Source organism: Equus quagga, chromosome 9, assembly GCF_021613505.1.
Source record: "Equus quagga isolate Etosha38 chromosome 9, UCLA_HA_Equagga_1.0, whole genome shotgun sequence".
NCBI lineage: Eukaryota > Metazoa > Chordata > Mammalia > Perissodactyla > Equidae > Equus > Equus quagga.
In genome coordinates, this window is record NC_060275.1 from 3866070 (window position 1) to 3938158 (window position 72089).

Consider the following 72089-nt stretch of genomic DNA (forward strand, 5'->3'; position numbering starts at 1 on the left):
CTGAGATTCTGCATTTCCACCAAACTTGCAGGTGTGCCATTGTTGCTGGAGCTGGACACAGACTACTCTTTGAGTACCAAGATGCCAGAGCAGTGGTCAGCCCTAGCTGGTCATGAGGATCTATACTGAGGTGGGCACCTCCAGACCAACTGAACCAAATGCCAGAAACTCCCGCAGACCACAGACCATAGCTTCATTCTCAGCATTACCATCTCCTCCTCACCAAGGACAAAACGACCTTATTGGTGGCCATTGAATTCAGCAACACTTCCCAGCTTCCCTGGGCAGGTGCCTCTCTTGCACCTCTTTTGCTGATAGGCAGTTGCACATCGCATTGACTTTCCTTGAGGTCCTTTCTGACCAAAGCCCTCACTCTACATCCACACTATGTATCTTTTCAACAAGCACAACAAGTGAGTGGAAATCCAGAAACAAGATTTTGAATTTTGTTTTGAAGAGCTTTCCGAAGGCAGCAACCAGATGGCTGCTTCTTCTTCTGATCAACGCAGAGTTTACGTACACTTGATTCTGCAAGCTGTGATCCATTGCCACCCATTTTTTGTGAACTTTGTTTTTTTTCCTTTTCTTTTTGGTGTGCTCCTCTCTAATTAGATGAGCTAGAAGCTGGATCATAGTGAACAATGAATGGTTTGACACATATGCTATTCTGATTCAGTTCTTGGGGAAGGCAAAGTAGTGTTGTATAGACATGGGAAATCACCACACAGCACACCCCCATGCTCTCCTGGGGCCATGGAGTTAAAGCCTGTGAGTTCCCAGAAAGAAAAAACTGTCTTGCACCGAACCGTAAAATTACAGAATTTCAGAGGTGGAAAGGATCTGAGGTCATGTAGAATCTGAAGCCCGATCAACTCCATTAAACTAAGCCTCAGATGTGAATTGTCATGTAACAGGACACTGCTGGCTCTCTGCTCAGTGCTGCTTCCACTGTGCCTTTCCTCCAGCCTCACTTGGCTCCTCAAGATCTGTATTTGGTCTTTGCCTCTGCCCTGACCCTCTGGCCCTGCCTATGGTCACTAAATGTGGATGCTAGAAAAAATTCTCAAATATGGATCCTGTCTCTCCTCTGGTTTGGTCTGACACCCTGACTTCAACCTTTGGTGCTGTGGCCAACTCATCTTTCACTTGCCCTTCTCTGTGACTCCTGAGTGTCTTACTCTGAACTTGCTGGAGATGCTCAGCCTCTGCACTGTCTTCTCATCGCTCTGGCCTCTCCTGGCTCCTCCTGGCCTGTTCTGCATGCCACCCCCAGCACCCTGGCTCCAGTGCTGATAGCACATGAATTACCTCGTGAAATGTTTGTATTTCTCACTTTGACTTCCAACCTGGGTTACCGAGAAATCTCTTCCCCCCATGAAACTCCACCAGGAGCAATAGGAAGCCCTTCCTTACTTCTTCCACTGGCCGGAGCAGCAGGAATGAGTAGGAAGGGCCTGTGCCCATAGATGACCCCAGGGAAAACTGGAGAAGCGGAGAGGATGGCAGGGTCTCTGTGGACTCTCTGCTAGCTTGTTTCGTTCACTGTTTTCTATTTTTTTCTTTCACATGCTAGGTTATAACACACAAGTAGGTATTCAAAATTACTTGATGGATTGCAAAATAAACTATCATAACTGACAAAGCTGAAAGAATATCATTTTCAGATACATAGAAGCCCAATTTATACATCAAAGAATGCTATCATTAAGTCAAAGAATAGGGGGGGAAGCTACTTCAAATACATTAGATCAATCAAAAATAGTAGTATAAGACTCTCTACCCATGAAAAGCTTAGGAAGCTGTTGGGGAGGTAAGACATATTTACAATTAGTGAATAAGATAATAACACTGAGTGTGTGGATGTGCGAGGATGTGTAAGTGTTAGAGACTACTATGACACATTTATGCGTAGCAACCACTCTTCCTCTAGGAGCACAGGGAGCGAAATGATAGAGATTGTTCATTGAGTGTATACATGGGGCCAGGTGCTTGTGGAACCCACTGTCTCCTCTATTTCCCTTAGAGAGTCCTTGAAGCAGGTTCTGTGACCAAGGTCACACAGAGGGAAAGTGATAGAGCCAGCCATTTGGCCTCCACAGTTGTGATAAGCCAAGAAAGGACGTGGAAAGGGCATCCAAGTTAATAACCGAAAGACTGGGGTTCAGGTGTGGGATTACCCCAGAAAGTGCAGGTGGTGAACGAGTGGTGAATGAGACCAGCAAGCATGCTCCCTGTGTAAATTATTCCTCTGACTTCATTCTACACCTTTAAATATCTGATTCATTTATCTCCCTTTGGGAGTTTTTCAACTCATGTTAATTCCTAGTGTTGATTTTCCTCTTAAACTTTTTGATTCCAAATTTATCATCCGGGCTTGCTACAATGAATCAAGCATTCGATTCTAAAGTACGTTCTCACCTTTTCAGGTCGGCAGCACCCTAAAACTATCTTCCATCTAATCCGTTGGTCAAGGTGATGCACTGATTGTGTGTCAAGTCTGTTTCTCATGGAGAGAGATGCTTCAACTTCTGGTTGTTGATAGCTTTCGGCTTTAAAGAACAAGCAAGCAAAAATTCCAAATACCCTATGGAAATGGAGAACTTCCCTGTTTATCAATGGTATCTCTGACTTGGGGTTTAGGATGCCCAACCGAGCTGGTTTCTCCTTTGGGGTGAAGCAGGCTGCAGTAAAGCTTTTTACTTGTGTGCAGCACTACGGACTGCTGCAGGTGCGCACACGCCTTTATGGGACATAAAAAGACAAGGCCCCAGCCCTGAAGAGTTTACAACCTGAGCCAGACATAAAGGAGATGGCGGCCAGCAGTAAAAATTTCATTTGTGCAGATATGACTGGGACAGAGAAGAGTGGAAGACAGTGCTGCTGGAGGAAATTTTTAGGAAAGATATACTGGACAAGAGCGTATGTCTCGCACATAAAACCCTGGGATGCTGCTCAGAGAAGGTGCGCGAGGAGAGCAGGAGAAGGTATAAGTAGGGGAGACAGTGAGCTGAAACGATGGACCAAAGAATTAAAAAGGAAGTATGGGGTATAAGGCAACACGACAACCAAATAAATTGTCTATCAGCACATAGATCATAAGATATCCATCTTTTAAACAGTTATTTCTCCAAAATGCCTTTTCTGAAATAACTGACCATTTGGGACTGCAGCCCTAGTTTCATCCGTCTTGCTAAACATCCCACGATATTAGAAGAGAAGGCAGTGCTCCCTAACTTCGCTTCTCTCTCATTACAGGACCATCAGCACTTGTACTTGGCGCTCTAGAGCTTGACCAAGTGAAATGCACATCCTTGCTCCCTGGGAGAGTTTACCGCCAAAGATCACGAGCATGTCAGATGAGTAACACATCTCCTCGTAAATATCGTACACCATTCTTTGGTGCAGTGATGATTTTTGAGCCGTTAGAGTTACTGGCTAAGGGGAATGTTGAATGGTCAGCAACGAGGAACTGAAGACAGAGATGTGACTTAGGCAAAATCCCTTCTCTACCTGTGACTTTGGACAAGGGGCCCATGACCGGAGGAGTCCTGGGTATGTCGTGGGGTTGTCACAATCCCCTCAGGTCACGCCCTAGCCCAAACCCAGGGGAAAGCAGTCCCTGTTCTTGGAGGTCCTCATGGGTTGGTGCCTCTTGACTTCTTCCAAATGCACCAGCCACAGTGAATCAGGAGGATGAGTTAAGCACTGATAACATCTAGTACATTTTTTCTAGTAATGAAAACAGCTTAAATCCATTTAGAAAATACCCAAATTATGGAAAAAATCAACTAAATTCTACCACTCAGGCAAAACGACATTTGACATTTTAGAGTAATGTACTTTTATGCGCTCTTCTGTATTTCTTGAAATAACCTATCATGAGCATTGAAACTTCTTTAGCCATTTGATTTTTAGTGACGGCACCGTGTTCTTTTGATTTATTAAAAGAAAGGAAAATCAGCAAATGTATTGTTTGCAATTAAGAAAAAACTAACCCTGCCCCTTAGTCTTCAAATACCCTTTTCTCCCTGGGTGTTCACGACGCGCGGTTCTATGCAGGCGTCTGCAGCAGCCTCCTCCCCTCCAGAGGGTGACCTGTGCCCCTCAGGAGCTGTGCTCAGGTCTTGCTGATGTGGGGATTCTCAGGTGCAGGTGAGCAAGGCCAACCGCTCACTTTCTTCTTGGTCTGAATGACCGCGAGAAGGAGTTGGAATGCTGTTAATGAGAAGATCGTGGACACAAAAGAAGCACAAGCGTCTTTCCTTTCTCCTCCTTGGCTTCTCCCTCACCCTGCAGACCTGGGGCCACGCTCTCTGGACAAGTCTGGGACTAAGTTGGTACCTGAGGGCAGTAGGGGCTGCAGAAACCTGGACCTTGAGATCCAGGGGTTGAGAGAAGGCAGGGTTCTTGCGGGGACCGGCCGCCTGGCTGCAGGCTCCTAGCAGTGTAGGACAGACCCTTGTAGCTGCTGTGGAAACACCTTTCCATGTGAAAAAAAAATCCACAAGATTCCTCCACCTTTTCTTAATGGTTTATTATTGCCTGTTCTTCTTGAGGTGATATGTTTTTACTCCCTTCACTTCTTTTGTATTCTGTGGCTGTGGAATTTTTTCCGTATGAAGTAAAAGGATTTCTTTGTCTCACTCTTCTGTGTGTGCTCTGTCTTTGAGCATCTTTAGTCCTGGCTGAGCTTTGTGTATGTTAAAATACCTACAGGCATACCCAAGCTCCGTTTCCCTCAAAATTCCAGTATTTGAGACACTATCTCCTCGTTTACTCCCAATGCTTCCCTTTGGTTTGTTTTTCTGTCTGTGGAAGAGGGTGAGAACTAACCGACGTTCTGCCGTCTCATCTCTCCGAGATTTTATTCCAATTAAATGCTTCTTAGCCATTCTTTAAACTTGTTGAAATTTATCTCTCTGAAAGGCATTTCCTTTTCTTTACTAATTTTTCTAAGTCATGAGGTCGATTTTCTCGTGATCACCCTCAACGCGATTTGCACACTGGCAACCAACCTTTCCTTGAAAAACAAATAGACAAAAGATCAAATCCAGAGTTCTCTGTCTTTTAAAATAAGAAACTGTTCACCAAATGACTTCAAGAAATTGTGTGACAAGCTGTGATTTATTGTTTTGTTTTTTGTTTTTTTTTTTGATTTTATGTTGATTCTAGCCCAGGGGTTCAGAAAAGTCTATAAAGGTCAAAATAGTAAATATTTTAGGTTTTATGGGCCGTATTGTCTCTGTCTCAACTACTCCATTCTGCTCTTGTAATATGAAGCTGTCATAGACAATATGTAAGTGAATGAAGGTGTTTGTGTTCTAATAAAACTTTATTTACAGAAACAAGCAGTGGGCCAGATTTGATACACAAGCCTAGCTTGCTGACGCCTGTTCAAACCAATAGATTAAACTTCTCTCCCATCAGGACCTGGCTTATATGAATAAGAAGAGAGAGTATTTGATTTTCACAATGTATAGAAAAAATCTTTGAAGATTTTTAAAAGATATATAGAATCATAAAACATTGGAAACAATCAAATGTCATCATTTTGTGAGTGACCTACCTGAGCACTGGAAAAGTTCAGTGAATTCTCCGCGTTAAAGTGAATTGTAAACGACATAGCTCAGACTCAGGGGTACATCTCGTGTCTCAGCACGCTTGGCTTAGCAAGCTTAGTAAATGTGGTTTACCATGTGTCCCTTTTTGTAATAATTCTTAGGAGCGTCTAGGAACCATCTAATTTATTACAACTTCTATTATTACTCCTACTCTTTCTCTTACTCTTTCCCATTTTTATTCCAGTCCAGTAACTTCTTTCCATTTTCCAGGTTTTGAAGGAAGTGGTTTTCTTTGCCTTATAATAGTAATAGTAATTATTTAATAGTAACAATATTTACCGTGTTTGCTTTGAACTTCCATTTTGTATCAGATATTGGGGCATTTAATCTCTACAAGTTGTTTCCAATTTTTATGATGATTCCACAAAGTAGGTACAATTAGGTATTTTTCTTTTTCAGATAGGAATATTGATGGTCAGAGAACTTCAGGGCTGGCTTCAAATCACACAGATTTTTACATAGCAACTTCCACATGCTTTTTTCCCCATGTCTATCGTTTAAAAATTCTTGATCTGATAGCCTAATTTTTCAGTCTTCTCAGTGCTTCTGATCTCACTTTTCAGATTAAGTTGGGGCAGTGATGCTGGGCTAGGATCCTTGGCTCCTGTTCCTTATTTTTCACGTCTGTAACCAAGCCGTGGAATACAGCACATCTACAAATACTGAAGTGATGTCGCTGCCATGGATATTTATGGAAAATAGATATTAGATGACAAAAGGACACCTAAGCAGCTGCTGTGTGACGAGCTTTAATGGGGTAGCTGCAGACAGGGTGGAGAGAAGGAATTGCTCCCGGGACTGGTGCGGAACAACTCGCCGTGGAATGCCGTATGATTGGGCACTACTGGGACCGGCCCGGCACAGAGCAATCAGAACTGGGTGGTTCTTTCAGGGCAGGAGAAGCCAGCAAACATGAATCTCAGAGATAGAAATGTCAGAAGTTACAAGCAGTGCAAATAGTGGCTACAGTTGTGGGCCAAAGGAAAAGTCTTTTCTTGAGTAAATGTGGAAAGAATTTCTGGCAACAAATATGCATGCATGGCTTAAACCAAGCAAATTAGGACAAACTAGAACAATACCAGAAACAGGAAAACACCTTCAGAGGAGCCGTCTTTGAACATGAAGAAAATGATATTATCAACACGCCTGAATTAGTGTTATTAGACTCAATCCTGGACCCCCTCAAATTTACCATCTAGTTCAGCAGGCAGGGCATACACCATGCTCCTTGGAATTCTGTATAAATATTTGCAAAAAAATGGCCCTTTGCCTATTCACCCATTTCTAGTTTCAAAGGAGGTGGAGTTTTTTGTTTTTTACCGTTGAATTGGGAAGTTTGAAATTTTTTCTGGATTATTGCATTCTTTGGTTAGTTTGACCTTTCTCTCAGTGCAAAATGAACACTGTCCTTGGCTTCACCTAATCTGTCTTTGAAGAGAAATTTGCATCTTTTCTTGGTAGATCTCATGGTACAAAGGAAACTGTATGAACAAACGAGAGCTGAATTCTGTCAATGCGGCCTAGAACCTAGTGGGGGAGCTAATGATTGCAATGTGAAAGAACAAAAGTCACTACATTAGACAAGCAACATGGATGCCTGGCCCAAAGCTGCTGTGACAGCCTCCTGTGAGGGTGGCGTTGACATGGCGCCTCCACCCAGCTGCCTTTCCCTGGCATTAGTTTGAGTGTCTCAGAAAGAGATTTTCAACTACCCAAATCAGTTATCGCTTCAGGACATGTGTTTTTAAAATCCCTTTTATGTTCGGTGAAAATCTCTGCTTGAGTAAACAGTTACATCACTAATTGCTAAATATGACATTATCAGATTGTTGTGACTTCCTGGGGGTGAGGGTAAGGAAAAAGGTTAATTACAATTACTTTTGTCTCTAACTAATGGAAAGCAGCGTTAACATCTGTGTGCTGCCTGCTGCAAGGTTGGCAATAATCTCTGTGTATTAGGCAGAGTGGAATAGAATGACCCAAGTGTGGATGTCGTTGTGTTACCTGAATTTACCCAGCAGCTAACAAAATAGGTCTCTTTCACTAAAGACTAATTTTCACATTAAAAAAAAATCCTTATTACGGGCCTAGTGCAGTTAAATTGCCTGACACAGTAGGGAATCTATACTTAGACTGGTGATATTAAGCACTAAGAAAAGGCCTCAGGTGATGATCCAGCTGAGCGGTAATTCAGGCCCCTGATAATCCTCTTTCAAGAAATTCCACCAGGTGGCACAAAATGTCCCAAAGTGCCACTGAGCATGCTCTTTCTTTGGACCACAGTGAATTGGGGAGAAAAGATTAAGAATTGCTGAAGATTGTAATAAGCCTTCCCTCCCCCTTCCAAATGCACGCCTTCTCACCCCCCAAGCTGCTTCCTTAAAGACAAAAATGTATATGTAGCAATATGTGCCATCAATACGCTCAATGAACTTCATCCTTTGAGCAATCTATAGGACTAGTCAGAAAAGATAAAGAAAACAGCGTGGGAAGAGAAATGGAGATTTGCAAAGTTGCCAATTCACCAAACCTAAAGTCCTCAGGTTTGTAGAGAAATCTTAAGACAAAATCTTTTCATGAGGTTAAATGCAGACTCCTTCATACAAGTTGTAAATGTGCTGGCATGTTGATAAACTGTAGTGATCATAAAGATCTGTAGAGATTAACTGCTGCCAAGATTGTTGATAGTCAAAGACTGGGGCAAGACTTTATAGTGGGAGGAAATACAGTGAGATAGTTTCATTTGTTCTAGATAATGCCACTTCTTAAAAACTAGTCTAATATTTGCCCAGCACTGGGAGTCAATATATATCAGAATGGCGCATCGATTAAATAATGAGGTGGAAATTGCTCTAATATGCAATCCCATGTGGTTCCAGCCTGGTGAATGATGGGAGAGTGATTTGGCTTTAGGTGGCCTTGAACAACCTACAGAGGGAGCTTTCTCAGCTTGCTCATGCCCCTGTCCCAACTCCAGAAATTCTGACTTGAAATGTCTGTGCGAAGTCCAGGCATAAGCATTTTGAAAAAACTTGCCAGGTGATTTTAATATGACTTCTAATTAAGAGCCTTGGATTTAAGAGTTTAATTTCCTTTCATGATAATCATGGGTGAGTCCCCAGGAGCTCCATTCTAATAGCCCCTTCCCAAGAAGCAGAGAAGATCAGTACACGTGAGTTGATCTAGAAAGAAACCTACTGTCTCTTCCTTAAAGAACAATTCTTCACTCCCATCTGGATGTGGAAGATGGCTGAATCATGTGAAATTTCAAGCACCCTTCAGGCTCACCTGTCCTTGAAGAAGGGACTCGTCCCCTTAAGGAGAAATAAGATGTGTATACATAAGAATATAATATAAGAATTGTCCTTAAATTGAACTTTGAAAAATGCAAATTGGACTATTTTGAGCAACAAGGAAATAAGAACAAAGATGCAGAAAATTAAGGTGCAAGGAGGAATTAATACTTTGTTCATTTTAAGTGGAATGTGGGATATACGAAGGGTATTCATAGGAATTGGGTTTAAATTTTAGACTTAAGGTTTTTGAACTTTATTCAATGTCAAGCCAGCAATATTTCTGATCCAAGATGTAGTGTGATTAGTTTTATGCGTTCAGAAATTAAAATATGGCAGCTACATGCGAAATGGGTCAGAATGAGAGGAGACCAAATTAATATTCACCTTCTCTTGAGTTTCTGTAGTACCAGGCTTTGCAACAGGTACTCATTTATGGTCAGCATTTCACTTAAACTTGTAATGACTTGTAAAGTAGGCGTCCTTATTACCATTTTTAACAACAACAACAACAACAACAGCTAGAGGCTTAGAGAGTTTAAGTGATCTGCCCCAATTTATAATTTAAAGCGGCAGAACAGGAATTAAAACTCACTTCTGTCTGACTTCAAGATCTGTAGGGATAATGACCATACTGAATCATCTAAAAATGTGTTTAAGGAGAGAATTAACAGTCGCTCAGGACAGAGGTGAACCTGCAAACCCTGGGCCGCCAAAGTGGAGTACGCAGACCCAACCACTACACCACCAGGCCAGCTCCCTGTTTTCTTATTTCAATATGTTTATTTAAGTATTTATGTATTTTAAAATCCACAAATAAGTTCCAGGGGCATCTTTTTTGAGTCGCTTGTAAAATTTCTGCCACTCTGTTTCTGTCATTACTAAGATAATATTAAAGCAACATTCATGAACAGAGCTTTACGTCATGCCCTATTTTTATTCACTACTTGGTAGTGAGATTTCCTAAAGTAGAGTTGGTGTCTTAATCATTTTCGTAGGCTCTAAAGCATTTCTGAGCACATATATAAAATTGCACATGTATGAAATTCTTAAGTTTTTAAAAATGGAATTCTCTAAAATTATGTAGCTTTCGTGACTAGAAAAAATGCTCTGAATATATTGTCAGTTCAGGTCTGGCAAGAAAGAATTAGGCAGGCTTCTGTCTGCATTTTTGTAGGGTTGGTCTATGCAGTCAAAGCTGAACAGACGACTGTATAAATTATCTGGTAAGTTTGGATTCAGCTAAGGAACATTCAAGTGAGCGGAAGCTCTGTGTAACTTGTCTTGGCACAGATGGATTCTTAGTGGGTCTAGATCAGAAACGTGATGTCATTTTTCTCACATACATGCTCACACAACTCGCACACACACACACACGTTCAGCCACACTCACACTCAGATGCACACACAGACACACAGGACTGGAAAGTATACAATGAATTAGCTCTGCCTTCCTTGTATCTCTCATCTCTATGGACCTGCTAATTCCCAGGATAGAGCTTTAACATATTCTTTGAAGAATCCTAAATATTGTTAAAAGCCTAACATGTACCAGGCCTAGAAGAACATAGAAACGCACTATCTATGGGCTCACGGAGGATGACAATTTTAAGACTGTCAGCCGAGAAAGGAGGTTGTAGAAGGTTGTTCTGTGTCTGACCGATCAGGAGTTGTAGCTCTGTTATGGGTCTTGCAGACTGGAAAGTCTATCAGTGTTTCTAGAACTCTTCAAGTGGTTAATTAGGAAGATCATCTCATCTGGAGAGACAACATGAGTGAATTGAAGCCTTTAAAAAACTGACCTAAACCTTAGCATATTCATTCCTAATCACTCTCTAATTAGTGTATTCAGTTTGTATACATAAAAAGCAACATAAGACATACTGCAAATAGTGGTTATTTGTGATTCCTTTTGCCTGTCTAGCATCTGAACGCTGTTTTGTAAGTTTTGCTAAGGTACAAAGAGTAACTCCTCTTTAGGAGCAGAAAATTCTAGATATTGACTTTCCCAGCTTCCGTTGCACCTGAGGCTCAGTTGTGGAACTAGTCTCCGCCAATTAGACTCACTCTCGCTAGACTGACTCAAAGTGAGAGGCACAAGAAAGTGGATGCTGGGAGAGAGGATGTAAGGGGATGCAATTGTCCACCTGCAAGAAGACCCGCCACAGCTGATGGCAGCCACACCCTGGTGCAGGACAGCGGCATTGAGGGCTCAGTGTCAGCAGATGTGGTTTCTCCGCACTCCAGCGGGCAGCTTATTTGGGTAGTGTTTCTTAAATGTAGCCTCCAGCTTGATACCTAGCCTCCCCGGTGTTTCCCTGAGCCACCCAACATCCTCTCAATACAGTTTCTCCTCTTACGTCAATCTTTTGCTTGCAACTAAGTGTCCTAACTAATTCCCTGTGCTGGATACTGGGGGCCCCACAGATGAGTAAGGCCCTCCCTGGCACCTGAAGGACTTCTCACTGAGGTAGGTGAGATAAGGCAAGTTCACCCTTCGTGCGGTTATTACACGTAATGTGATCATTCTCCCTCTGAAACCACTCACATCTGTAGAGAAGATTGCTTGTGTGGGTTCTCCATGAGCTAGGGATTCTCCGGTTCATCCTTTTGGGATTTGCAAGGTTGGCTCATCACCCAGAAAAGAGACATCCCTCATAAGCTGCCCCTTATGATTGTGAGTGACTGAGAAGACAGGCAGAAGAGGGTCTTGCCTTTTGTCTGAATGTATTCGCAGTAGAATAAAATCTGCGGCTGAGTTAGCAGCGAAGAACTTCCCCAGACACGGGCCTGTGTGGAGTCTATACAGATGGCACTCCCAGTAGGATTACACATCCCAGGGAACTTGTGAACCATATGGAGGAGAAAGTTCCCCGGCTGAGAGTTCCGCTCCATTATTTCCCGTTGGAAGTAGCGCATTGTGATCAAGCTTGAATTATCAGATGGAGGCAATGGGTATCAAAATGTTATATTTGCCAGAGTTTGGAACCACTTATTCTCAGCCTAATGATTATAAAGAACATGTGGTTGCAGCATATTCTGAGTTATGCCACCAGGGACCATTTACAGCGTTTCCAAGGGCATGGCTGTGTTACTGTGTAGGGAGAGCCCATGCCCTACAGCAGCATTCTGGAAATAAGGATTGTCCCACATCACTGCAGGACATGACTTGGCTTCAGAGCACTGTTTCCTTCTGAATCTTTGGGATGGAGCATTAAACTTAGGGGACAGGGAACACAACCTCCTTGCTTTGCCAGCACTGCAGCACTGGGTCCTGGCAGGCGCTGCCACTCTGCAAGACCTCTAAGATCATATGCATGAGGCCCTTGCATGCCTTTGGATGTCTTTATAAATCAGGAATGGATGGGACCAAAGACAACATGGAGGGTGGAGGCAGAGACAGGGTCCTGCTGCACCCACTCGGGCTGACTGACCCTGGGCACCTTTGTGTCATTGTTCCAGCCCAGGAAGTACAGCCCCGGGACCCATCGCTGTGGACAGCCGAATCCTCCAAACATCCCTCAAACATCTCAGTGTCTGAGAAAAGGGAGTCACTGGATCCGAGAGGGCACCTCCTCGGGGTGATGTGTTTTGTTTGCATAAACACGTAAGCTGGGCATGAGGAGCCGAGGAGGCCAGGACAAGCCGTGGTAGCAGCTCACCAGCTGGCACAGGCTGAACAACAAACAAAAGCTGACACGCTTGCTTGCCATGTGCATGAGTGATTTCCAGGGCCTTCCATGATGAAGAGGGGGACAGCTGCTGGCAACGTGCCTGTGCTTACTAGGCTCCTCTGTGCCAGTCCTGGAGGAGAGAGCTCTGAGCCCAAAGGTCATGAGAAAGAGCACTGCCTGACTGCATTCAAGGCCAGCCCCTGGGATGGAAAGCACGTGACTGCCCTCCTGAGCAGGGCCCACTAAATCCTGGTGATCCACTCTCCTGTTTGCGCAGGCGTGGACTTCTTTTGGATGTGTCTCACTGTCATTGTGAAGCTTAGGTATGTGAGGAAACAGAACTACCGAGGGCGAGGCCATCACTGTCAGAGGGAGCAGGGGGGAATCTCCCCTGGATGGAGAGGGCGTGCCTGATTTCTGAGGGCTGGGTTCCAAGTATGTTTCTCAGATTGCGAACGCAAACTGAGAAAAATGAAAAGGTATTTGGATTCAAGAGAGAAAAGGGGAAGAGAAAAGACTGAGGTGGAACCTCTTTGTGCTTTAGGAAGCCATGTGAAATGAAACAGAACTCAGTGGCCCAGGAAGTAAGATGGGTGTGGAAGGGTTAAAGTCATCCCCCACCGGCACTCGCTGCAATCCACTCTTCTCCGCCCTCCTTTCCTATTTAACGTGGCTTCTGTGAAAGCCCCAGCCTGTCTCATCTGTACCAGGAACAACGGAGGGTTTTTGAACTTTGGGTTCTGACTGCCAGGGCAGACTATTCCAGAATAATTGGAACACACCTGAGGCCAGCAGAGCAGAGTGCTAACGGCAGGAAGAAGGGCCCAGGTGAAATGCAGGAAAGTAGAATGAAGAGGGCTGGGGTAAGTCTGAGGTTGGAGCGGTCGTTTATCCTGCAGAGCAGCTCTTACTTTACACACCAGTTGACATTAGGAATTTCTAGGATGTTGGCAGCAACAGATGCATTGGCTGTTTCCTAGATTCTCCCTCAAAACCACATGACCACGTTACGGAACTAGAGAGTAGAAGTAGTTGTTCAAGGCATAAACATATTTTAAACACTTTGTGAAGGTATGAGACAAAGTAAGCTATCTTAGTAGGAAGACTTCAGGCAGCCTGAGTCCTATCCAGAAATGCAGCTTTAGATATTGGTTACCAACACTCTTGCTGAGTCTAGAGCAGACATCAGTGATATATCTTACCCAGTGATAAAGCAATTACCCCCACGGCTTTGGCCCAAAGACTGGATATTTGCAACTCTGAAATGGTCACCCAGTAAATGACCGTAATGTGGGAGATTAAAAATGGATTGTTGAATTAAGATTTGAATTACTTTCGAAGACCTTGCTTTTCCTTGGTACATGTGGTTTTCATATTTTGTTTTTCTCCCCTTATTTTTTCTCTCTCTCAGTGATCATAATTGAATGCATCTTTAGTCTACAAATTATAATTTTACTGTCAGCAATGGTACTTAATCTCAGATGTTTATTAGAAAATTTCTCTGCAGTCACTGTGACTTCAGCCAATAATCGGCACTTGAATCAAGCGAATGGGCTCCTAACAAAATTCAGAACATGGTGATGGCTCTGTGTCAGGGGCTACTACAGTGAGCTTTGATAGATACAAATTTTCGATTTTTATATATAGGAATTTAATAATAATTAAGATAAACACAAATGTATTAATGCTTGTATTAACTATTCTCCAGAAAAGAGAGATGGACTAAAATATAGTAGTTTAGATACATACGTAATTGGGCTAAAGGAAACGGAGAGTTGAATCATTTCTTAATGAATTTGATTAATGTAAATAACTTATCTGCATCCTTTCACTCCTATACCCTACTTATTCCTTAAAATATAGGGCATGTTTTCCATAAATAGATTTTCCTCCCCTCTCTCTAATTCATAGACAACTCCACAAAAAGCATGCAGCACAGAGACCGCAAACAGAAGTGGAGCCCAGAGGTCCAGCCTCCATGGCGCTCTGTCCTTCCTCATTGTACGTATGTGGACGGGCTCCATCTCTCTGGGCCTCAGTTTCCTTGTTCTGAAAAATGCAGAGATTGGACCAAACAAAATTTACAATTCTTCTGATTCTGCTTTTCCATGCATTATTTCTAGTCACTGTTTCTGTGAAGACGAATTTCCTAATAGAAAGAATTTTTATCCTTTGCTCTTAAAGGAAACACCATATATCCTTAGTCTGTGTTGACTGGAAAATAAACTGCATAGTTTTTCAAAAAGTTAAGCATATATTTACCATGTGATCCAGCAAACCTCTCCTTGATTTCTTTTGGGTAGGTATTTACCCAAAAGAAATGAAAAATTATCTTTTCACACACAAAAAAACTGTACTCAAATATTTATAGCTGCTTTATTCATAATCACCCAAACTTGAAACACTCCAAGTGTCTTTCAGTTGGTGAAGGGATTAAACAAACTGTGATATAGCCACGCGAAGGAATACCACTTGGTGATAAAAAGGAAGACATTGTGACACACACACAACATGGACGAACGGGAGAAAATACTTACAAATCATGGATCTGCTGAGGGGTTAATACCCAAAATATCTAAGGAACTTGTACAACTCAGTAGCAAAAAGCCAAATAATCCTATTAAAAAATGGTCAAAGGACTTGAATAAATATTTCTCTAAAAAAGACCTATGAATGGCCAAGAGATACATGAAAAGATATTCAAAACCAGTAAATCAAAACCACAATGACAGATCATTTCACACCTGTTAGAATGGCTATTATATAAAAAAACATAACAGGTGTTGCTGAGGATGTGGAGAAATTGGAACCTTTGTACACTGTTAGTAGGAATGTAAAACGGTGCAGGCACTATGGAAAACAGTATGGAGGTTCCCCCCAAATGAAAAATAGTACTAGCACAAGATCCTGCAATCCCATTTTTGGGTGTTTATCCAAAGGAATTAAAATCAGGATCTTGAAGAGATATCTGCATGCCCACGCTCATCAAAGCATGATTCACAATAGTCAAGATGTGAAAGCAATCTAAGTGTCCATCAAAAGACACTTGAAGGCAATGAATGGATAAAGAAAATATGTATATATATATATACGTATATGAATATTCCATTGCATATATACATATACATGTTCCATTGTATATACGTATATATACACATATATATATATTCCATTATGTGTACATATATATATATACACACAATGGAATATTCTTCTGCTTTAAAAAAGAAGGAAATCTTGTCATATGCAACAACATGGATGAAGCTGGAGGACGTTATTCTAAGTGACATAAGCAGTCACAGAAAGACAAATCCCGTATGATTCCACTTACATGAGATGCTTAAAGCAGTCAAAATCACAGAGACAGAAAGTAGGATGGTGGTTGCGAGAGACTGGGGGGAGCGAGAAGTGGAAGTTGTTGTTCAGGGGCTATGAAGTTTCAGTTATGCAAGATGAGTACGTTCCAGAGATCTGTCATGGAACGTCACGCCTATAGTTAACAATACTGTACTGTGCACTTCAAAATCTGTTGAGAGGATAGAGCTCATCTTATTTGTTCTTATTGCAATAAAAAAGTGCGCAAATAAATATATCATTTCTCTCAAAAAAAACAAAGGAAGGAACACGCACAACAACATGGATGAATCTCGAGTGAGTTACGCGCTAAGTGAAAGAAGCCAGACTCAAAAGACTATGTGCTGTATAATTTTATATAACATTCTGGAAAAGGCAAAGCTACAGGAACAGAGAATGCGTCCTTGGCTGCCAGGGGCTGATAGTTAGAAGAGGGATGACTACCAAGGAGGGAGTACAGAAATCTTCTCTTGTATCTTGATTGTGACAGTGGTTATATGACCCTGCATTTGTTAAGACCCATAGATTTAAAAAAAGAGTGAATTTTACTCTGTAAATTATACTTCAATTTTAAAAAAATCAACAACACAGATCTAAGATTTGTTACTGAACCACCTTTTTCCTCAAATTTAAATTCTAGAATTTTTAAAGTTTTTTTAACTAACAGAAATGTGCAGGCAGTAGTTTTTCTGTCTCCTTCTCATTGTGGCGTGCAGGTTAAAGACGGAAGCTGAAGTTCCCAGTCAGTGGATTGAAATGTCGTGGAGTGATATTGGTCTGGCCGGGCATAAGTGCTGTCCTCTGATGCATGTCTGCCTTCGAGGTTCCTGAAGCTTCCTGTCTGCTCCCGAGGAAGCAGCTCTCATTTGCATTGACTTCCCACAACTTCCTCCAGGCAAGTCCCCGGGCACGCACCGCAGTCCTCTGCCTGCAGGCGCAGGGATGGTTCAGGGCAGCTCCCTCAAGAGTTCTTTTGTGCGTCATGACTTAAGGACCAGCAGAATCTGTCTTTCGGTGCGTCTGGCTTACAAGCCAGACATTGTGCAGCTGGAGGGCTTCAGGTGTGCTAGGCACCTGGGCTAAAAGAATATTTTTTACAGATAAGGAGTCCCTGTTGGATGCTCTAAATTCTGTCCCAGGCTAGGAGCTCTGTTGAATACATTGCTAAATACCCATACCCCTACAAGTAAGGTCTTCGATTAGAGTTTTAGACCATAGTGTGGTCGCATTTTAAAATCTATGAAATTTATGAAAAATATTTTACAGTTGATAACCGTATGGTATTAAGCAAGGTCCATATCAAATGCATGTACTCATTATACATGTGCCTATGTAATATTTAGGTGATTGACAAGAGTTAAATGCAGTAGAGAGATGTAATATTAATCCTCAGACTGTATGATAAACGTATGGCATGGCTTTTTCTGGTGGCAGTGGTAAGTTTGTACATGATCTCTCATTTCCTATATGAAGACATACTTTTAACTAGCTGGCTTAGAAGGGTGGTATGATCTGTGATACTCCAACTCATGCTTTTGACCTCAGATCCCAGGGCTGAAATGTTTGAAGATCAGAAAGTCCAAACATTCACTCCCAGCAAAATGCACACCAACTGCTTGTCCACTTGGCCTAGACTGCAGGCCTGGATCTCTTGAGAGAGAACAATTTGTAACTTCTGAACACAAATCAGTCCAGCTTGCTGCAGGCCGGCCTGACGTAAATTTTGTTCTGATTGAGCGTTCAAAGCACCAGGTTCAAAGCAATTAAGTTGCCGTGGTGCAGCGGCTTGAACAGATTGCGATGCGAAGAGTCTATGTATATTTACCATTAAATAATTTAAATTAGTTTCAATTAGACTGAAATATCAAGCCATAATATTCAGATTTTCAATGATCCATTCAAATGAAAAGTGACTTTTAAAAATTGTTTGTTTTAAAACAATTTTCCCAAGGCTTTCTACCAATAACGTGTTAACAGACTAAAACGGGCTCAGAATAAATCTTGCGAGTCTGTTGAAAAATAAGATGAGAGAACAATGGGCACTTAAACGAAGGGAGTGCTGGGCCAGTCGCTGTAGCCCAGGCCTCCCCGGACAGCTAGGTGAGGGCAGACCAGTCGGCTACACTCAACAAGGTGAGGAGTAAAACTATCATATAAGAAAAATCCTCTCCCTTCCACGGGGCCAGAGAACTTGAGAACTTTCATAAAAGGATGCTCTACCCAACCAGAGCAACCAATCTACAAAGCCATATGTAGAGTGGGATCTGATAAGCAGTGGTGCTAAGGTTGTCATTCCCTGGGCAGCCAGTGGGAACCAGAGGTACACCTTCCTCCCGAGACCCAACTCTGTGGCCCAATCCTGCTTGGCACCACACTTGCAGTGTCCACCACCCATTGACCCAATTTGGATGAGGAAGCCTATTTGCCACCTGAGTATAGACGGAGCCATCATCTAAGCCAGGCACTGGCAAACTGCAACCTGGGGGTCCCATCCAGCCCAGCCCTTGACTACCTTTGGATGGCCTGCAAGTTAAGAATGGTTTTACAGATAAACATTTGCCTTGATTTGATCATAAGGAACACTAACGTAGAACCCCAATTACATGACATGCTATGCTGCAAAGAATTCCATGTTTTTCGTTAGCTTTTGACCTAAAATATTGTGCTCAATTGTTATTACTATATCTTGAATTTCATCAAAATATTTGTGGAAATATATTTTCTTTTTTATTACATAAATACCAAGATAATGTCTTCAATTTTACCTCTTGGCCTGCAAATCCTAAAATATTTACTCTTTGCCCTTTACAGAACAAAGTTTGCAGACCCTGGCCTAAGCAGCATCTGATCACTCAGCAATACAAGAACCAGTTGACTAGACAGAAGTGATGAGTTAAAGAGAACTAAACAGAACTAAACAGTAGATGCCTTAATTGCTTATAACAAAAGCACAAGCGACTGCCATTACTATGATTGGGATTTCTCCAAGATGTTAGGATCAACTAAACGCCATGAACTCTTTCATGTACCTGAGTGCTCACTTCTTTACTTTTATATCCTCTCCAAAAGACAGAGTCCCTCCATGCCAGGTTGTTGGCTCAATATGGCAGCAGTAAATCTCTGGTGACACTTCCAGCAGCACATAAGAAGAGAGTTCTCAGAAATGACCAATAATTGACCCTCCGTGACCTACCCAAGCATGTGAGGTCTAACAGGCTCTAACATTAAGTACAGAATTATTTCCCAAAAGATACTTCGCATGTAATGCTATTCGACTACTCAGAAAATGAACAAAATAGAGTCGAGTAAGGGAATAGACACCTTTTTATCTCCTAGTGATAAATGAAATTGAATTTTGACCAATTGATGGAAAAATTACCTTTTATTATTTCCAAAATCAATGATGGAATAATTAGATTTAGCAAATGGGATTAAAAAAACATCTCTTTGAGGTCACGAGGGCTACTTCCTATAGTTAATCTAGGAGAATTTCCTAAACTGAATTTTCTAGGGTTTTCTTAGGTTTAATAAAAGAATTCAACTTTATTAAAGTATCAATATTGCTGAAAAAAGAAGCAATGACTTAGTCCTTCTCAGGCTCCCCTAGGTTGGTCCTACGGTCCTTGAGACGTTAGTCAGTGGGTGGCTCGGCAGGGCCAGGAGGTTGAGTATGGCCACACTCTTATGTCTGGGGCCTCAGCTGGATGGAAAGGCTGAAGAGTGGAGCCTCTCTGCCTTTGCGTGGTCTGTGGTCACAGCTGCTACACAGCATGATGGAGGCTTCCCGAGAGCAGGAGCTGCAGGATTTCTTGGAGGCTGAGGCTCGCAGGTACCCGATGTCTTTTCTGCTCCATTCTACTGGAGAAAGCCCGTCTTAGGGCCAGTGCAGATTCAAGGTGGCTAAAGAGACTCCCCCTTTTCATAGGAGGAGCTTCAAACAATTTGTGGCCTTTTAAAATCTACCACATTTTTATCCCCATTTATTTATCATTATGTACCCTGAAATAGTAATTAAGACCCTGTAAGAGAAGTTTGACAGCTCCTTGAAGGTGTCATGCAAGGCTAATGCAAGCAATTAAGTGGCGTTAGCAGAGAGAGGATCAGGAAACAAACAGAAAACGCCACCTTCTCTTTTGCAAAGACATCTAGAATGCTATGTGCCATCTGCTCCATGTGCTGTGCTTGCAGGACAAAGTTATGTCCTGGAGACCCAGCTCCCCTTCCCAGATCTGCCATTTGCCGCTAGTGTGACGTTGGGCTAGTTCGTCAGTCCCTCTTGCCTCAGCTCCCTCCTCCCTATAAGGAGAATAAGAATAGTGCCTACTTGATGGGATTGCTGTGAGGATATAGGAAGCAGTATGCATATATGCATATAGTGTGCAGCATGGTGCTTGGCACATATTAGGTCCACAATTAATATTAGCAGTACTTATTATTAATGTCTCTGCAATTGTCATTGACTAGTTGATACAACTTGATGTCAGAAAATCAAGGCTCTTAGATGAAATGGTCTGAGAACTCACACATTTAAGTCCATCTGATACTTAAACCCACGCTTCCAATGGTTTTGTTGAGTAGCTGGATAGTCTAGGTTATAGTGCAGTAACAAATAGCCACAAAACACAGAAAAAATTAATTTCTCATTCATTAATTATCCAACGGAATGTAGGCAACTTCCCAGGACAGTTGTCCTTCATGTTGTGACTCAGGGATCCAGGCTGCTATCCTAGCCCCTAGCCCTGCCCATTGATCCCAAGGCCTCCTTGGTCACCGAGCCAGGGCAAAGACAATGGAGAACCACGAGGAAGTAATGGCCATCGTTTCTGCTCATATTGCTTAGGACTCACCTTATGGCCACCTAAGTGCAGGTGCTAGAAATTATGACCTTCCAGATTCCCAGGGAGGAGAACGTGGGCCTGGGGTTAGTGGACATATGTAACAGGCTTGGTTACAATAGTGATTCAGCCTGTGTCTTGTTCCCCAATTTTCTGATTTGACCCATGTCGCCATTAATAGTTCTGAATGGCGGCTAGGCCTGCTTCATATGGCACATTGATCCACAGGATTTTCCTTTTGGATTACACAGAACAACCCTAAACTCTCTCCCATGTGAGACTCATTCCAGAATGTAAAGAAGACAGATGGACAAGCAACCCTGGTGATCAGGTACCTGAGACATGGCTCAGACAGATGGCCTTCACATCCGAGGCAGCTACAGCGCCCCCCTCCCTCCAAGTCTTCTCCACAATTTAACCCTCCTATGAGTTCTACTCTTGTTAGAGTTAGTGTAAAATATCCTAAAGGGAATATAGTTCTCATTACCTTACTCTACTGGCACGCCAAGTTGTATATTAGTTTTCTGTTGCCACATAACAATTTCCTCAAACTTAGCAGCTTGAAACAACCCCATTTATTAGCTCACGCTCCTGTAAGTTGGAAGACCAGGTGGGCTCAACTGACTTCTCCACTCAGGGTCTCACAAGCCCAAAATTATGGTGTCAGCTGAGCTGGACTCTCATCGGGAATCTCCGTGGGAGACGATCCTTCTGCACTCAAGCAGGTGGTTGGTGGAATCCAGTTTCTTGTGGTTGTGAGACTGAGGCCCTATTTCCTAGCTGGCAGCTGGCCAGGGTGGGCCTCTGCTCCCAGAGTCCACACACATTTCTTCTCAGATGCTCCATCTTCAAAGCTAGCAGTGGCATGATGAGTCCTGCTCATTCTTTAAATCTCTGCTACTTCTCCTCCTGCACCTGCTTGGGAAAACTCTCTGCTCTTAAAGGGCTCCCTTGACTGGACCAGGACCACTAAGATCATCTCCCTAGCCCCCTCACAGCAGTGCCTAGATCACTGTTTGATTGAATAACCAGAGGTTGAGAACCTTTGGGGGCATCTTTAGAAGTTTGACTGTCACATTATACTAACTATCCTGCATTTTAACTTCACTCAATAGTAATGATAGCTGATAGTTATATGGTGCTTACAATGTGTCATGCACTCTGAGGTGAGCAACCTCAAATGAGATGAGCACTCTTTTCCTCATTTGACTGATGAGGAAACTGAGGCATGGTGAGGTCCAGTTATTGGCTCCGATCTCGAGCAGTACATTAGGGGCAGTCTGGCTCCGGCATCCACGGTCCTAAGCTCTGCACTGGGCTCCTTTCTCCTGAGCTCTAGGAATGGGGTTGAGGGCCAACACCAGGAGGATTCTCCCTTGCTGTTCCTCTAAACCAAGCTCCCTCTGAGCTCTGCTCCTGTCTTGGCGGGGTCAGGAAATGGGTGAAATGCAGCGAGATTGTAGTAGGTGATTGGACTGTTTCATTCGACTTGGCAGAATGTGGTGAAAACCAGAAAAGACGACAGTAACGGAGGAGCTGCTCTTCTTGCCCTTTCTCAACATGACAGCATTGAGAATGGTACACTTGATTAGAGAGAGAGAGATGAGTGGATGGATGGATGGATAGATTATAATTAGATAGATTTAATAAATAGCTTTTCTCTTGTCTTTTGCTGAGCCACTCTAAAAAAGGAGCAAGTAAGAGTTGGGCAAGGAGTTCACGTTTTTAAAGGAATATTCCCTTCAGATCACGTGTTGGCTGGAGTCCCTCAGACCCACACCAAATCCCAGTGGGATGCTCTCCAGAAAGCAATGCTGAAATCCACCAACCTGATAACACAAGAAAGGCTTACTTCTTCCTCCTAGGCTCCTCTGTTGGTTAGAAATAGAAGTGACATCCAGAGATCAGGAAAGAACTCTGACGAGCAAGCCCATCGTTTCCTCTGAGACAGAGATACGATCAGGCCGAGCAAACCCCGTGTTAACAAAAACAAATGTGAACATGAAACATCTTGATGTAAAACTTATGCTCTCCAGGTACTACTTGGGTTGGGTTTTGCTGTTTCATTAGCTGTGCTACTTTTAACGTTAAGCTGATATTGCGATAATCCTCCTTAAATAGCATCCTGGAGGCGTGCAGAATCCACAGGAATGCTGAAGTTATAGTGCTGTCACACATCTATTTATGCATTTAGGATGTTCATGCAATGAGTTATTTATGGAAAGCTAGTGGATTTGTGAACAAAGAAAGTTCTAATTAAATTTTCACTCTCTACGGTGGTGCTATAGCTGATGGTCAATGGACACTCCTATTTTTAATCACATCTATTCTTACCAAGCTTTTGTTACTTTTATTTGCATTTAACTGAACCTGGGCACTTGACAGCCTCTGACTTAATAAAATAGATTTGGAAAAAAGACTTAAATCCATTTCTCTCTCCCTCTTTTTAAGTTCTAGGACATTTGAAAATGTGCTTATAAAAATGATCATTTGGCTTAGAATTTTGGTCTCTTCCTACTAAAAAAGTGAATTAATCTTAATAATTGCAAAGAAATCATATATGGAGTAGTCCCCAGAAGGGTAATTACTCAAGTACAGTGGTTTTCATTAAAAAGTTAACATTTATCTTATTACAGTAATTACCTTATTGCAGTAAATTGGCGATATTTTCCTATTCCTTCAATGAGATAGCATGGTAAGATAAGTTCACCCCAGTAAGATGTGTTTGAACTTATTAATGAGAATCACATGAATTATTTTTTAAACTTGATTTTAAAGAAGCAAAAACACACTTTATTTTTCCTGTATGAAACAACATTACATTAGAACACTGTCATCAGATATTATCTCTCCATCTTTCAAGTGGCTCTCCTTCGAGAAATGACCTTACTAGTTGTATTTGTTATCAGGTGAAATATTTCCTCTTCTTCTCTACTTTCTATTTTAGGAATGAAAACATCACCTTAAATGAAAGATTTTGTGCCTAACTCCAAAGGTTCACTGAGTTTTAAGGATTCTTAGAAAATATCTAATTCAATATTACTCATTTTCACAACAAGGCATCTGAAACACAAAGATGTTAATGCGCTTGTCCAAACCTACATGGTGGGAAGGTGATAGAGTTAAGGCGGGAATCCGTGTTTCCCTGGCCCTGAGTATTCTTTCAGGTGGGTCCCCTTCCCAATGTGTATGTGTGTGTGTGTGTGTGTGTGTGTGTGTGTGTGTGTGATACCTCTTTGTGGTTAAAAAGACCACATGGGGGCTGCAAGGCCTTTGAGGTCCAGCCTCAAATAGCTCCTAAGAAACCACAATGCGTTTTAACTTGGTCTCCTTGTCTCATATACTATGTGACACATTTGTTCAAAGGGAGCTGTTTGTCTTTGATTATTCCAGCTCCTCTTTACCCCGCCATCCTAGGGCTGTGGCAAATTGTGTCAGATTGTCTGTTAATGTTTCTTGCTATGGAAGACGTTTGTGAGCATGTTCACTTCCGTGCTAGAGGTTGAGCTGCAGTCTTTTCTATGTCATTATCGGTTGTCACTCAGTAACAAGTATATTTCCTAGTTGCTGCAGATAAAGGCTATGAGGAACCGTGAGTAAAGACTGGCAGCTGTCACCGAATTCTGAAGCATGCATACATGGAAAGCTGAGTAAATAGAGTAGAATGTCTTTCAGCAGCTCCATTCTAGAATCTGTCGAATCCTCTCCTAGGGATTCACGTTCAGAACAGGGATCAATCTAAGCTCCTTCATGAAGCTATTCAAGTAGGATGAGACTCAGCACATTTCCTTACCCGGACAAGATCAGTATTTAGAACACATGTGCTTTCTCTTGCTTAGGCCCAGGTCGTCCTTCTGGTCTACCTGCTCAGATCCTCCTTACGGGGAAGCAGACAGCCATACTGACAGGCACATGTTCTTATCAGGCTCCTTCACTGTTGGGAGAGGATCTCATTCTCCTCCCAGCATGGCTGACTAGTAAAGCACGCAACTGTGCCCTTATCCAGCCACACAGAGGAACCACACTGCACTTGTCGCCCGGGAAGTCAAACCTCAAGCTCCCTATTGTGTGATGCTCACCAAAAGCCTGGTCGATGCACAAGAGCCTGAGCAACATGCCATCCAACCTCTTCTGTGCTTTAAAATCTACTTCTGGTTTAACCAAGCCAGCAGGGACTTGTGTAGCCAGACCTCCTTGTTTCTGCCCCTGTGGAACTGCCTGACCTGAGTGACACTTCGATGTTTTGTATTCAGACCGCACTGAGGGATGTTCCAAGAAATGGCCCCTCTGGAGGGTAAGCTATTGAGGCTGCTGTTCCTGGCATTATACGGCGTCCTCTTTGTGTGAACTCACAAACAAAATTCTCACTAGCTGCAGTGGTCGGGATGACGATACTTCTCCTAGCAAATATCTTTTAACTTTATAGACATAGTGAATCACGCAAATTGTGTCCTTTCTCTCTTTGTTTTGGCTGCCACGACATGCATGACCCTGTTTGTCCCCAACCCTGACAGGTACAGACTTCAAGAGTAGCTGGTTGTGCATTAACTCACTCCGTTACGAACTTTACTTCTTTTTTTTCCTTCCCTAAAGTGTCCTCAATTACTTCTATTCTGTCATTTTGTTGCATTGTTTATATTCTTCTAAGTTGGCTTAAATTACTTTTAGAAGAAGGGAAAGAACAAAATAAATAAACACACAAATAAATCCCTACGAACATGTTTAATATGTAAGACATTCAAGTTAGGGAGAAAAGCAGTTAATAAACCATGTAGACATCTGGAAAAATAGAAGTTGGAATATGACCTATTGCCTGTCCGAGTGACAGCTTACATCTGGATATGGCTGGACTAACACACTATGTTTAATATTACCAGAAATCTGCCAGTCTGGAAAGGCATTCAGATTTACTCTTACAAGGCATATCTAGTTCATGTTTTCAATGAAACAACAGACATCGGCGAATTCATTAGGCTCAGAAAAATTTTAGCATAAGATGGTTGTGGAGACAGTCTATAAGGAGCTTACACTGCTGTCCCTTCATCTTACGAGAGTGGGAGGGGGCATGAATCAGCCTCCCCACCCTTAGTCCACAGCAGAAGCTGAGTTCCCTGTCTACAGGAACAGCTGAGTGAGCACGGAAACCGAGGGGCCCTCACCTCTTTACATTCGGTTGAACTGAGAAGTCAGGACCCCCTGGACAGCGTTCAGCTGTCACACAGGCCACCGTGCCCCACTGGTGCTGTAGCCCGGGTGCCCCACCTCCTAATGCACAGGAGAAAAGAAATCCTCTTTTGAGGATTTACTATCAGTATTAGCCGTGGCGATGTATCTTCATAATCACTTTATACATTTGCTATTATTATTTTCATACATTAGATATGATCTATGTGCTAAGCACTGTGCAAAGTTAAGAGTTAGGCACAGCCTCTGCTTAGCTAAATTTGATAGATAAGATCCAAAAATGAGTAAATGATGGAAACACACTTTCCTGTATTTGCAAACTGATAAAGCTATTCTGGGGGGTAATGTTCTTTTAAATTTTTAATAAGGAGGGGAGAGAGAGGCAAACACTGTTTCACGCTACGACTCATTTTAATGAGGAGCAACATTAAAACAGAAATGCAAAACTTCCCGGGAGCAGGGAGGAGAGACAGGACAACATGCCTTCTGCGAAGCCAGAGTTCAATCAGTTAGAGAAGATTATTCAAATTGGGGTTACCTATGCTTCTCACATCTTATATTTGTGTATTCCTGCTTTTTGTTACCCAGCTGGTAGACATTTCAGTGAGCATCTGAACCCTAGACAGGGTAATCTCTATGAAGGTGAAGGCAAAGAAAACCAAACTCAAATTCAAGGCTACATTGTCTTGGAGTGGCCGAGGGCCTCTCTGAGGGACCACAAATCGAGGGGCATGGGAACTTAGCTTCCGTCTCCCTCACAACCAGAGCAATTATTATGATTTTCTCTCCAGGATGGGGAAGTGGGAGATTTCAGCAAGACCCTTGTTAGGTTGCGGGACTTAAGCCAATGAACGCTTGAGGTTGATGGCTGGAAGCAATGTTGCTCAATACTGTTCCCTGGAGCACTGCCTCGTCTGCGGCTGCACCATTCCCGGGCACACACCTTAGGAAAGGCTGAGCAGTACGGGCCTCCGGGAGAGTTCTTACCACGTGCCTCAGTTTTGTTTTTATTGAGATGTAATTGACATATAACAGTGCAAGTTTAAGGTCAAGAGACAAGTGTTGTTGAGGAGGTGGAGAAAAGGAAACCCTTGTGCCCTGTTGGTGGGAATGTAAACTGATACAGCTATTATGGAAAACAGTATGGAGGTTCCTCAAAAAACTAAAAATAGCACAAGCATATGACCCAGCCAAAGGAAATGAAAACAGGATATCAAATACACAGTGCCTCATTCTTAAAGAACAGCTCAATCTCTTTTAACTACTACCACTATTAGTAACTTAGCTTTTTTTCTTTGGCCTTCTGGCCCTTGGAGTAGTTGAGAAGCTAAAATAAGCATAGAATAAAGTGTCTGAACTGGTTGAGATTTCATTGATTCGTTCTTTTCCTGTCTGTCAACGCAGCAGGCGATCTGAATGGCAACCTGGCGACTGTTTTCCAAACCATAGATCATGGTGCTGCCACCATCCTTGAGCCTACAGGATGCTGGAAACGTGGAAGAAGAAACACACAAATCCATGGTGTTTCTCACATTATAAATAAGTGAGAAAAAGATCTACGTCAATTGTAAAATCGCACATATTCAAGACACAGGAATTGATAGAGGTTTCAGAACGAAAGATGCAATAAAGTCAGCCCTGTTTTAAAGAGTTGAGACAGGGCAAGTAGCACTTTGAAAAGCATTTCCAAATAAAACTCATGACTCTGAAGCTCAGTGCCATCAGATATGTCACTGTCTTACTTCTGGTAAGTATGGGGGAAATTTTCCAGGCTGGTAGAAGTTTAAAACCACTCTAAAAGATTGATGGATTACTCTCTAACTTACGTTCCTTTCCAAGCAAGGAGAGAACTATTTTTAAAAAACCACCTGACCTCAAATCTGTTTCTATTAAATGCCAATGCTTCCATATTACTACTGAGATCTTAATAGAAATGATGGGACATTACATCTTGTCATGGAGGCCGCTGAAAACTCTTTTTCTTGTTTCTTTTGTGTTAGGAAAGAAACATTTCTAAAGAGAGTGTTTATAGAATCCATTACAAACAGTCCTGCAGACCTGCCTTTTCAACATCTTTCCATCTCTCTGTTTCTTTAACCACTTTGTTGTTTCTGATACAATCTATTTGACTCTCAACATTTCAGTTTACAAAGAAACACAAATCATCAGGGGACAGAAGAATCAAAATAACATTTTTTCATTCCTTACACACTCATCAAGATTGCTCTAGACACAACCTGAGGAACTCACAGCTACAATATACAACGATGTACTGGGGGCCTTTGGGGAGGAAAAAAAAGATTGCTCTAGAGAAAGTGTGGCTGTGGGATGTGTCTTGAACATGGAAAAGAAGTTGAGAGGGATGATTTATTTTTCATGAACTAGGTGCTTTATTTGAGCATTTTATCTTTTCATATCTACTTCTTCATCTGCTAAATAAATATTTCCTTCAAAAACAAAGTATAAGGGAAAAATACAACACATTATTATCCTAGTATACCCCATAAATAAAATAAAAATATATTCCACAAATTAGAAATGTTTGGTAATGGGTAAAATTAAAGTTGACTGTGAAAATTCATAATTTTTGGAAACAGTCAATGCCAGCTTTGGGAAACGGTGTTCAAAATTTGAGTTTGATATCTTTCCTTCTCCTCTGTCTGTGAACTTTCACGTTGTCCCTCTCTTCGTATCTTTTCTCTCCTTGTAAGGATATTAATCACGTTGGGGCCCACTCGATTTTTAACTTCATCTCTTCTGCAAAGATCCTATTTCCAAATAAAGTTATATTCACAGGTTCCAGGTGGACACGAGTTCAGGGGGACACTATTCAACCCAGCACAGCTTGTCCCCTTTGTCCTTCAAATGTTGCCTTTCTCCCTGTTGACCAACGCTCGCATACTTTCTTGGTGTTCCCAGTGCTGTAACCTCCCTGGGCTTTTGTTGCCAGGAGAACAATGTGTGATGTTGCTCCTTCCTCTGCCCTTCCTGAAAATTTCCCAGCGCTCAAGGACCTAAGAAGAGTGGAAAACATAGGAAGGTTGAGGACCTTTGCTGAGACGTTCCCACATTCAGAGGCAGCCCCTGAATGTGGACACACTAACGCAGCGGGCAGGGGGAGCTCTCCACACCTGGGGCTGTAGGACACTCGCCAGGTGATTTAAGAGCTTTCTGAGGCCCTTCAGCCTATGGTGGAACTTTTCAAACAAAAAGGCATTTTTTTTTTTTTTAATTCTGGAAAGCTACCCAGAACCTAGGATATGTTTGAAGAAAAGATACGAATGAACTAAATAAGGGAGATGAAGAGGAAAGGGGGCAAAATTTTTTTTCATTTAAGAAAGAATAATACAATTTATTTTAAATTTCTGGTGAGTTTTACCAAATATCTTGGAAAATTCAACTAACTAAATATAGGGTAATAAAAAATGGAAAAATGCTTGGCAATTATAATCCAACCAGTATTCTTCAGTGAGTAAGCTTTCGACTAGGAGCCAGACCTCTCCGTAAACTGCAGGAACCTCCAAACAGCCACCAACGCTTCACCTTTGCTACTCGCAGCCACCTGCACCCAGTCTTCTTAACCGTGAGGGGTGCTGCTGAGGTGACTCTTCCCTTAGATGCGAGGACATAGCAACACTAGCTAACATTTGTCCAACCGCTGTGTCAGGGCTGCAACAACGCTATGAAGTGGTACAACCATCATGCCCATTTTCCCAATGGAAAGTTGAGGTCCAGAGAGAATAAGCAACTTGCCCAGTGGTGCTCCAGGAAGACGCAGACCTGGAATGTGCCCCAGGAGTCCATGACCATGGACTCCACTCCACACGACTGCCCGCACTGGAGGCTCGAAATGGTTTCTCTTTCTCCGACCTTACTAAACACATTTAGGATCAATTTACTTCCAAAGTACAGATATGAAAAAGATCGCAGAAGAAATCTAATGCAAATTCTAGTGACCTGCCCTGTGTACTCTTTGGGCTGGACTAGAAGCCAGCTCTCCTAACTGTCATCTTATTCACAACATCATTTGAAAGAAAAAGATACTCATATTAGATTACAGTATTTGGTACCGGCCCACCCAAAATGTCTAGATCCATAACATTCAGCTATACAAAATTATTTAGCAGAGAGGAAACAATGCAGTTTTCAAAATATCCCAAAATTTAACACACCAAGGAAAATACAGACTATGGCTTTTTACACATAATAGATTCCAATGATGCTTCCATATTTTTAGTAATTCATTCTTCCAAAATTTGATTTTTTTGCTTTCTGGCAACCTCGGTGAATTGTCCTCATAAGACAGATCTAGAGAATTAGGATTCATTAAATATGATGGTTAATAGAAGGTTACCATATTAGATGATGATGAATGTAAATAAATTAAAATACAATATAGTAAAGTCAATTTATTTGATAATATCGAAGTCACTCTAGGATGCTGCTGCATCTCAAAGATGACAGGGTTATAGGATAGTGTTTTGAAATAGTAGCCAGATCTCCCTCTCCCAATATTTTCTTTCTCACTTTGGCTCTCTATTTATTTAGTCAGGGTGCAAGAGCAGATAGTCTCAAGTGCTCAAGCTTTTGGGGGAAGGGGAGAAACAAAAGATACAACATACATGACAGGTTTTGAGCTAATTGTCTGTTAAAACAAGAATGAGTAGCATTTGTCCAATGCTATTTGCTAAGACACTTCACAGGCACCATCCCCTTTAATGGTCATAGTAATCTTCAGGCGTAAATATTGTTATTTTCTCCATTTTTATCAATGAGGTGACAGAGACAGAGGGAGCATAAGTAACTCACCTAAGACCACGTGGTTGAGATGTGGACCTGTGGCCGACTCCATGTCCTTGTTGCTACTGCTCTCATCGCCTGCCCTGCCAGCTATCATTCCTGCTGTTAGAGCCTCATCCGAACCTGTTAGTCTCCCACCTTGACCCTCACCTGCAGCATCTAAGTCTCTCGCTAACTCCCACCTCCCACAGAGAACACAGGCTTTTCCTGATCTACCCTGACCCAAAGCTCCCTGGGATGCAATCTCCAATCCACTCACACAGTAGGCACCTTCTGTTTACCCACCGTGGGAGCTGTGAAATGTGTCAACAGGGCCAGGCTCAACTGCATCTCCCAAAATTCCCTTTCTTGTACCGTTCCTGTTTGGGGACCCACCAGGGAGATGATTGGGAGCTCGCACACACTGTTACTCCTTGTGGACCGTCACGGTGGGCGGGCGGGAGGCCGCTGGGCCGGGGTTGGGGGTGCTCCACCTTCCCCACCCTTTGACTCCTGGGCCAGGAGTGTGTGTTCCTGTGTGTGCGTGTGTTTGAGTTTACATGTGTGTTTGCGGTGTTCATGTGTGCTTGTGCATGTGTGTGTTTGTGTATGCTTTGGGGTGCATGTATGTGAATGTCTCCTACTTCTCTGGTTGAACCCTCTCTGACAGACCCTGCGCTCTTTCGTGCCACCATACTTGTGTAGGTGGTACTCTCTCTTTTTACAAGACCCAACCCCCACATTCCATCCCTGGAAAAATCCAAGACATTTCACTGACATTTTGTAAAGACTTAGCGACTCATTCATTTACGATGTCTCAGACCCTTTAAAGTACCTGTATAACATAACTACCCTCAATTTGCTTTAATTATTTACACTTTAGTGTCCACTGGATCTGAACAACTCAGAAATTGTGGCTTATTTATCTTGTAACCACATTACCTGATGCAATGCTTAACAAATAGAAGGCAGAATGTTTGTTGAATCATAGCAAACACATAATTGAGAAATGAATCAATGGGCAAATGGATGAATAGCTATAGAGATGCAAAAAGCAACAGATGAGAGTATTGGATGCATAGATCATATGTTTCATAGTATGAAGTTTAAGTATGATGTCATAAGGATAAATAAATTTCACAAGTTCAAAGAGTTTACTCAGATGATGGGAAAGTTAGAAGTCAGTTTCTAGTCTCAAATTAATATATTTAATTTTTTTTCAAATAATTATGTGAGAAGTTCATGACAACCTTGGGGATATTTAAGATGATTTCCATATCACCCCTTCCACCCACCTCTGCTTCTTAAGCTCTTTGCCGTGTAACTACTTAGACTTCAAAATAGCTCTGTGTCCTCCCACTTATCTACATTTTATAAAACAATTTCCCTTTCCCATTATTGGCAACAGATAAGCCTCTCTCCATTTTTGTATAATAATCAATGATCCATAGTCATTCATGCAAAAGAACCATTAGTTTTTCTATTTGGTGGAATTACCTCATCTTAGATTCAGTCCACTATTTACTTATGAATGCATTTGTGCTCCAAACAATGTTGGCTTGATGCTGGGAGAAATTCTATAGAAATCTGACGTGGTGTGTCATCAACAAGCTTACAGTCTAGTTGGAGAGACAAAAAAAACATGAGATCCAAGGCATTGAGAAATGGGTAGTATTTATAATTCTATATTCCCAGAATAAAAATGTTTAAGTGAAAGCTCAAAAGAGATTTTATTTCATTTTCCATTTCAGTATCTAGGAAGTGGTGTATGCTAAATAAATATTAAATAATGATGGTGGCAAAGTGATGGTGATGAGGAGGATGGTGATGATGATGAGATTGGTGATGGTGATGATGATGGTGGTGATGATGAAGATGATGGTCATGATGATGATAATGATGAGTGGGTGTTGGTGATCGTGATGATGATGATGATGGTGACAACAATGACATGGCTTAGCTTGCACTTTACCCAGTGAAACTGAGCACTTGCTGTTGTGTCTTTACGAGGTCTTTCTGAACAGCTACCTTTGGCAAGCAGCCTGAAGGTACAACCTTGGTCTTTGAGGAGGCAAATATCTCACCAGCCTGGAAATCAGCTTTTTCATTTACACCTTTATCTGGTGGTCTAACCTCTTACCTAACCTTTCCTTTCATGATTGATTGACTCTTTGCTTCTTTTTTATGTTCCATTTTCTTGTCATTGAGACATTTGCTCTTCCTGTCATTGAATGACAGTGGACCAGCATTCTTGGATATCTAAAATTTCACAAGGAATACACATATTCACTACAATTATTTTTTACTGAATCCTCTTGTACTAAATTAGTTTACTAGTCTATATACAGATTGACTAAAAGCCATAATACTCTGTTTTGTATGTTTTGTTCAGCAGTAATTTTACTATTTTCCATGATGTTGAAACACATGTACTTCAAAAATTTGACTGAATGTTCTTACTTGAGGCATCTTTCTCTTTCTACATAGGCTTCTAGGTGACAGGCACTGTCTTGTACTCTTCTTTGTTTGTTCTCCTAGTGCTTAACTGAATACTTTAAAGATATTTTGTACCTAATATGTGTTTATTGACTAAAAGAATGAAAGAACAAATAAGTGGGTTAACTCAGCCTCTATTTTCATTTATTTGATATGTAGACTATGTGTTCATAAACTGTGGGAGTGTGAGAACTGAAATATATGTCAAATTTTTCAATATGTAAAATTAAAATTTTTCAATAAAAATTTTTCAGAGATTTAAGATGGATTGTGAAACGTGTCTTTATTCTTGGTAAGTTTTTCCTTCTGAAACGGATGATTATTCTCCTGCTAAAGCATTGGATTCTGAGTTAGCCCTGTATATTGAGCTGTTGAGCACCTCATGATTCTTGTATTCTTTGCCATCGTCCACATGCATGCATTCTTTCTGAGAAAATAGAGGCAATAGCTGTGCCCGTCCACGCAGAGCATTTGTGCAATTGTCATTACCCAGAGTGTCGGTCTAAGGGTTGGAGGCATTCTGGCTTGGTTTCAGCCCTTATTTGCTAGGACCTTAGCAGGACCAGATACATTGTTTTCAGGACCCAATGCAAACTGGAAATGTGGAGCCCTTATTCAAAAATTATAAGGAATTTCAAAATGGTGACAGTAGAGTAATGGAGCCCTCTGAGTGCAGAGTCCTGTGTGCACATCCTGCCTGGAGCATCAGTGTCCTGGGGCCACCCTAACGAGCTCCCACAAACTCGGTGGCTTAAAACAGCAGCGATTTATCCGAGCGCAGTTCTGGAGGCCAGGAGTCTGAAATTAAGGCATTGGCAGAGCCATGCTCCCGCTGAAGACCCTGGCGGAGAGTTCTTCCTTGCCTCCTCAGCTTCTGATGGCCTCGTGTGTTCCGTCGCTTGTGGCTGCATCACTCCAATCTCTGCCGTTGTCTTCACATGGCCTTCTTTGTGTCTTCCCTTTCCTATTTCTTATAAGGACAGTTATCATTGGATTTAGAGCACATCTGGATAATCCAGGGTGATCTCATCTCAAGATCCTTAACTTGATTACATCTGTAAAAACTACCTTTCCAAATAAGGTCACCTTCTTAGGTTCTGGAGGTTAGAACATGGACATATCTTTTGGGTGAACACCATACAATGCACTCTCTTCTTTCTGGCTATTCTGTTTTTGGACTCTTACCCTTCAACCTGATATCAAAATTTTGCTGTTCCCATCACTTCAGTCCTGGGGCCTCTTGTCACCTCACCCTGTGCTCTCTCTTTGGGTAACTGTCTTTGTATGAGAGCTTTAAACATCACTAGTTGCTGATGACCCTAAAACATTTATATCTAACTCTAACTTTTCTTCTAAGCTTGGAAGTCATTTACCCTACTGCCTATGTGGCATCTCTTCTTGGAGTTTGCAGAAACATTTCAAACATAGCATTTTGAAAACAGAGTGCATGATACCTGTCCACTTCTGACAAGCACAGGCACACGTGCACATATGTGGCATGCCACCTTAGCCTGTGCCTGTCTCAGATTCTCTTATCTCAGTATATGGTCCACCATCTGCATAATTACTCAGGTAGGAATCTTTGTATCATCTTGGATTCCTCTCTTTCTTTCACCTCCCACAACATAAAGTCCTATGGTTTCTTTCTTTAAAGTATATTTTGAATCCATCTACTTCCTTCCATCCCAACCAACATCACTCTAGTCAAAGAACTAACCTCTCTTCCTGGATTACTGCAATGTCATCTTTATTTTTCTTGCACATTCCACTCTTGATCCCTTTCAATCTACTCTTCAGAGAGCAGTTAGGCATCCTTTAAAAACACAAATTAGAACGGGAATTTGCTATTTAAATCCTTTTGTGGCTTCCAAACTCTGTGACATGACCAGCAGGCTTCATATCAGGCTCTTCCCAAATCCAGCTTCATCATCTGTGCTGTAGTTAAACAGGATTCTTCCTAGTTCCTCACATCTTCCCACCTTGGAATCATCTTTACACTGTCTCATGGCTCCTTTTCTTTCCTGAGGCCTTGGATGTGAGAGAAAACTTTCCTGATGATGTTGAGAAGGCGCCTTCTCTCTGAGTTAAACTCCATGTCTTCATCTGATTGTCTTGATAGCATCATCCCCATTTGAGACCATGCATTTGTTGGCTGGTTACTTGTTTATGGTCTGACTTCTTACTCTCAAATGACATTCTCTTCTTAATCTCTGAGGAACAGTGTCTATAGCAGGGCTAAACATGTAGCTGGCACTTGTCAAATATCTGGTGAATGGATGTTGAATAATGAAAAGGAGAAAAATTCACATTCTCTTTAAAGAGTTAACATTTTAACATGAAAATGCTACTGAGGCTTAAATGATTCTGCTCATGTCACTTGTGAGGACATGGCCGGGAAAACCTGGTGACCTATATTGTGATAGGTGAGTTGGGCAAGAAGATGGGGTGTCTAGAATGAGATGGACCATCTGGAAAAGAACTTCTGGAAAAGGGACTTTAAGGGGGTCAGACTCATATTCTGGTGTTGGGGAAAATTCTGGTTCTGCAACCAACTGGGGAACCAGGAAAAGCAATCAGTAGCTAGCAGGGCCCAGCCAGGGGCGCAGAGGCAGGGACAGTGAGGGAGCAGCATGTTCGATGCTGGCTGGGAGGGCCCAGTGGAGTGACACTCAGTTACCAGGTAGCATTCTAAGACAGATGTTCTTTGTCTGAAAGCCTGCTATTGGGCCTGAAGCCTGATATTCAACTCCGGCTAGCTAAAGAGCAAAGGTCGAGTTCCAGAATTTCAAACTGCAAATGTGTTTCCCCAACTTAGTTTGGTTAGTCATTGTAAACGTGGTGTCCAACAGCTCCCTTTGAATTCATGAATTATTTTGCTTCACTGGGGGACGCATTTTTCACCTATGTCTGATTTCAACATGTTGCACCTGCTGACCTGAAAGATTTACTGCAGCTTCAAAAGAAGAACAGTAATTCTCTCTTGCCTTAAGGATCTATGCAAATCTTTTTCCTGCAAAACTCATTTTTAAATTTCTTTTTCACAGAATAATTTTAAGTGGTTGAGAATTTGGTGATGCATTCTTCCCACAGAGTCCAACAGTATATTTTTGAGGCTTAAAAATAAGAAGCTTTTGCAAGCGACCACCATATCTCGACTGTGGGAAGTATCTAATAAGCATGGACTGAAGATATTTTTCATAATATTTTTATCTTTATCTTGAATGACAGTGATAGCATGTCCAAAGAAAGTGCGAAAGTGGCGGGATGTCAGGGGAAGACTTTTTTTGTCAGTGGAAGTGTCTCATGTGCTTGCATTAGAACTGTTATGATGTCAATGCAAATGCGAGTGCCATTACAATGTCAACGTGAGATTTCTCCTCTTGCTTTTGTCAGTTTCAATTAGATGCTTGATGTTACCATAATGCAGTCTCTCCCCCTCCCCCACATTTAATGTACTTAAATTCTGAAAGTTACCACTTTTAAGAACCGTGCTCTATTTCCTAATGGCACTCCACAATGAACGCATATTAAAAAGTAATACATTTTCCATACAGAAAGGAATATAAAGTAAGTTCCATAAAAGTACAACACACTTACATTTTAAAGTATATAACATTAAATATATTAAAAGCACATTGTGTCATACCATATATATTAAATATCATGAAAAAAGCTGGCTTTGCAATTTATTTTAAGTACATGAGAACTGCATTTAATAAAATGTTTAAAATATAATTTATTACTGTAACAATTTATTAATAATGATAACTAAATGCTCTTGAAGAGGTTATTCATGAAAGAATGGTTTGTCAAAAGAAAAGACTTTTCCATTCTAAAGATAAGGGCAATAGTCAGAAAGGCATAAATTTTGCCCTTCTTGGTAATTTAACAGTTCTAAAAGAAGCATGCACATTAAAAACCTTTCCCATAACTGTTATTCTTCAAAACATTGACGTTGGGGAAATCTTATTCTGTACATAAACTGCTCATTTATTCTATTGGGTTCCCCTTTTGCCTACAAAGAGTGGCACAGATAACTTCCCTTGTCCTTATTGTAAACACTACCTCTTGATTTAAATGATAGTCAGTTTGCGTTGAAGCTGGGGTATAAATATTTTACATATTGCATAACATAAACATCATTACATTTCCTCCTCTGGGAGTGTTGGTACGAGTGGAATATTTGTCAATGCCTGAAGCTCAAAGCCATGGTAAGAATGTCAGCTCTGGAATATGTCACTTTGAGCTTTGCATCTCATGTATTTATTTCACTCAAGCTGGTCTATATAAAGGGCCATAAAATGTACATGCCATACCCAGAAGATGATCTGCACCAGACAAACGACAGATCCCTGCTCCAAAGGCAGACTGATTCTGCACGCTTGAGAAGGGATTGAAAGGAAAAAAAAATAAAAACAAAGAGGGAAGTCAAGTAGGTATTGATAAATAGTTACTATCCCTAGATTCTTTCAGGAAACATGTTTAAAACTGAGAGGAAGGTCATGATGATGTTTTCCCTCGATGGCTCATAATCTGCTAGAACATCCTAGAAGAGAAAAAAAGTGATCATGTTACCAATAGATTAAGTTTTTCTCAGCTTACTGCCCTGGTCTGTTGAGTAGAGCTCTTTGCAGCTGCTTATCAACTTCTCCTCCAACTGCGTCTTACAGCATTCAGGGGCCAGACCTGAATGCTTGTTCACATCCTAGCAGAGGTGTGAATAAGTCGTGGATGTGAAAATTTAGTTACACCAATAGAAGTTGGTTTGCATTATTACTCTCCCATACAGCTGTCCGTGATTCCAGGTGTTGAGGGTAGAGTGGGAGAGCTTGGAGAAAAAGATAAGAATCAATAAATGAGTTAAAACTTTTAGGACTGCCTGATTAGCAATCTGTTTTTGTTTAGGTTTAGGCAGTTTGTGTCTTCCACACAGACGCTCAGCTCTCGACTAGCAAGTTAAGAGGAGTCAGTTTTTCAGAAAAGGCAAGCAACTACGTGATGCTCACAACTGAGTATTAATGTTCCAGAATTGCTAACTCTGGGCTCTGAAATTTCAAAAGGTGGAGGTTTGCTTCAGCTGCTATTTAATTCCATATATGCTGATAAGAGCATCTTAGTCATTTCAACTCATCTGTCCTTGCCAGACGCAGAGGATGTCCAGCTAAGAACCCTTCATCTAAACAATGGGTGTTCACTGTAGACCTGGTCAGTTTCAGCGTCAGAGCGATTGCTTAATAGAAAAAGAAAATAAAAGGAGCAAAACACCGCCAAAATATTTTATCTACGGGTCTTTTTTCTCTTCTTCATATGTCCATCAACTGATGAATGGATAAATAAAATATATTATACCCATATCATGGAATGTTATTTGGCAACAAAAAAGAATGAGGTACTGATACATGCTACTGTGTGGATGAACTTTGAAAACATTGTGCTACCTGAAGGAAGGCAGTCACGGAGGACTACCTGTTGCATGATTCCATTTATACGAAAAGTCCAGAATAGGCAAATCTATAGAAACAAAAAGTAGAATGATTGTTTCTAGGGCTGGAGGAGCCGGGGGTGGGGCAATCCTGGCTCATGAGTACAGGGTAACAGATAAGCTCTAAAATTGTGGTGGTGGATGCAAGCATTTGTGAATATACTAAAAGTCATTCAATTCTACACTTTAAGTGAATTGTGTGGTCTGTGAATTATACCTCAATAAAGTTATTTGAAAATAAAGAAGTTCAGAAAATAAACCGACAGCAGTTAGGACCAATGCAACTCAACCAAACAGACTTAAGTAAAAAAGGGAGATTTTGGTTAATCAACTGAAAAGCCAAGGGATGAGGTTAACCCGAGGCTTGCTGGATTGAGAATTGAAACAATGCCAAGCTCCTCGCATTCTCCATCTTGCAGCTTGCTCTCCTTCAAAGGCTTTGCACGGGGGCCTCTGGAACATCTATGCTCCCCAAAGCAGCTCCGTAACTAACCACCTTGCAGCCTCAGAGCTAGCAGGCAAATGCCAAAGTTACATTCCGAATTGACCCAGAAAAATACCATGGGCATGAGAGTTCAGGAAGGAATGGACCCACAGAAGGAAATAAGGAAGCAGGATGTTGATTAGAGGCTGAGTAAAAAATAAAAGAGAGATAGATGATAGATAGATAGATAGACAGATAGACGGACAGATGATAGATATAGACAGATGTCCACAAACCACCTTTTAAAGAAGATTCTCGCTGATTAACTATTGTTTCTTATGCCAGAAAAACATAAACTTTTAATTATTGCACATTTTCAATATGTTTTTATTTAATATGGAGTAAATTTCCTCTCCTAACACTTATTTTCCATACTACTTTTAGATTTTCTTCGTGATTGTATAAGAGATGAATACCTGCCATAAATTCTTTAAACAAGAACCTAGTCTGGAAAAAAAAGCATAACTCAAGGAGATAAGAAATTTCCACAAGTGTGGAAAATTCTCCTATTTCTATAGATACTTTCATGAGAACATAAACTCAATAGGGCATGAAGTCACACCCCAAAGATAAAACAACAGAATCAGATGAAAAAGGAATATTGCAAAACTAAGAAAATAAAGCGAGAGGTAGGAATCAGCTCGCTGCAGGACTAACAAACAAAAACCAATGTCCACTGTCCCCTGCTCTGGATTTTAAAATATCACGAGAATTGTCAGTTATTTGAAAGGGAAAAAGGGAAAAAAAAGTAGTGCGATGCTGGTTCCGCGACCTTGTTGGAAGCAGTTCTTTGACGCTGCGTTGAGTGTTTCCGCTTTGTCTGTTCCATATTGCCATCTCTTCTTCCGTCAAAGTTGGTCGTCAGAAACAGTTATCTCTTCAAGATCTTCTAATTTGTTTGTTCAGAGGTTTATACAGATTTTCTTAGATTAACTTTTTCTTCACCTTTGCAATTATATTACCTTTTTTGGTTCCTAATGTTTACTATTTGTACTGTCACCTTCGTTTTCATTCATTTTCTTCCCTCAGTCTCTTTCTTTCTCCTCTCTTTTTACCTTCTACATTTGCCAAATATTTGTCAGTTTTGAATGTCAATATTTAATGTCAATATTTGTCAATATTTTGGTATCTTGGGATTGTCAATTCCACTCTACTCTTGTGGCTTTGACTGCATTATTTCTGATTTTACATGTTTTTCCTTCATCATTTCATTTGAGCCTCATGACAACCTTAGACGGTAGATAATCTATTTGCATTTTACAGATAAGAAAACCGAGGCAACTTTTCCACAGTCATAGGAATAGGATGTTGTTGACCAAGCCAGTCTTATTTCTGGCTGCTATGACATTTTGCCACCATTATTTCAGTCCTACCACTCACATAGCTACAGTTTTGTTTTTTTGTAATCTTACTTTTGCCTAATAGCTTTGTGGAATGCTGAGTGGATCATTGTTCAAAGTTTTTACATTTGTATTTTGATCATTTAAAAAATTCTGTCTCCAAACCCTCAAACTTAGCAATTTAGCACAACAGTCTTGTTTCCCACTGTCTGTAGATTCACTGGGCTCAAGTGCATGGCCTTTGGCTCCTCCTGAACACCTGGGTCCCTTCACGAGTCTGGGGTTGCATGAGAGATACTGTGCAGGATGGAAGAGCAGGGCTGACTGGGCTCCGAGGGGCACCTTCACTCTCCTTGTCGAGGCCTCTAGTTATTTAGTGGTCCAGCCTGAACGTTTTAATGTGGCGGATTGCTTCTAAGAGCACACATTCCAAGACAGTGAAAATGAAAGCTTCCTGGCCTCTTAAGAACTAGGCCTAAAATTGGCACAGCATTGCTGCATTCTCTGGTCAAAGCAAGTCGTGGGACAGCCCAGATTCGGAACAAGAAGCAGTGTCAGGGCCTTCAAACAGCGAGGCCAAAAAGGCTCATGCCGACATCTATGGGAGATGGTTGGATGAAATGTCTTCCCAACTTTGTTTCATGATGCAAAGCCGGGGTAGTCTTTTAATTACAAATACAATACACCATGAAATATTTATGGGTGTTATCTAGAATTCGCAGCAGTGTCCTGGAAGAGGGAGAGAAGTTGATGGGGATATAATTGAAACCACATTGGCAATGATTGATAATTTTTAAAACTCCAAGATATGTACAAGGGGCACATTATATTATTTTTTTCTCCTTCTGTGTTTGAAAATTTTCCATTATAAAAAATTAAAATAATAAGTAATTTTAGTTCTAAATGATTTCGAACAAGCAGAGATTCCTCCCGGATTCACCAACACTGTCTTGGTTTTTGTGGGGATTATCCTTGAAGTGGAGTAGGGGTGGGGATTAACATTGTTCACAATTTAGTGGGAAGTTAGTAAGACATTTACCAGGGCCTGCCTATTATCAAGATTTCATTTATTTTTATTTGGCTTTTGTTTGATTAGTTTTTGATTGTTTAATACTTTAAAAAATTTTAAAGCCTATTTTGTTATCTCACAAGTAACATATTTCCATGGGAAAAAGAGGAAGAGGAGGGGGAGAAAGAAGATTCCAGTGAGCCCAAAGAAACAACTTAAATGTCATACAGTGGGGCTGCTTTTAATCTATTCCAAATATTTTAGTGCGCACAGCCCCCACCTCCCACACCACGATTTTAAGAGAGCACTTCTGAAACCAGTGGAATGGCTTAGCTCTCTGTACAAGATATTTAGAGGAAAGGTCTCAGCAAAAGACACATGACAGAGATCTGTGGAAGCGTTGTTCTACCAGAATTCTTGCACTGTTCAGTGACACAATCTTAACTGTCCACTGCCCATGCCTACTTGTGATGATGATCAATATACTGGTAATAACTAGTGTGGTCTTCCCTTGCTGCCTGAGCTCAGCCAAGAGCCGGCTTCACCACCTCCTTCTTGTTTGTTGTTTTAAATTTTATTTTTTTCCTTTTTCTCCCCAAAGCCCCCCGGTACATAGTTGTATATTCTTTGTTGTGGGTCCCTCTAGTTGTGGCATGTGGGACGCTGCCTCAGCGTGGTTTGATGAGCGGTGCCATGTCTGTGACCAGGATTCGAACCAACGAAACACTGGGCCGCCTGGAGCGGAGCGCACGAACTTAACCACTCGGCCACAGGGCCAGCCCCACCACCTCCTTTTTGATAGCATTGAAGGAGCAAGTGTGTCAAATGCTTGGGTTGCCCAACGAATAAGTGGCCAAGGTACATCTTGTTAGGCATTCATGTTCTTTTAAAACCACGGAATACTCAGGCCAACCAATCAAAGCTGTTGATGTTGCCGAGGTCAGGGAAACATTTCTTCAAGTTGCCCTAGTTCTCAGGATCCTGCGGCAGCTCCAGGTGTCTGCTGTGGCACCTTCCTCCCTTCTTCCCTCTCTCCCTCACTTCCTCAATCTCCCATCCTTCTCCCTCACTCCCTCTCTCAATCCATCAGCCTCTCCCTTTTCGATTTGTGTGGTCAGCCCTTTTTCCAATGGTTAGTGGGCTTGCTTGGTGGAGAGGAAGAAAGCGAGGGGCAAGGTTCAGACAGCTCCAGACAGGCTCCCATCACCCAGTTTAGCGAGCCCAGGGAAACACTGTCCTCCTCCCTCCCATTTGTCCATGGTGGTGGACTTATAATTAGGCAGATCCACGTCTCTCTCTGGTCTCCCACCCATAGTCAGGGTGTTTGGGGGCTTTGATTGGCAGCCTCATCAGAATCTCAAGAGGAGATGAAGGGAACTATCCCCCCAAAAGGGGAGTGCTCTTACGAGAAGATGGGTGTAGGAGTCAGCTCAGGCTGCCATAACAGAACACCACTGACTGGCAGCTTAAGCAACAGACATTTATTTCTGGAGGCTAGAAGTCCACGATCAGAATGCCAGCTGATTTGATTTGGTACCTGGTGAGGGCTTTCTTCCTGGCGTGTAGGTGGCCGCCTTCTGGCTGTGTCCTCACCTGTGCAAAGAGAGAGTTCTGGTGTCTCTTCCTCTTCTTAGGGCTCCAGCCCTATTGGATTAAAGTATTGGATTAAAGCTCCACCCTGTGAACTCATTTAACCCTTCTCACCTCCTCACAGGCCCTGTCTCCACGTCCAGTCACATTGGACATTATGTTTTCAACATATGAATTTGAAGGGACACCTTCAGTCTGTGACAGTGGAGGAAAGGGCTTCTGGGCACAGAAGAATAAAAATGACCACAACAGCAACCAAAGAAACTATTCTAATTGGAAATTTATAGATAACGAAAGACTACAAACTACAAGATGCAGTTGGCTGTACCATTGACCTAAGCATATATTTTCATAAAAGAACCTAAAAACGACCTCCAACAGAGGTATAATACGGCTGGTGGAGCCTCTCAACCCGGCAACTAGGGCGACTAAGACGTCTCCAGTCGTCTGTCTGCATTGTCACAGCGCCTGTGTCTGTGTGTCTGTTGACCCTCATGTGTATCACATTTGGCTCCTGGGGAGGAGCTAGCACAGGCAAGTCCCTGTCTCTGTCTGAAATTGTGCTGGGCTCATGACTGTAAATTGCAACATCTTCAATAATTGCAATGGCAATCATTTCTGTTTCTATTTGCTTCTCTACGGATCTCCAGATCTGAATAAAATCTGGGAATGAATGTTTCCCTAATATCAGAAACATGTCAATTATGACTCAATGAAGGCCTAGCAGTGTCTTTATCTCTGCATGACTTTGAAAATTCTAGATTTTTAATGAGAACACATTTCTCATAACTTAGAAATTCTCGATTACTTCCTCATTGTTTTATAATTATCCACAGGGGTAAAAAAAAAAAAAACACTTTGGGGGCCACTTAAATATGTGTTGCTCATGTTTAAAAGATTGAAGTACTTGTTCCCTTTGGATGATTGGACAGAAAAATGTACTAACTTGTTTATGTATATTTAATTTAATGCAGTGCCTTGTGGAAGGGTCTTGGGTGGCGGATCAAATCCTAACTTGGACGTCAGGAAGTAGGCGATCTCATCCCAGGTGTTGTTATGGGATCAGCTCCACAAAGGCCTTAAATTCCAAAAGATGGGAATTTGTAGGGAGCCTCCCTTGTACCCACTGTTTGACCTGAATTAACGGACTTCAACGTAAACTCTGTAAAACAACTTCATCAGCTCCCTCAATAGAAAGAGAAAAACATTGTGTAATTAGATGTGTCTTCTCCTGGCTAGAATGACTGTCCCTGCACAGAGCACAATTCAGATGAAAACAAGACTCATAGTTTCGTAGAAAATCTGCTTTGAAATCATCTGCTTGTGTGATTTAGCTAAATCCAGGCTGCGTCTTTTGTCTGAATCCTTTATTTTCAAATTACGTTTTTAATTTTATAAATTTTATTTATTTTTCAGTAAGTTTTATTCATAAAGTTTACATGACATTGTAAGTTTTTAAAGCAAACTAAGTGCTATGCAGATGCCCTGGGCCTGGGGTGCCCTGGGTCAGGAGTTCTTCCCCCGAGCTCCTCCCTGCTGGTTGGGTCCCTGAGGAGAATTCAGAGTGCATGGCCTTGGAGGGGCAAAAATTACATCTTAATTTCATACCAGCCTCTAACTAGAAGGAGCATTTCTTTCAATGACGAATGTAGGCCACAAACTGTGGGAGCACAGCAGTATTGTGATTTTGTCAACAGTAAGAGTCACAGACATTTCCATATCATGTTACTGTGTTGCAGATAACTTGAAATATCATTTAAGCTCATTGCTATTTTGAAATTTTGGTGTGGTTATTCGAACCAATTCAATTTATTTAAAACACTAATAAAGAAACGTATATTATGATACCACACTTTTTTTAACATTGTAATATCTGAATTTCAATGCAATTAATTTCCTTGATAATCCTGTGCACTCTTTTTTATTTGTTTATAAATTATTTGGAGAAGGGGTCCACGGGTGCTAGACTGCAAAGGGTCCAGGCTCTGACCCAGAGGAGGGTTCACCCTAAGTAAAATGGCACCGTTGGTGCAGGCTGGCTTGTCAACCTCCTTCTCCTGCATGCTTCTCCTGCTCTCCGGTTTTCCATTTCTCCCGCGCAGAGGTTCAGCGCCTTCACAGTGCTTGGGAATTCGCTGAGGGTCTGTGACACCCTACAAGTCTGCCTCTCCCAAACTGCCTCAGGTTTCAACCTAACTTCTCCTTTAAATCTTTTTCCAGATCCAAAGAACCTCCCTTACTTCTTTGAAGCTGATTATTCTAGATGTTTGAAAGAAAGAAACTGATTAAATGTCTGCTAAAATGTAAATGGGAGCCCCCACTTTCCCAACAGGAAATTTGAATTAAGCAAAAAATCTCTGATCAGTGGAATCATCCTGTAAATAAACAGAGGGGGCCGTGGGGAGATGATCTGGAGGGGAATGCTATAGCCTTTCCAACATACCTTAAAGGCTGCCATAGAAGTGCCCCATATGGGTGACGATTCTTTGTTGTTTCTCTCCCTTGTGACTTCAGGACCCCTGCAGGTACCACACCCAGCAACAGCACGCACACATATCAGCTGCTCCCTGCATACTGTGTCCCGAAGAACTGGCTCTGGATGGTGTGCGGAGTCAGATAAGCTTGCCTAGCCCAATAGTGGACTCAATTCCTAATGTACATAGAGAAGGCTTATTTAATAAGAAAATTTCAAAATACTGTCAAAAATCCTTCTATCAGTTTTTTATCGCCGCCATAAAACTTTCTTACAAACTTAGGTGCCTAAAGCAACACCTCTCTATCATGTCCAGGAGATCAGATGCCCAGGGGTCTTGACTGGCTCCTCTGCTTCGGGTCTCCCCAGCTGCTGCCCAGCTGGGCTCTGGTCTGGAGACCCGGGGAGAGTCCACTTCAAGCTCATGCTCGTTGTTACTGAGGTTATTTCCCTGGGGTCACAGAGCAGAGGTCCCCGTTTCCTTCTTGGCTGACCATTGGGGCTGTTCCCTGCTCCCAGGCCACTGCGTTTATCACGTGGCTGCTCCTTCACACCAACAAAGCATGGTGGGTCCTTCTTACCCTTCTAACAGCTTTTCCTGCCTGTCTCCTCTGCTTCCGGCCAGAGAGCGTCTGCTTTTAAGGGCTCCTGTGATAGCTTGGGTAAAACTAGGAAATCCAAGATAATCTCCCTGTTTTGCTATCTATAACCTAAATCACGTCTTCAAAGTCCCTCAAGCCGTGTAAGGTAACATAGACACAGGTTCTGGGGATTGTCGTGAGCATCTTTGGGGAGCCACTCTGCCTACAACCGGGTGCTTGGAGCAGTGATCTATCCCACTGGCATCTAAGCTTCTTGTTTGAGGGAAAAACTTTCATATCAATGGAAAGGCTTGATAAACTCCAATGTTGCTGAATTAGCTTATTTGTGGAAATCTCTAAGAATAGATTAATCAAGCACCCACATTGGCAACGAGGACAGATAGATCTATAGGAGGATGAGATGAACTTTTTTGATCTCCAAGAACACTACATTTATACGTTTTCTTAGTACATTCCAGTTGTTTCCTTGCGCTTTCTTTCTCTTGCATCTAATGGGCACGAGATGGGGAATCATGGGGTTTGTTCCCAATGATGCCCATGCTCTGTGGTTCCCTGAAGAGTTCCACCACAATCCCTCCAAAATAATTATAGCTTCTTCTTCAAGCTGGTTACCAGTTCTTCTCAGTTTCTCCAATTATTCAATTCTTTTAAGTAGTGTCACTCAGCTGGCAATCGCTGTGGACAGGCATGGCCGAACATTGACATCTTGTGGTCAGCTATTAGGCTTTTTGGTGACTATTCCAGATGTTTTTTGTGTCCTATTACTATTTAGTTGGCATATTATTTAGGAAATTGACAACTGGCCATTTAAGACTTGTTTTTAATTTTAAATTTAAGATTTGTTGCTTGGGACCAGAGGTTTTCGTGATTGTGCCTGCTGTCTACTCATACTTCTACTACACACAGTAGGTTGTTTACCTCAATCCTCCTTCTTGCTCAGAGTGATGAGTTTGGTTGCTCCTTCCTGGAGTTTGAGAAGGTTATCTCCAGAACCTTGTACACCAAATGTATCATTACATTCTTCTGAGATGTATATTCAAGAGTGGGTCATTAAGGTTTCCGAGGATATCATGAACAGCAGGTGTTAGTACACTCCTGCAAAGAATATTTGATATGCTCTTAAATATACACATTTACATCGGTGCCAACTAAGCAAGAAGATGTGGACTGTTAATCCTTCTAAATGTAGACATGTTATACTTAATCTGCATATGAAGAAAGTTCTTATTATAGTACTATACAAAAATCTATATACTTTTCCAGGAGAAAATTTTCCTCTTGGAACATGAAATAAAGAGAGTGGTTAGGCAATATTTATACATCAGGGAATACGGCCAAAATTCACCAGCTGAGTCTAATAGGTGTGTCCATGATCCCTTTGGTTATTTGATGGGCTTAATTGGCCGTTAGCCAATGCCTTGAAAAAACAAAAAAGTTTGATAGAAATTGTTTTAAATTAATTTGTTCTATCATTTAGGCAAAAATAGTGGAAGCAGCTATGCATATATGCACAGACTTGGAAAGGTGCATGTTCTCTTCTAGAATACTGTATTTGAGAGTTTGAAGCATATCAATGTTCTATTAATGGTGGATTGGCTTTTGGATAGGCAACCTGAAAACAAATATTTACTAGCTTCTCAACTTGGAAAATTAGAAAGAAACCAGAAAACATTATTTAAAGGGAGAATCAGGGAAGTTAAAACATTCACAGGTATTTATATTGGAATAAAGAATTAAAAGAAGGGATGAGGAAACTGGGGGCCTTGATGCCATAGGAAAAGGAGTGGCTGGATTGGCCTGACCTGGCCAGGCATTCTGGAACACTGACCTGGAAGCTATACTGCTCTCAAAAGAATGATTCGGCCAATATGAAAACTGTAGTATAACATGAGGAAAACTCTCTTCACCACACAAAAAAGTAGCTAATGCAAAAGAATGTTGCAAACTTAAATGAAAATAAATGTAAGGTAAACCTCATACTATTGAAAGAAAAGATATAGTCTTCAGTCAACCCTATCTGTCATTATAACACTTACCGTGTAGTTAAAGGGCTCTCAAATTTGCAGTATAACTCCCTGTTTGTAGAGTTTATAACTTAGCCATAAACTTACTGTGAACTAAAACGTGGCAAATAAATTTCATAGCAGGTGTGAATGTGCGTGTGGATATCTTAACGGGATTCAAAGAGGGGGCGGGCCCACAATTTGAGTTGTAAGAGTTGAATAATAAAATCAAAGACTCCCCTCCCTGCTCACATTTTTCTGGTGCCACCCTACACAGGGAAATGCTGTGAGTAGGGTCGCCTGTGCGACAGGTGCCGGGGTTACACTTGCAGCCATGCATAGCTCAGCCCACCTTGTTGCAAGCTGCTCCAGTAGCCTCTCCTGGATTTGATTTCTATGACTGTGCCGCCTGCTTCTCTATCCCGTTCAACTTTTTAGCACTTCTTCCTTTCCCCTCACTTTTCTACCATCACCTAATTGGCCACCTTTTTAGGAGCTTCAAGGTGTCTTCAACTGTTAAAGATTTGAGTATTGTGGTAGGCTGAATGGCTTACCCCCAAAGATGTCTGTGCCATAACCCCTGCTACCTATGAATATGTTTCTTTCACGACAAAAGTGACTTTGCAGATGTAACCAATATTAAGGACGTTAAAATAGGGAGATTATCTTGGATTATCCAGATGGACCCAATCTAATCGCAGGAGCCCTTAAAAGCAGAGTGCTTTCTCTGGCTGGAAGAAGAAGTGGGAAAGATTCCAAGCATGAGAGGGACTTGCTGCACACGGCCACTTCGGAGAAGTAGGGCCCACACGCCCCGGCCTGAGACAGACCTCAAGGAGCACAGAAAGCCTGAAAAGAAACTTTGCAAGCCTCTGGGAGCAAAGATGGGTGATAGTCAGCAAGTGAACCGTGTCCCAGCCCCCAACTCTAAGGAAGTGAATTGGCCAACGGCCTGGCTGAGTTGGGAGCAGAATCTGCCGGAGCCTCTATAAGGGATGCAGCCCTGCCCAGCCCTTGATGTTAGCCTGGAGAGACCCCGTGTCCAGCCTCTGACCTACAGAATTGTGAGGAAATAAATAAGTATTGTTTTAGGCTCCTGTGTTCGTGGAAATTTGTAGAAAACTAGTACGCTAACCTTTCAAGAATGACAGACGAACATTCCTGGGGTGGTTCAATTTTGACGGTGCGTCCTGGCTTCCGGTTCTAACTTTGCTTAACTAGTCCATTTATAGATCATTTTCCCTCGTCTTCTAGTTTCTGCTACTTGAACCTAGATATGGAAGGCAGTTCTTTTCAAAAAATTTCCTCTCCAAACTCATGAAAAATCCATTTGTAGAAAACAGCATGGGGAGTTGAAAGACTGATGTGGCAGCCAGTTCACCATGCTCGCAGTGACCCCATGCTCCGCTGTTCAAACCCGTGTTGAAGTCAAAATTTTGAAACAATTCTCAATATCTCAGGTTAGACGTTCTAGTTTCTAAAAGCATCTGAGCCATTTCTGCCACTTGGAACCCCACCTCTTATCATCTCTCTCTGTCCACCTCTCTCCTCTGGTCCTCATTACTTGCCAAAGCAATCCCACGCTCTCAGGCAGAGGGACCTCCTCTCAGCTGTCACCTTCAAATTCTACTCTGGGCTTACCTTGGTCCTCCCCAGACCCATTCAGGGGCTCAGCAAGCAGCTAAGTGTTTCCTAGGATGGAAACTGCTCTCCTCATAGGGGCTCAATTTTCCATAACTGTCATTTGTGTTCGTGCACAGTGCCATTATTCTGCGCTCAGTGACAATGCAGAGTTATAGTTCCAGCTCTCCTGCCCACCTCGTTTCCCCACCCAAGCCTGCGTCCTGGGGGGTCACCACTTGACACACTCTCAGCATGTTCTCATTTAAACTAAACCCACCTCCTTTAACCTGTTCTCATGAGTCACATTTTCAAAAACTTTGATAAGCTTAATTTTCTCAAAAAAATTCTAATTTTTCTGTAGAAATCAAATTGCAGAAAATAAAATTAGACATTGTCCTTCTGAAAAATGTATGCTAAAACGGACAATAGAGGGAAGACTTTTTTTCAAATATTTCTCCATTGCAGAGAAACCCTGATTAACTGGAATTAAAATCAATGATAAACTTCTCTTACTTACATTTCTCCTTTAGGATCATTTTACAAATCACGAAAGAAAATTTAGTTTTATTGCATTATGGAAAAAAACTCCAAACAATTTTCCCTCTCCCTCCAAAGAACTCCCACGTTACCAAACTTCATCACACATATTGTTCACAAATACTGGTTGAGAAAGATTTTCGGCTGTTTGTAGAATTGAATCAAACCTCCAAGAATAAGCATTTATTGCTCTTAATCACCAGAAGAATGTGGATGTGGCAGAAGTTCCATCTGAAAGAGAAGCACCAGAAACATGGGAGAGACGATGCCTGACTTCATGAGTGAGCACCCAAGGAGATGGCCACCTGCTGGGACAGCAGGCCGTTTGCTTTGAGGGTGTCTGGGTTTGCTTCTTAAGGCCACTCCCCAAGGTTGGATCTTCCTTTGAAATATTTTATACCAAATTCCACAATTTAAATGCCTCATCCCTCTCACATTTTTACCCACTCCTGCTTGATCTTTTAACCTATCACAAAAGGTAAATTTTTTCCATTCCCAGGCACTATTTTAAGAAAAAGGGAAGTAAAAATTCTCTTGCCTTCCATGACTTGCCTGTCCATGTACCAATAAATGACAAATCCTGCATATACCAGAATTTATGTTTTCCCGTTGCCTCCTATGTCCGTGGAAGCTGAATTTCCTTTTTTGCCTTCACATTCTTGTTCTTACAAACTTAGGCTCTTTCCCAGCCTGCTCCTTAATGACCTGGTCTGATTTCCACTTCTCAAGGCCTTCTAATTTGCATTTTAGATCTCTGTCTAGTTCTTCTCTAATTAAGAATCGTCTAATGGAGCTCAGCAACTTCTACTATAAACGTTCCTGGGGTGAGCAGGGTCATCAACAGGAGCTTAGGAGATGCCAATTATTATATGAAAAGGAGCTTTATTAGGCCTTGAAAGTTGCCTTTGAGGAGACGTGAGCTCAGGTACTTATCTAGGCTCTGAAGAAGAGAATGGATGCTTTGGATCATCCTTGGATGTTTCAGGCTCTTTTTCTACTGGTCTAGGGATCAGGATTGGGCACCCCTTCCGCCCACTGTGGGGGCAGATGATGGCAGGATGAGAACCACTTGTTGTCTGGGTCTGGTAACACCCGGCAAGTTCACACAGAGTTACTGTGTCACGAATAATGAGTCCCTGGGTGCCCGAGAACACAGTGACAGCAGCTAATGAGGCAGAACAGTGTATGTGATGAAACAATGACATTTTTTTGAAGTCAGCAATCTGAGGTAGAGATCAATAAGTGTTTTCCAGGGTTAATTTACTGGTCACCATTACTGACATGCTATTAGAGCTGGAGACGCGTGCAGGGGTTCAGGAGTGGGGCTTAATCTAGATAAGTGTTAAGAACGTCAGAGGTTTATTTCAATAATCTGAAACATCAAGCATTCATACTAACCCGTCTTCTCAGGGATGCCACACCCTCAGTCAGTTAGCCTGGCCCCAGTCTGTGCCATCGGAATCCTTGTGTTGCCTGGATCAAGGATGCCATCCTCCTTGACCATACCTGGAGAGGAAAAGCTTTGATCTACCTGCACTTATGTGGGTTTCGGGGTTGAATGACTTCTATTTCTATTTGTTTGGGGAAATGATAACCAGGAGACTCATTTCTGTCTGTAATACATATTGTATTATATTGTTGGGCTGTACTGTGTATAAATCAGATAAAATTTAGAATTTGTGGGCTTTTGTCCTGCCTTTTTCACAGACTCAGTTTGAGTTGAGTGGAGTCTTTTCACCTATCTGTGCCTCAGTTTATCTATCTGTGAAATGGGAATAATAACAATCACCTTGCAATCACCATTAGATCTCATGCAATAATACTATTTACTGAATCCTGTTGCATTGAGATAAGTGTTTCATGGGACCATCTGCTCAGCACATGCCAATCCCAGGAGGCAGATTTCATTACTACCACCATCCCCGGATAACACGGAAACATTAGGAGTGTTTCGGATCTTCTTTCCTCTCTGTAATACCTTTGTAAATCCTGTGTTCTTTGAGTATTTCCTCATAATCTCTGCAGTCTTTGAGTCTATTTGTAGCATCTTGAAAAAGAATCTTCAAATGTCTTGGTTACAAATGACTTTTAAACAACCCCAAGGATAACATATAGGTGACAGCGCAATGCTACAGGAAGGTGCACAGCTTAAAATTGTCTGAGTTCTGGTCTGAAACTTGTCTCATGATTCTGGCGCTTACGAAATACCAGGAATGGAGCCAGATGACTTTCGTAAAAAGAGAAATGGGGCACCAACTGACCTTGAATATGAAGGAAAGTATCTGAAATTATAAACAGAATTTCTAAGCTGCTTGAGAGTGAGGGATGTAGGAAGGGTTTTGAGACTTGAGATTAATAACTGATTTATATGCTCATTTTGTATGGAGTCATTTCATATGTTATTTATTAATTATATCTGGTAAAAATTCAACTATGGTCTGGACTTTAAAGCCCAAGGTAAGAGGGAGGGAAGAAAAATTTAATCCAAACTAATGGGAACAAACAAATACTTCCCACAACTTCAAGAGCTGCTTATAAATCAACAATAACAAAAAGAAGTTTAAGTGAGATCTGCTAAAAACCATAACATGCTGCCCTAAAGGGTGAATCTGACCTAATTTGACTCAAAGAGAGAGAGAGAGAGAGATTTAAGAAGAATCAAGATTTTCATCCAAATTTACTTAGCTGAAAAAAAAAAAAGAAAAAAGAGAGAGAGAGGATTACAAGGTGCTGCCAGGTGAGGTGAGGTGCTTTAGCAACTCACCAGGAACGTGCGTGAGGCTCCGGAAGAGGAAAAGGCTCAGTACCAGAATTACTGATTCGCTGCCTCTCTGGTATTGCATTGACTTCTGAAAGAACTCCTGTGGCAATTCTCCTGGGACTGATGACTACTGGTTCCAAGCGAGGATGTTTCTCCTTCAGAAGCTCTTCCCTAAAAGTCAACAGTTCAAATTGCTTTTATCTTATTAGAACTGGCATTCATTAGGGAGGTAAAGGCCTCTATATTTGAATGGCAGACATTTGAGGCAACAATTTAAAGATGAAATAAGGGTTAAACCCAACTAGCAAGACACAGGACCAGATATCCTTGACAGACGCAAATAGATTGCACAAACACAACCCAGATTTCAAATGATAGTTACAAGCCAATGGCACAGTAGACCTGGAACATGAACCATAACTAAAAACAGCAGCAAAGTATATTAGGATTGTTAGAAAAAAAACTTATAAAAACAAGTATACAGCAGCATCTATTAAAAAAACAGGTAAAATTTGTCTTATGTTTTAGTTTTCTATAAGATAAGGTGTTTGGACTATAAAAAGAAGGGCCAAATTGTAGACATTGAAGGCATTCTTGGCTATAGTATTTCAATAGAAGTGGAATAATGAGTCTAAAGGAGAATCAGATATAAGCAGCTCCTGGCGGAGGTGACACTCAGATGATGATCTGGCCTTTCCTGGGATAAAAGGGCAGGACGGAGTGGACCATATGGTATCCTCCTGACCTTTAATGTTTCTAGGTAACTCTGTATTAACAAGGCAACAGCCAGTCTAAGGAGATAATGCCATCTGGTGCCACGGAGATATGAAGCAGGATAATCTATTAGATAGATAATAAAGGCAAGGCTGTTGGAATTACACCCAACTACCTGGGAACTATAAAAATCCATGTGTGAGAACTAGGTTTGACACTGGACTAATTGTGACTGGGAAAAACACATCAATACAATTTGCTAAAATCCTGTTTCTATAGAGCAAAATGATTGAAATTTTCTATTGGGTCATTTTCATAATGATGAAAAATAAAAATAACTTCGAGGTTTTCAGGTGAAATAGACATTATATTATGGCCGTATTCTGAAATATGTTAAGGAATCCAAATGTAATTGAGGAGTGAGCTGAGCTTTCATGAAATGATCTTGAGTTAGAATATGCAAAATTTACCCAAAGGAATCTCAGCGAGGCTTGTCCACGTCAGCTAAGCCTTGAGATCAGTACTAGCGGGCTTTCACATTTTCAAGAACTATTTTGGGGCGAGGGAAGAAGACGGGGTTTGCTAGGAGTGAGGCGTTGTTTCTGTCTGCAACAAGCTGTCACATCCTTTGAAGGTGTTCTATAAACAAGAAGGAAGTATTTAGGAAAACAGATTTATTGAAGCATTCCCAAGGATTCAAGAGTTTATCTAAGAGAGTAAACAAACAAAGGTTCCTGGTCCTGAGACTGATAAGGAGGGCAGCACAGCCCTTGGTATTCATCCTCACACACCCGGGCCTCCTGCCATTTGTGCCTGTGAACGAACTGGCTGGACAGGTTTTCCAGATCCCTCCAAACATTCCTAAATTACTGCACTCCCCAAATTACAGTCCTCAGGGGTCTCGTTTCATTTTCTGAAAATTGGTAACAGGCCACTGTGGCTGATGAGATGAGGAGGGTATCCAGGCAACTATTGTGCTGTTTGATTAACACAGAGACACTGAGCAGGATGAGCTCACGAGATTCCAAGTCTCCAAATGACCGGCTGAAACCAGAGCCCAGAAAAGTTTTGCCTCGGAGTTAGCCAGATTCCTAGGCTTTTGTAGCCCACATTTTCCATCTGATAATCATCTCATCATGTCTATTACCACCAGGCCATTTAATCAGTGACTTATCCTGATCCCACGTGTTGAGTTGGGGGCCTGAGACCTGGGTCCAGACGCTGATTAAATATCTGCAGGACCTTGGGCAAGGCACGGAGCTCGTCTGCAAATGGTGATGAAGTCCATTCATTCAGTCAATTAAAAACTATGTATTGATATCTGTTATGCTCCCATCAGTATTCTAAATGCTTAGCTTGCTTTATGTCAGGAGAATGACATCAACAACCAAACACCCAAAATTGTCTGCCTCACAGAGCTGACTTTCTAGCAAGGGAAAACAGACAACAAAATTAAACACATTAAATGAACATATTACATGTGTTATGGTTTGAATTATGTCCTCTAAGAGAAGAGAACTTGGGGTCCTAACCCTGCGTCCCTCAGAGTGTGACCCTCAGAGTGATTACCTGCAGAGGTCATCAAGTGAAAGCGAGGTCATCCGTGCAGGCCTGAATTCAGTATGCCTGGTGTCCATATAAAAGCGGAATTTGGGCGCAGAGATACACAGAGAGGGAAGACAATGTGGAGACAGAGGGAGAAGGCCGTCTACAAACCGAAGAATGCCAAGATTGCCAGCAACCCCCAGAAGCCAGGAGACAGGCCTGGGACAGGTCCATCCCTCATGGCCCTCCGAAGGAACCTTAGCCTTGGAACTTTGGCCTCTAGAAGTGTGAGACAATACACTTCTGTGTTTAAGCTGCTCAGTTGGTGGTATTCTGCTATGTCAGCCCTAGGAAACTGACACAGTATACTGGAGGCAATAAATGCAGGGGGAACAAAGAAGTGCCCCTGGGCTGCTCAGGGGGACTGGAGATGCTCAGGGCAGTGGGGAGGCTGCAGTGTGAAATACGGAGGGTCCCTGTAGACCTCCCTGAAAAGTTCGGGTTCGAGCACGGACTCGGAGGACTTCAGGAAACTAGGCAAGTGGATACTTGGGAGAAGACCATTTCTGCAGAGGGAGTGGCAGTACAAAGGCCCTGAGGCACTGCTTACGAGGAGATGAGGACAACAAGGTAACGGGGGCCAGGTCATGCACTGGTCAATAGGCGATGACATCAGGGAGGTAATGGGGGCCATGTCATGCACTGGTGAGTAGGAGATGAGGACATGGTGGTAACAGGGGCTGGGTCATGCACTGATTAGTAGGAGATGAGGACAGGGAGGTAACAGGGACCAGGTTTTGTGCTGGTTTCTACCCTGACTGAGATGGGTGCCTTTGCTGTGTTTTGAGCAAAAAGCATTAAATGGTCTTTATATTTTCCAAGAATAATTGTATGCTGCACTGAGAATAGATCCTAGAGGGAAAGAGAGAAGTAAGAAAACCAGCTAGTAGGCTACTACTGTGACATGTGTGCCAGTGGTGGTGGCTGGGACCAGAGTGCTTGCCTTGGAGGAGGTAAGAAGAGAATGAACATAGGCAGACTGTGATTGTGGTGCCTAAAGGGCTCCTGAAGGGGACAGGGGCTTATGAGAGAAGATAAATGTCAAAGTGGCTCCCATGTCTTTGCCTGAGCCACTGGAAAGATGGAGCTGCCTTAACCTGAGATAAAGAAGATTGTTGGGGGAGCAGGTTTTGTGTGGGAAGGTCAGGGGTTCAGTATTGGACTCGAATTTGAGAAGCCTCCTCAACATCCTGGCAGAGATGCTGACTGCGCAGCTGCGTAAGTGAATTTGGAGTTTGAGAGGAAGCTCTGGTTTGGAGACAGATATTTGAGAGCTCTCATCATCCACGCTGTATGTAAAATCAGTAAGGGACAGCACGGATGGAGAAGAGAAGGCCCTACCTGCGTTTTTCAAGTACAAAGTCAAAAGGGGTCTGCTTTGGGGTGTGTAAAGGAAGGGTTATTGCTTCCATCCCTTGTTTGTGCACGGTGGCACTCCACACCCAAAATGTGAAATCCCATGTCTGACATCTCCTCCCATGCACTATCACCTACCAGCACTGCTGGCCTCCGGGCTTGACTCCCTCTTCTGGGATGTGTACCGTAGGGGGGTCATGCAAGCGCTCCCTGGCTGGACTGAAGCGAGTCTAAATCCATTTTCACAACTGCCAAGGCAGTCTTCTAGACAGAATTGACTTTTGATGGGATTTCCAAGAACAAACCCACCTACCAGGTGATCCCTCCAGTTTCCAGGGACAGTTGGAGGGGGCAGCAGGACTGCCTGGCAGTTCCCAGTCAGATGCCCCATCCCAGGCTGCATAGGTGAGGTGACCGTGGTATTCCCAGAGCAGCTAGGACACTTGGCAGCCTCTACTCCGCTCAGAACAAAACCCATGGTCTTGCTGTGCTCCAGCCCTGCCCCAGGCACTTGGGGACAGTCTATTCAAATGCACAGCAGGATGTTTCACTGTCTCAAGGCCTCCTCAAACTGCAGAACCTACTGGAAGTCACTTAGTATATTTTGGATTTGTAGAGTGCCTTTTACCAACAAGCCGCACAAATGCACAGCACAGGTCTCATCGCGTTAATCCTCGCAGCAGGGCAGCGGAGGGCTGGGGAGAAGTGTCAGTTTGACCTAATGGTGAGACAGGGCTGCAGAGGTGAAACGACTTGCCGAAGGCTATCGGATGAGTCAGTACCAGTTTAGATTACAGCCCTGGATTCTTGACTTCTGATCTACCACCTTACACCTCCCTTCGGAAATAGAATAATAAAAAGTACACTAAATTTGAGAGTCTAATTTTCCTTATGACACTCAGCTTGTCTCTTAACCTCTCCCTGCCCCAATGTCTGAATCCATAAAATGGGGATGATACTACTTGTCATCCAGCTTGTCACAGAAATATTATGCATATTAATCTTTTTAGTGATCAGAGCATTTAGAAATAGCTGCCATAAATAAATTCAGGGTTTAGGTTAAGATCAAAGACATTTACTTCTGTGTTAGTCAGTGAAATAGAGAAATACGTTGGTTTTATTTAAATGGAGGAAAGAACGGTGTGGAATGATAGGGAAGTTTTTGAAAGTATGCATTTTATTCATCACCATGGGGCTGGTTTTCTACTAATGATATGCGGGTATTGTGAAATGGCTTAATTTTCTAGTGTCGAAATATTTTTCCAGAACAATTTCCCCTCATCTCTGATTACACGTAAATGGTTGAATATAGTCTTATTTGTTTTTCAGATAAAATACGCTGGACTTATTTGTTTTGTGAAATCGTATTTGTAATAAAAGGAAACAAAGGGAAAACCTGGGAAAGCTTTCGCAATTTAGTTCCTTCCCCCACGTGTTTGCTCCAAGTCCAATGTCCTCCGGAGCTGCTCCCCCAGTGGTGAGATTTGGATGCGTTCCCCCCTCTCCAGCTCTGGTCTAGTTCTGCACATTACTTTGAGCAGAGGACTCAAGAGTTAATGGAGTGCACGGTGGGGTGTTTGCTTCTTCTGTTTGAAATCAAACATCTGATCTTTATCTGCAGTGACAGTTTTAATGCCTTTCTTCTCTGACAAATTTTCAGTTGAAGAGGAATGCAAACACTGGTATCGGTACAGTTATATAAAGAACTAATCTGAGCGAGCCAATATTGGCAGCTTGATCCCTAATGAACAGCAGAACCCTGAAGTAGCGCCACTTGCTAGAAGGAAAAAAGAAAAAGAACTGCAGCTCTGTCTACCTTCCCCAGTACTTCTTTGCTGTGTTTCAGTCTGACAAGGGAGAGACATAAGACGCAATGTTAGCTTAGCAGTGTCTGCACTTTTCACCACCTTTCCTAGGGACAGTGGGCACGGCAGTCACCCAGGAAGTCGATGAAAACAGGAGAGAGAACCAGATCATGGAACTCCCCGTGAATTAACAGGGGCATTCTCTAACCCTCAGAGTGGTTCTACCATTTCCAAATGCTAAATTCTGTGCTCCTCTTTGGGAATATAATATTCTAAAAAGTAAATTTGCCTACCATCTCTCTGTATGTCTAATGCATTAATGAACTTGGGCAGCTCTCCAGACAGTGCCTTAGACTTCCCTTCATGGGGCGAGCTTGATAAAGGAGGTGAGAAAGATAAAGTTGCTGAGGAGCTGGAATATGCCACGTGTGCCTGAGACAGGGCCCTCTGCAGGAAAATATCATATTTCACATGCAGAGAATATATCACAATATTGGGGATATTTTAAGTTGATTCCCTTTTTTTTGCATTAAAATTCATATGATAAGGAAGAAATTTGAAAAACAATTACATGGTTGCAATTTCTGACTACAACTTGCATATAAAGTTCAGCAGAGAAAAATTCTAACTCCCCTAATAGAGTCTGACCCAATATGGCCATGAGAGCCATGTGAATTTTAAACTAAGATTTTAAAACTATTTTTGTTTGCAGCCTAAAATATGCTAAAATCTTTGATATTTATTTTCTTGGTGGTATGGCTTTTCCTTTTGTAGTTTTTTCCCTTCACATTAATCACTTACATTTCAGCTTTTATTTAATGAATCAACAAATATTTACTAAATGCTCAGTCTTACAAAGTAAACTGTTTGGCTGCATTAGGAAGGAAGACAAAACTGGATAAGAAATGGTCCCTGCCCTTGAACCAGGATCTTGTAACTGTGTCAAAGCACTGTGACCACAGAGCTCCTAGTGGGGGACCGCGGGGTTGGGGTGAAGCTCTGCTGCCCGTTGGCCTGGTACTCGTGCAGTGTGACTCCCAATGAATGGGGTCCGTTTTCTCTCTTTTCAAAAAAATTATTATATAAGTTTCAGGTGTACAGCATCATAACTCGACATTCCCATTTCTCTTTGTACCTGTGACTTCAGCAGATTATACCTTCTTAGGTAGTCCTGGTTGAAGTAATAAGTCAATTCCGAAGTCCTTGTTTTTTTTTTTTTTTAGTAGTGGCAAGCTAACTCTTCCTCCAATCCAGCCACACTTCGCTTCAAGTTAATTCCAGTCCCTTTGGAAATCAATCTTCACGCAATATTAATCATCAGAGAAAACAAGCCTCAGCCCATGCATCTTGTCTCCCCTCCCAGGCCTGCCTCTCAACACTCTGGCCCACCACACTCCTCTTATGGAGTACTCAGGAGCTCAGAGGCCACCTCAGCCACCTCCAGGTGTCCTCAACCACTTGGGAGAAGTCACGCCTTTTGTCCTTGAAGGCTGTCCCTGCCACTCCTTCTGGCAGCCTTGTGTTGAGCCACGCCTGGTCTGAAGAGCACAGTCTCTGGCTGATACTGGTGCCCTGGTGGCACTCCGCCAGCTCAGCTCTGCTCTAGAAAGACCTTTCTGGGACACAGGAGGCTCCTTTGCTTGGATGAGGGCTCCCTGGACCTCCAACAGGAAAAGCAGATGGGAGAGGGGCGTGGTCTCTGCTGAGTACTTTCTAGGGCATTTCCTGTTGTGCCCCACCCCAACAAGTCCCTCTTTGGGGTAAGAACTCCGAAATCTGTGCCTCTCTGGCTGCTTGGCCAGCACATTTTATGTCTCCAAGCACCTCCACAACATACTTCTCTGAAAATATTCTTTGACTTCTCTAGGAAACTCTGCTGCCCCTGAGCAGGATCCTCAAATCAAGGGCGCTTTCTTTCCCTATAACCTTTGACCCTCAAATGCTGAGGTGGGTGGGTGTCTTCATTGCCCTCTGTTTTAACCTAAGACCATTTCTCCAACTTCAAAATCCCTACGTTATTGGAAGGACATGGTATCACCCACTAGGTGTTTGCATCCTCCTCCAAATTCCTGGCAACTCCCCTCATTCACTGATGAATTTAGGACTTGGAACATTATTTTTCCCTCTGCCACAACTGTCATCATCAGTGGTCCGTTGAATGTACATCCACGAGATAACCCGTCATTATCACCTTTCATGCTTTGATCCTCAGATTAACTATGTTTTCTCCTATTTGCCTAGCCCCCCACTCACATGGACTTGTTGTAAGCTTTGTGATTTCTGAAAACTTTATTACCTTAGAAGTCTTGATTTTGAGGATCCTCTGACACACGCCCCTTACCTGTTCTCCAATGCTACCTTGACCTCCACTGAGACTCCCCATCCATCCAGTGACCACGTTAGTTTTCACCATCAATAATTCCTGTTTATGCTCCCTCTTCTGTCTTTACTCACCTTATTCCTGGGTACCTCGAAATCATCCTTAATTTCCTTGTTCCATTCTTCCTCTGACACCGAAATAACTTGATACCTGTGCACAAATAGGACTGGAGACAAAAATGTATCCAACCATGCAAACTGGACACACATTAAATTACAACAACAAATCTCAAACAAGCACTCAAAACAGCCAGGCAATCCCAGGACGCTGCCTCAGGAAATTTGGTCTACTCTCTGCAATGACTATTTCATAACTTACACCTACCTCCAGTCTCTGACACCCATTCCCCCTGCACTCTCTGCTCATGATCTTGCCTCATATAGCAGAGAGGAAACAGGATTCACCAGAGGAGAAATGCCCCATCTTTTCTCCACCAAATCCTCACCCTACTTGCTGTACCCACATGCTCTGTCTTCACTCTTAAAGGGAGGAGGGGCCATGCTCTATGATGGCCAGTCCCCAACTTGTGCTCTAGACCCCATCTAGCCTTGTTCCCCAAGACTTTCTCTCCTGCAATTATTCCTCTTTTCTTCTTTGTCAGCAGTGTCTCCCACTTTGCAGGATTAATACCATGAATATACTCATTTTAAAAAAGTAAACCATCCTCTTGACACTATGCCCCCTTTGCACCATTTCTATGCCCTAATCACAGCAAAATGCCCTGCCAAATTTGCCTGTACTCACTGTCTCCAATGCTGGAGCTCACCTATCCCTCAGCCTATACCATCTGGAGTTAATCCTTAACACTCCATGGAAAAATCTTTTTCAGGCTCACCATCTTGCTGACAATGGCTAAGTCTCAGTCTCCATCCCACTTGACGTCTCAGCAGTGCTTGGCAGGGTTGCTCACTGTGCCCCAAAGCCCTTTATTCTCTTGAGCTTCCAGACGCCTCACTCCCCTGGTTCTTCCCCACCTCAGCGGCCACTTCTCAGCCCTCTACGCTGTTGTTCCTTCTGTTCTAGATCACTAGCATCAGAGACTTCCTGGGCTTCTCTTCAGCAGTCTTTTCTTGGCTGTTTACACACCTCTCTGGGTAATCTCAACTAGTAATATGGCTTTCAATAATGTCTTTCTATTTATGACTCCAAAATTCACATCTCCAGCCAAGACAACTGATTCCACCTCCAAGGCAAATCTTGAATCCATCAACTTCTCTGTAGCTTCACCTTTTCCTTAATCAGAGCCACCATCATCTCTTGCTAAATGCTTTCAACACCCTCCTGACTGGTCTCTCTGCTTCTGTTTTTTGCGCACTTAGAATCTATTCTCTTCATAGCAGCCAGAGTGATATTTTTAAGACATAAATCACATCACAGTTCTCTCCTAAACCCTCACGTGGCCTCCCAATGTGATCAGAATAATTCTTAAGTTTCATACTGTTTTCTCTACAACCTTCAATGATCTGGTTTGCTCACTACCCTGTAGACACACTGCCCACCTGTCTGGTCTTCCTTCACTCCAGCTTGCCCCGGGATTGATCAGGACCGATGTGCTCCACATTCTTTCTGACTAGAAGACTCCACTTCCAGGTCGTCCTTCCTCGGAGAGCTCACCGTCACTGCCCAGCCTAGAAGAGTGCCATCCTGCCCTCTCGATGCTCTCTCATGTCCCCCAGCCTTCCCTTTCGATGCTCTCTCATGTCCCCCAGCCTGCCCTCTCGATGCTCTCTCATGTCCCCCCAGCCTGCCCTCTCGATGCTCTCTCATGTCCCCCCAGCCTGCCCTCTCTATGCTCTCTCATGTCCCCCAGCCTGCCCTATTGATGCTCTCTCATATCCCATTTCTATATCTTTGCATTTACCACTTTCTGAAATTGTCCCATTGATTTAGCATTTGTTGCCCCTGTCCTCTCACTCTGACTACAGTGTAAGCTCCTTGAGGGGTGGATCTTTGTTGCCTTGTCCACTGGCAAGTCCCTGGAGCCTAAACAGCACTCGTCAGCCACTGGGAACACAATAAGTGTCTGTGGCACAACTTAGCCCATAAGCCGCCTCCTTTCTGTGAGGAGTGGATAGGTCTTTCAAGTACTGGCCTGCCGAAAAGCATGAACTTGGTTGGCCCTTTAAAACTCACCTTTTCGTGATCAGTGGAAATATGTACCTTCAAACAACAAAAAAGAGCGAAACATTCTCAATGAAGTTAAATTAGGAGAGATTTTGCAATTTCTAATATTTATTGTAAGATTTTATTGAAGATTTTTCTATTTTTGTCTGGATCAACTTTGCAACGTCAAAAGCTTGACCAGGAGTGTTAACCCAGCACAGACAAATGGAAAAGTTAGCAGTTTCTGAGTAACTAAATGGTTTTGACTTTTGCTTTGGCTCTTAATTTGCTATTTTGGAAGCAAAGTAAAACATTTTTTTTTTGGAATCCTTTCAAGATTGTCTCATTGTATGAGCAGTGGCAATATAGATGGCATCAACTCACGTCATGTTCACTTCAATATTGACTTTTGTCCTGCCGCTGTAAATAGAACTTAGGAAATAAGTGATAAATTTGGCAGAAATGTTGTGAGCCGAAAGTACCGAACTAGGAGTGGCCTTTAGCAGTATTACACCTCTTTCCAACATTAGCTAATTTTGTGAGTTTGATAAATTACCAAACTGTTCTATGTCAACTTAGTTATCTACAAATTGGAAGAGCATACAAATAAATATTCTTATACTAGTGAGAGCAGTAGTACAATGATGGTATGAACCAGTACTGGTGACATATGCATTTTAATACTATCGTCATCTTCGTTAAATGCTATGTCATGACAGTGATTATTGCTGAATTAGTCATATATCATTATTTTTATATTATTGAAAGATCCCGTGTTATAAAATCATATAGATTAAAAGATTTCTAATTTCTTCCCCTTTGGATTCTGCCCATTGGCTAAGAAGACAAGCAATTTTTAAGGTAGACATTATTATTTTTATCACTGTAGTTAACTATAAAAAACACGAAATTTACCGTTGTACAGTTTAGTGGCATTAAGTAAAGTCAAATTGTTGTGCAACCATCACCACCATCCATCTCCAGATCTTTTTCATCTTCTCAAATTGAAACTCTGTCCCCATTAAACACTAAGCGCCTGGCACCCACCCTTGTACTTGCTGTGTCTATGAATCTGACTACTCTGGGAGCCCCACGTAAGTGGAATCATTCAGCATTTGTCCTTTTGTGTCTGGCTTATCTCACTTAACATAGTGTCCTCAAGTTTCATCCATGCTGTGAAGAGCATTTTTTTTTTTAAATGAGAAGAATAAGTGAAAGGAGAAAAAGAAAAATCAAGAGTCTCGGAGAATTTAAGTCTTCTTCTATAAACATTTACATCCAAGTAACTCATCCAAACCCAATCTCAGCCCGTGGGAACTCTGAGGCCGGAATGCCATTTATCTAAAACTTCCGGTATCAGCCCCCCATTCAATGAGACAGCATAGCAGTCCTTCCCTAATTGACTTTTTTTCCCTCTAACTTCTTAAGTGAATTCCTGGTGGCAGGAAAGTGGCTTCACACAGCCCTTCAGCTCATGGTATTTCAAATGTTGCCTTTTATACGCCAAGTGTCTTACTTGAATTTCTGATATACATATATTTTTACTCTGCTTTTACAACAGGCATTTGGACCTGGGTATAGAAAGGATAAATCAAAATGCCCAGGAAAATCATTGGTTTGCAGACTTATTTCTCAGGCTCTGTTTAGTCTTTGCCCCAGTCACATTGTGCATCTTAAAACTTGGCAGATCGGAAGGAAACTGTATATTACAGGCAAAATGGAAATGATCAAAATCGGAAAGCACCTGTTTCAATCACATTAGCTGTTTGTCTTACTCTTGATGGTCCCCTGTTGAGCTTTCTGCTCATGTTATTCTTGCTAACCCTCTGAATTAAGCCTGACGCAAGTCCTGCTCCGTCAACTGTGCCCATACAAATTCTTCTAAATGGAAACATTCCTTTACAGTGTTCCTCTGGAGATTAAAATATGTGCTATGTGTCTTCCACCACCCTATAAATAATGAATTTAATTCCTTTTCAGAGCCGCTAGTACAGCTTTTCTTCCATTCTACCTCAATTCCCCCTCCTTTCCAAAAATTGGAGAGCCACCGACAGCGAATGCATCCTTCTTGCTGTCCATAACGTCACGGAGAGACCTGCAGCGGCCATGTCTGGGACTGGCTTCCTCCTCTGGTCACGGGAGAAGGTGGATTCAACTGGAGTTAGTAGATGTGGTGACGATGTTTGTATGTTTGTGGCTTGATGCGGGTGAGGTGAGGGTTCTAGAGAAGGGGGAACAAGACCCTCCTGCGATTTACAATTGATGCTGACTATGGCAAGTCAACCCGGGTTTGGGTCCAGTGCATTCTCATGCTCACACTCATCTTTTGGAACTCGGGCCATGCCTAATATGTAGGGGACCTCCCCAGAAATGGATAGAGGCATTGCAGAGGGGGGAAGAAAAGAAAATACAGGCTTGTTGACTGGCACCCAGAAACTTTGCTGTCTACCTAGAAACATGATAATTGACATGCTGGCGACAGGAGTGCAGGACCACATGGATTCCAAACAATTACTTTCCTCAGCTGTTAGATTTTCAAACGTGATCTATAGAGTGATGCTGACAGTAGATTTTCTGCCAGCAATAAAGGTGGCCTGATTCACAGAATAATTACTGTATGCAAATGAATGTGATTTTCCTCTGCCCTTTTATGGATGACTCTGCTCTGCCATTCATCAGGGCCACAAATTTCACCTGGGAGGAGACGGATTTAAAGAGACAGGCGCCCCTGGAGCTTTGCGGTGAACTTACTAAATCCACGCTAAGTGTCTTCATAAACAGGCGTTCGTATGCTAGAGGGGCCACCAGACCTGACCTCTTTGTCTGTGTATTGCTGCTTGGGAAACTGTTGGGAAAATGTCTTGCTTTGTGCCCTTCCAGGTCATGAATGCTTTTGCTGCCTGGAAGAGCAGGGTCTTCCACAGGCAGTGTTATTATATATGTGGTTCAAGAGATCCTGGTAGGCTTCTTCTTCACCTTCCACTGTATCCACTCCGACGATCACACATGCATACAAGGGGGAAGGAAGGAGGAGAAAGCACGTCCTTGTATCTGGTGCTGGTTCCAATGAAATTATAGCAGATGTGATTTGAAACAAAAAATGTGTTTGAGCTTGACACTGAAATGGAAGGAAAACATACAGTAAAACCTGGAAGTAAAAATAAGCTGTTAAAAACAGTTTCACATCTTTGGGTTTGGATTCTCCGGGACCTAATAGTACCCTACTGAGTTAGTGGCATTTCCTCGTGAGCATCTGGGTGTTGTCAAACACAATGGGTGGGTCCGTTCTCCAAGACTCCAGTGGGAGGTAAGTTTGGACAATGCTGCCAAATGGAGTGTGTTGCCGGTCCCTGATGCTGGGACAGGAACATGAGGGCACATGCACAGGGAAAACCTGTAGTACATAATGTGTCATTACTAAGTATCAGTTCCCACCACGTTTGTCCCCAGCACGCGGCATGCAAACCCGCCCTCGAGTGTAGAAGAAAGGGGGCTGCGAGCATTATAACTGGAGCAGCCCCATCTGTCAGCGGGCTGTCTTGTTACTCATGTTGTAACAATGTATTGATGTCAGTACATCCAGAACACACTTTCTTCCACTGTCACTCACAGAATAAAGGAAAGACACAGCCGTGTTTACATGTACACAAGCAGCATATACCAGTAGAAGCCATCACTGCCTTCCCCAAATAAATGCCAACTAATACAACATTTTATGAGAGTCCAGAATGAGTCAGCTGGGTGTCCAGGAGTTCCTCCGCTCAGAGACTCCAGCAAGTCTTCCCAGTGGCTCATCTGAGGGCACAAATGATTTCACAGACCAGGGCAAAAAATGACACTATTTTAAAACAAAATTTCAGATTAATCCTTGATTGTGATACCTTTTCATTTGAAAACCGAATTTTCTCCCCTTCACAAATTATAACAATGAATAATCCCACTTATTAGTCATTCATTTTTTCCTTTAACCTCTTTCTTTAATACCTATTGTGATGTAACATGCAAGACATAACGTTCAAAAGGGGATCCAGTACTTGATTACCACAATATATGAAACAGTTTTAACATATTATGCTGTAGTGATTGCGTTTATTGAGAATTATTTGAGTAACTAGATGGGGAAGTAACCAATGTTCCTTTTGAGAAATATTCTAAAGAAAAACTAATTTGGTTGAAAAAATTCTAAGTAAAGAATTTGTATGTTGATTGTCCATAGGTCTACAATAAAAAATGTGTAATTACTTATTATTTGGTAACAGTCAAGAAAAGTAAAGTTGTTTACATTTGTATTGCCAGAGTTAAATGCAAATAGACAATTTTAACTTTGGTTAAAAAAAAAAAAAACTCCTAAAACACAGATAGCAATGCTAAGAACACAAGAAATTAGCAAGTGAAAGAGATTTAAGAAGAACTGAGTTAGAGACTGAGTGATGCTCACTCTCAAGAAGTCCACCCATTTCATTGAGCAAAAATGTCCTCGCCCTCTGTAATGGGTTGAATTGTGTCCCCCCCTCCCCCCATAAAGGATATGTTGTGCTCCTAACTCCTAGCTCCTCAGAGTGGGGCCTTATTCGGAGACACGGTCTTTGCAGAGGTTCAGTTTAAATGAGGTCACAAGAGTGGGCCCCAATCCAATATGACTGGTGTCCCTTTAAGAAGGGGAAATTTGGATGTGTATGCACATAAGGAGAGTGCCAGGTGAAGATGTAGGCAAAGATCAAGGGGGTGTATCTGCAAGCCCAGGAACACCAAAGATTGCCAGCAAACCACCAGAAACTAGGAGAAAGACCTGGAACAGGTTCTCCCTCACAGCTTCAGAAGGAACCAAATCTGCTGAAACCGTGATCTTGGACTTCCAGCCTCTAGTGCTGTAAGAGAATAAATCTGTGTTGTTGAAGCCACCCAGTTTGCGGTGCTTTGTTATGGCGGCCTGAACAAGCGAATACACACTCATTCTCTCACTCATACAGTGGGGATTAAAAATTAAAAACAACCCCAGCAGAGTAAACAGCAGCAGCAGCAGCCTCCTGAAGGTTTACAGCATAGAGAGACGGTGGAAGAATGAGTGCCTAGGCTCTCTTCTTCTGGAAACAACCCCATTCTTCTTCAGAGAGCTGCTCCTACCACTGATCAAGAGCCACAGCCCCGTGGTTTCAGTAAAAGCTGCCAATCACTTTCCCTCTCATCTCCAGGTGACAGATGATCTGTATCTTGCTTTGCCATCCAATTAGAGCTTGGAAAAGGGATTGAGTTCCTCCCTAGAGGAGACATCAGAGTCTAGGGATGTTGGCTGCCATGTCTTCCTTACTGTGAAGGAAGCTGATCTGTCGTGTGAAGGAACAGAGTCAACATACAGAAGGAAGCGGACTTGAGTGGGAGACAAGGAGAGAAGCTGACGGTGTGTGAGAACCTGGTCTCAGCCATCCTCAAAGCTCAGCTGCACACAACCTTTCCAGCTGTGTCCTGTCCTGCTTGTGGTTTGTTCATATGAGCACTTGCATTCCTCTAAGCTAATTTAGTTGTGTTTCTGTTCTTGCAAGTAAACAACTCCAAGTTAATATACCACTGGAAAATTAAGTGGATTTTAGTATTCTTATATGCCAAAAGTGTAGTTTGGATGTCTTGAGCAGGTACCTAAATTGATATCACAGATTTACAAAGGGTTTGAAAACCATATGCCTTGTCATCTTAAAGTTGTACTCAATGCATGTTTTCATTAGATCAAATTATATAGTGTTGGAATTCAGAGTTACTGTTGCATGGGGAGTCAGATATTAGTAATTCTGATGACATAACTTTATTTATCTCTCTATATAAATTTTTTACAAGTTATTTCTTTAAATCTTGCCCTGTGTCTTTCTAATGAGTCGCACTGACATTGAATCAGACAGAATATTGAGTTGCAATTTTAAATATCACTCATCTTCAGCCAGGGACTCACTGAGCTGAGACAGACGGTATCTGGGCATTATAAATTCACCTCTAGACTCTTCCAACACGGCCGGTTTTTCTGCCACAAGCTTGTACCTCCTCCAGTTAAACCTGCTACTGCCACAACATTAATCTTTTTAAACCTCATTCAATCATCCATGTGTTCATTCATTTGCTCAGTAATTCACGTCAAGTTTTTATTGTGTGCTTTTGTGTGACCATTACTCTGATTGGTGTTGGGAATGCTTAGACTCAAGGAATATAGCACCAGCCCTCAGGAGTTTCCAGTCAGGACACAGTTGACGCCAATTCTTCACTTGAAAATGGTCCATACCTCCAATGGCTCATAGGATAGTGTCAAAATGCCTTGTCTGACCAAAGTGTCCCTTAGCTGGAGTTGAAAGTGCATCTAACTCAAAAACTGAGAAGTAAGCTGGTGACTAGGTAGGTAATCTGAAGCATTCAAATAAGTTGCCAAAACTTATGGAGGTATCAGGAACTAGAGCACGAAACTTCATCACAGCCAAATGACGACTGGGGAAAGTGTGTAGCTGTTAAACCCTCCTGTGTGAATCAGCCCATGCAGCTGAGCCCTGGCTTATAATACAGGCTTAAACGTGGACTTCCGGGTTGACTTCAGACAGGAAGGTTGAAAATACAATCGTTTGCCACCCTTGGTAAGTGAAAAAAAAAAAAGGCTTAATGACTTATTCTTTGCTTCATTAATTCATTCATAAAATCACCAAATATTATACACCAGTCATGGTGCTGGGTTCATAGAGTCTAGGACAGTAGTGACCTGGGGAGTATGGAGCTTGCACCATCTCTGGCAAGATGAGTGTTGAACCAACAGCTATAATCATGGTGAAGGATTACAAGAGCTCCTCTCCTCATCTCCCAGTGAAGAAATGGCGGCACCATCTATGCCATTACTCAAATCAAAAATGGAGGCATTGCCCTTGACACCTCCTGTGATCAATATTAGCTATGTTCCCCAATACCCGGTTTCCCTCCACTGTTCTCCACAGAGAATAACTCCACTTTTCCCTCCCTTTGACCAAATGATCCTTGCCAATGAGCTGTGAGTAGAGGTGACAGGTGTCACCATTGTGTGGAAGCATTTACAAGTCAGTGCATGATTGTCTGTATTCTTTTAATCCTAATTCAGCAAGCAGCCACATTCCAAGTGCAGCGTCTCCATCAACCCGGGTCTTTGAGTGGGGACAATGTGGAACAAAGTCCCTGCTGACTTGCCATGGACATGGAGCATGGAGGGGGCATTAATCTAAGTTGTTCTAAGCTATTAAGATTTTGGTGCTGTGTGTCACACAGTATAGCCCACTCATACTGAAGGATGTACTTCTCTATCTCTCAGCATCATGCAATACATCAGCAGTTCCTGTTGACTAATTCAAGCTAAGTCCTGGATCTCTCCACTTCTCATCATCTCTTTACAGTCATCCCAGCCCAAGCCACAAGCCATCTTTTGCCTGGACCATTGCAATATCCCCTCTTTGGTCTCCTTGTTTCTACTTTTGGCCACTTAAATAGACATTAGAGTGATGCTTTTAAAACTCAACTCAAATCAAATCATGTCAGTCTTCATTCTGAAACCCTACAATAGCTTGCTGTTAAACCTAGCAGAAAATGCAAACTGCTGCCGTGGGCACAAGACCCTACACGGTCTTCCCCCCGCCTGCCTGTCCTAACTCGTCTCCGGTCACGTTGCCTTTGTTCATTACACTTCAAAAACGCCAGCCTTCGTTTCCTTTCCCAAGGTTCCAAGATGTCCCCTCTGCCCGGAATGTTCTTGCTTTGACCTTCACTCACCTGGTTCCTTTGCTTCAATGTCACCTCTTCAGAGAGATCTTTCCTGACCAGAAAACCAAAGGGGCTTCCTAGTGCGTGTTATTTTCATTTTCCACATAGCACTCATCGCTATCTGATGTTTCTCTTGCTTACGTGTTTGTTTGTTTTCAGTCTATCCCCATGAGAAGGCCAGCTCTTTTAAAGCAGGGGCCTTGCCTTCCTTTTTTTGAATATCTCCCTAGAGCTTAAGGAGGTCTTTAGTCAAAATGTGTGGCCTGCCCCAATGAACGAGGGATCCGTGTGTGAGTGAATGAAGGAGCGTGTGCTAACAACTACAACAGGAGTGCTGGGCACAAAGGAGCTTGCTGCCGGGGAACAATCCGCCAGCAGGGACTTGTTGCCAACAGTGACTTCCACACCCATTTTTGTGCCAATCTTTCATCTTGTGCTAGTGAGCTGGTCTATAAAAATTAAAAACACAGCACGTAAGTGAAATCTCTCCTCTCTCTCTTAGGAGAACACGAGGAAACGAGCTCCTAGTGCAGCACTTCGAATATAAAATGGTGAAGGGTTTTAGGGCACCATAAGAGAGTGTTATTCCTTTTGTCAAAATCCCATTCCTGGAGATCTTTAAAAATAGGATAATGTAAAGATGTAGTTTAATTTTTACTCATTTCTGAAACCCCATGGTTATTTCAACAACAACAGCAATGAGGGATGTTGCACAGAGAGTCGCCATGGACATCTCTCTATGATAGTGATGGCATGGAAGCAGTGGAAAGAAAGCTCCACACTTAATAACTGTTTCAGTGTTTGCTTTTCTCTTTTATTTGAAGATGTACATAAATGATACTCAACAGAAATAGTGGGCTTAAAAGAGGGACCCGCCTGTCTTTTTGTTGTTGAGGCGTGTTTAGGTTTGTCTTACCTTCTTGCTAAGCATTGGATTATAATCCACTTGTGGCTGGATGATTGTCTGTGCCTTTCCTTTGAACGCAGTTTTGCGGCAGGTAAGAATCCTGATGGGTTGAAAATGCAGGCAGTTTTTTGACACTGCAAAATGTCAAACCATAGAGAATGAAGCTCTTTTTGGCTAATTTAAAATAGTATTTCGCTTATTTTTTCCAGTTCATGATCTTCCTTTTTTCTCTGAGACAATACCACTATTATTTCTTCTAATTCTACTTCTTCTGGTTACAATGTCGCATTAGGTTTGGACTTAAAGGTTGTTCATATGGGGTGAGAC

The 72089-nt window shown here is 42.2% G+C and overlaps 3 long non-coding RNA genes across 6 annotated transcripts; 2 read left to right on the forward strand and 1 right to left on the reverse strand.

The window, feature by feature from the left end:
- The first annotated feature begins 13193 nt into the window (after nt 1-13193).
- LOC124244353 (uncharacterized) lies at nt 13194-16837 on the forward strand. Its single transcript, XR_006889975.1, has 2 exons — nt 13194-13451; nt 16659-16837. It is a non-coding gene; the product is annotated as an uncharacterized LOC124244353 (long non-coding RNA).
- A 1919-nt stretch (nt 16838-18756) lies between these two features.
- Nucleotides 18757-27489, forward strand: LOC124244354 (uncharacterized). Its single transcript, XR_006889976.1, has 3 exons — nt 18757-22813; nt 23725-23944; nt 27366-27489. It is a non-coding gene; the product is annotated as an uncharacterized LOC124244354 (long non-coding RNA).
- A 4732-nt stretch (nt 27490-32221) lies between these two features.
- Nucleotides 32222-54678, reverse strand: LOC124244352 (uncharacterized). 4 transcript variants are annotated; one of them, XR_006889972.1, is made up of 9 exons: nt 54325-54678; nt 53144-53311; nt 51778-51885; nt 49355-50610; nt 47135-47311; nt 45585-45791; nt 43089-43195; nt 37553-37782; nt 32222-32359 (listed from the first exon to the last, which is right to left on the reverse strand). It is a non-coding gene; the product is annotated as an uncharacterized LOC124244352 (long non-coding RNA). The 4 variants fall into 4 exon arrangements; XR_006889973.1 differs by lacking the exon at nt 54325-54678 and having other exon boundaries at nt 43089-43144; nt 53144-53388; XR_006889974.1 differs by lacking the exon at nt 54325-54678 and having other exon boundaries at nt 37553-37617; nt 53144-53388.
- Nucleotides 54679-72089: the final 17411 nt, after the last annotated feature.